Raw genomic sequence first — 60,948 nt, forward strand, 5'->3', positions numbered from 1 at the left:
GCGGTCGGGTAGACTGTTCGGAGTGTTATCCGACTGGATTTAGGACCACGCGGACACCTGAAGGCAAAGCTTCTGGAAGGCTGGCTGGACCAGAACGGGAGAGTTGAGCATTCAGTGTATGCGCTGCACTTTTTCACTAGATGTAAAAAGAACAGAAACGGGCTACTCTGTAGTTGACTGATGTAGCTGGCAAGGTAACTGCTGTTTAACTTAACAGAAGAAAAAAACTAAAATAGTGTTTGCCGTGCTGAGCTACTATTGTAACTGACATGTAACTTTAGCTAATGTTTCATCCCCTCTTGACTGAGGTGAATGAATAAGCTATGCTAGTGAGAAGCAACCACAGCCAGGGCAGCTCTAGCCTCTAGTTATCTGTCAGATGGTGATTATTGCTGTCTAACAGCCGTTGTTTGTATGGACGTTTTGTAGCTTTTTTTTTCACGTTTCAGAAGTAAATGAACTTGGCAAGCTTTCGGCAGTTGATGTACTGTTAGAGAAAGAGCTGGCCAAAAGTTGGCTTACATTTGCTATTATTTATGCCTCAATCAAACTAGACCTGAATCAAACGATGAAACCATCAGCCAAACGATTGAAGATTTCATATTCTGATGTTTTTTTGTATTACTCAGTATGCCAATGTAACGTTACTGATCTGTCAGTTTCCCTAGCTAATTCTCTACTTTTCACAGTGACACAGTAATAAACGGCTCTAACATTACAGGCTTCGCTGTCATGGTGCACAGTAAAAGTCTGTGCAGGAAGATTTCTTCATCCTGCCCGCACCCGCTAGCTTTCTGTCCAACTCCCACTCGCTTCTGCAAGAACTGGTCCCAATGTTATTTTAGGCGTATTTGACACAGCTCACTTGCCAGCCATGGTCCCAGCAATTTTGTGCCCTATAAGCAATATCAAATGTGCAAAAATAACTTAAATAGGTTAGATTTCCAGAGATTCTCACATGGCCCTTACATTGTATTACTGGGCTATATCAGCCAGTATGCTAGATGTAGTTTGAAGAGAGCAGAGTTGGAGAGACTTGCACTTTCTCTTTAGCTATTTTTATGACCTACCTTTTAGGAGTGGGAAGATTTTCAGACTGAGAAATATGGGTGAGCAATATTTAGGCCTATTTCTAGGCAATGTAGTAAACTATAGCCTAATAGGCCTATTTAGGAAGTACATTTCCGTGGAAAGATGACTGTCCCGTGATTCTCTGCCCATGTACAGTGCATTCGGAAAGTATTCAGACCCCTTGAGTTTTTTATTTTTTATTTTATGTTACATTCTAAAATGAATTGTTTTCCTCATCAATCTACACATAATACACTATGACAAAGCAAAAACAGGTTTTTAGAAATGTTTGAAAATGTACAACATTTTTTAAACAGAAATCTCTTATTCACATAAGTATGCAGACCCTTTGCTATGAGACTCGAAATTGAGCTCAGGTGCATCCTGTTTCCATTGATCATCCTTGAGCTGTTTCTACAACTTGGTTGGAGTCCACCTTTGGTAAATTCAATTGATTGGACATGATTTGGAAAGGCACACACTTGTCTATATAAGATTCCACAGTTGACAGTGCATGTCAGAGCAAAAACCAAGCCATGACTAAAGGAATTGTCCGTAGAGCTCCGAGACAGGATTGTGTCGAGGCACAGATCTCGGGAAGGGTACCAAAACATTTCTGCAGCATTGATGGTCCCCAAGAACACAATGGCCGCCATCATTCTTAAATGGAAGAAGTTTGGAACCACCATGACTCTTCCTATAGCTGGCCGCCCGGCCAAACTGTCAGGGAGGTAGCCAAGAACCTGATGGTCACTCTGACAGAGCTCTAGAGTTCTTCTGTGGAGATGGGAGAACCTTCCAGAAGGACAACCATCTCTGTAGCACTCCACCAATCAGGCCTTTATGATAGAGTGGTCAGAAGGAAGCCACTCATCAGTAAAAGGCACATGACAGTCCGCTTGGAGTTTTCCAAAAGGCACCTAAAGACTCAGACCATGAGAAACAAGATTTTCTAGTCTGATGAAACCAAGATTCAACACTTTGGCCTGAATGCCAAGCATCACGTCTGGAGGAAACCTGGAACCATCCCTACAGTGAAGCATGGTGGTGGCACCATCATGCTGTGGGGATGTTTTTCAGCAGCAGGGACTAGGAGACTAGTCAGGATCGAGGCAAAGATGAACAGAGCAAAGTGCAGAGAGATCCTTGATGGAAACCTGCTCCAGAGCGCTTACCTTCCAACAGGACAATGATCCTAAGCGCACAGCCAAGACAATGCAGGAGTAGCTTCGGGACAAGTCGCTGAATGTCCTTGAGTGGCCAAGCCAGAGCCCGGATTTGAACCCGATCGAACATCTCTGGAGAGACCTGAAAATAGCTGTGCAGTAACGCTCCCCAGAGCTTGAGGGGATCTGCAGAGAAGAATGGGAGAAACTCCCCAAATACAGGTGTGTTAAGCTTGTAGCATCATACCTAAGAAGACTCGAGGCTGTAATTGCTGCCAAAGGTCCTTCAACAAAGTACTGAGTAAAGGGTCTGAATACTTATGTAAATGTTATATTTCTGGGGGTTTTTCATATAAATTAGCAAACAATTCTAAACCTGGTTTTGCTTTGTCATTATGGGGTATTGTGTGTAGATTGTAGAATATTGACAATTTAATCAATATTAGAATAAGGCTGTAACCTAACAAAATGTGGAAAAAGTCAAGGGGTCTAAATACTTTACGAAGGCACTGTAGGTCAGATAATATGTCTATACTTAAAAGTATTTTAGGTGTGCTTGATATACATTGGAGTTTGCACTTTTGGGACTATTCCATTACACAGCTAAAATTATTGTTATTAATCAAAGAAATTGAAATAGTCAATTATGAAATAATTAAGTTAATCCTGTCTCTACCAATGGGAATAGATCCCTTCGTTTCCGGGCTTGAGCACCTGTTTTTTCAGGCTTGTAAAAGGCATGAGCTGACTAACTGAACGTAAACTGTAGGCTATGATAATAAAAAGAGTCACACACTATGCTCCCAGAAATGTATTGGGTGAACCACAAACATTTCAGCATCACATTGCCTGCTTCAGGCTTAGAGTTCTTCACCCTCCCTGAAGAAAATGTGATGCCGAAACATTAGTGGTATACCCAATACATTTCTGGGAACTTATAAATAGTGTGCAACTCTCTTTATTTTTTTTTGCCTACTGTTTATTCAGGCTGCAATAAGTTATGCATCCTCCAGGTGAGGCTGTTTCATATAATTTTACAATATTAGTCATTCTTTCAGTCGTTGGCTGTGCATACAATGTCCATAATGTGTTTGTTACAGTATAAACTGCATTCTGTTGACAGTTTAGATTACTGTGTACTCTATTTCAGAAATGGTTGTTTGTAGCCTATTCGAATGCATGCTGAATGAATGTACACAATGTGTGAAGAAACCCTATTTATTAAACAAACATTTTATGCTAAAGAAAGTCAAGGGAAACATTGTTGGAACAATGTGTGTTATGAGTGGGAGAAGCTAATACTGCTACTCAGGCTAGATTTTTCTGCCCCAAACTGATGTAATATGGCACCTGCACCCACTGAAGGGATAAGTCAACAGTCTCCAGCTGCAGCCCCTTTCCAAGATTCCTTTACTCCTTTCATCACTCCCTTTCTTTTCCTCCTTTCCTAGCTTCCTTTCCTCCTACCCTAACTTCCTTTCCTTCATCCTATACGTTCCTCTTTACTGGCCATGGTAAAGACCACATACATCCTACCACATACATCTGAACTCTTCCTTTTCTTTCCTTGATTCCTTTTCTCCTTTCCTAGATTCATTTCCTCCTTTCATAGATGCCTTTATTTTACTCCTTTCATCTCTCCCTTTCCTATCCTCCTTTCATAGCTTAAGGTAGGGAGGAAAGGAATCTAGTAAAGTCAAAGAGTTCATTATGTGGTATGTGGTAGGGATTAACCACAGCCAGTAGAAAGGAAAGGAGGAAAGGAAGCTAGGAAAGGAAAGGGGGCGCTGAAAGGAAAGGAAGCTATGTAAGGAAAGGAAGGATGGAAAGGAATCTAGGAAAGAAAAGGTAGTGTTCACATGTATGTGGTAGGGTTTAACCACTGTCAGTATATGGTTATAGTATTGGTTTTAGTGACAAGGCTAGATTTAGTCACAGGCTGCTGCGGGGTGCATCTCGGATACCCGGGAGGCAAATCGACCGCACTCCCAGTCACGTGGTTTGAGCATGACAAAGGTATGATGCGTTGTCAGCTGACTGCAGTAAATTCACCGACCTTCTCTGCAAACACAGACCAGCAGCTGGAACCCCATCTTCTTGTCCATCTAGACCTCTCTCTCCTAACCGAATAATGGCTAGCCAGTCCCAAGGTATCCAGCAGCTACTGCAAGCTGAAAAACGAGCTGCAGAAAAGGTAGCAGAAGCCCGTAAACGTAAGTTAAAATCTGATCAACGGTTTAGGTAAGCTAAACTAGCTAGATAGATAGCAGATTTGATTTTAGCTTGATTGGCTAACATTTTGCTGGAAGGTAGCGTTAGCTAGCTAATGGCATAACAAACATTTTATCAATAGATAGCTACTCGAATATACCCCAGATTAGATAGGAATAAATTCAGTGATTGGGTAACGGCAGAATGTGGAGATGGAAAGGCCTACAAAGCCTTGCTTCAATCCAAGCTAACTAGCTAGCAACATCTGATAGCTAAGTTAGCTACCAGCAGGTTAAAAAAACAACAACAAAAAATATAAACTGGCTAACTTAAGGTCTCTGGTTTGTTTTTTAGCAAATTATTGCCACCTGTAGTAACTGTTAGCTACTGTTATTTCTAGTAAATGTCTATACTCAAGGGTGTCGTGCACATGATGGATGCCAACCAAATGGGCCTGGTGCTGTGTTTTTTTTACAATTGGCATTGGCTGGCTGTTCCATATCATACACAACTGAGCTAGTAAGATGTGAAATGTTCCATAGTGGTGGCAATTAAGCGACAACAATGGGTGTGTACGGTAACTCACCTATACTGTCCCCTTAGTAAATTATCTTGGGGAAACCACACCTAGCCTACATCTAGTGAAGATTCGTAGATATCATCTGATCTCACACTTACCATAGGCCTAGCTCTCAAGAACCCGGCAAGAGGCCTGTCAGACCTAACGCTTTGATCACACCGACAGCGTCGTTGCATTTTGGTACACCAGATCATGGACTACAGGAAAAGGCGGGGTGAACAGATCCCCATTTTTTTTTTTTGTGTGTTTATTTAACCAGGTAGGCCAGTTGAGAACAAGTTATCATTTACAACTGCGACCTGGCCAAGATAAAGCAAAGCAGTGCGACACAAACAACACAGAATTACACATGGAACAAACAAACATACAATCAATAACACAATAGAAAAGTCTATATACTGTGTGCAAATGAGGTATGATTAGGGAGGTAAGGCAATAAATAGGCCATAGTGGTGAAATAATTACAATTTAGCAATTAAACACGGGAGTGATAGATGTGCAAGTTAACCATTAACATCGACAGGGCTGTAGTGGAGCGGGTCGAGAGTTTCAAGTTCCTTGGTGTCCACATCACCAAAGAACTATAATGGTCCAAACAAACCAAGACTGTCGTGAAGGGTGCACGACAAAACATTTAACCCCTCAGGAGACTGAAAAGATTTGGCATGGGTCCCCAGAAGGCCAGCATCCTGTAAGAGTCGCCTCTTCACTGTTGACGTTGAGACTGGTGTTTTGCAGGTACTATGTAATGAAGCTGCCAGTTGAGGACTTGTAAGGTGTCTGTTTCTCAAACTAGACACTCTTGTCCTCTTGGTCAGTTGTGCACCGGGGCCTCCCACTCTTTATATTCTGGTTAGAGCCCGTCTGCACTGTTCTGTGAAGGGAGTAGTACACAGCGTTGTACGAGATCTTCAGTTTCTTGGCAATTTCTCACATGGAATAGCCATAATTTCTCAGAACAAGAATAGCCTGATGAGTTTCAGAAGAAAGTTCTTTGTTTCTGGCCATGTTGAGCCTGTAATTGAACCCACAAATGCTGATGCTCCATTTACTCAACTAGTCTAAAGAAGGCCAGTTTTATTGCTTCTTTAATCAGAACAACAGTTTTCAGCTGTGCAAAAGGGTTTTCTAATGATCAATTAGCCTTTTAAAATGATAAACTAAGATTAGCTAACACAACGTGCCATTGGAACACAGGAGTGATGGTTGCTGATAATGGGCCTGTGTAGACATTGCATGAAAAAAAAAAAAATAACAGCTGTTTCCAGCTACAATAGTCATTTACAACATTAACAATGTCTACACTGTATTTCTGATCAATTTGATGTTATTTTAATGGACAAATTTGCTTTTCTTTCAAAAACAAAGACGTTTCTAAATGTCCCCAAACTTTTGAACGGTGGTGTACATTTTTATTTATCATAATTGTCTGTGATTACACTAAAGACTTTTTATTCTCTCTTACTGCGGAGAACACTTGGTTCGGTCTTGAACAATTTTCTGTTGAGTTGAATTTTAAGAGCTGGATTAAAAACTAGCTCAGTTTATGGTATAAGCTATTTTCACATTAAGTTGACTAAAATGGTGCAGATCTCGGATCCTTAAAGCTTACGTTCACTGCTCTTACGTTTTTGACTCATCCTGCAGTTTATACTTTTTTGTCTTTGTCTATAGTTTCTTTAAATGCTAGGGCTTTACAAACAATGTGAAGCGCAAGGCCTTTTATTTGCTAAACAACTATGAACAGATTTTTTTTCCCCCCATAAAAGTCTCACTCAATTTTGGCTGATGCCAACTTCTGGAAGTCACAGTGGGGCAACGATATTTGGCTCTCTCGTGGCTCTGAACGCTCCGCTGGGGTCATTACAATGAAAAATACCTTTGGTAATATTCTACACTTGGACTGTGACCCCTTTGGTCACTATTTGTCTTGTGATCAGTTACCATGACATTATGCTCATTACTGTCAACTTCTACGGGTACAACACTGAACATGAGAATGATGAGTTGCTTGAATCTTTAGAGAAACAAACTTCATTGGTTTATCTAAATTTCCCAATTTGTTATCATTGATAGGAGAGCACTTTAACATTACTATAGATAATTCAACTGATAGATGGCCCCCAGGTAGACCAACCAATCAGAATTTGGGTTTAATACTTTTTATGGAAAAGTTTGATCTTACTGATATATGGAGAGAGGTTTCCGGCCGACAGATCATTCACTTGGAGTAACAAAACAGGTTCCAGACAATCCAGAATAGATTTGTCTTCTGTCGAAATGGATTGATGGTGAGTGTGTTGCTACAAATATCTGTACTACTCCCCTCACAGACCATAGGGCCATTTTACATTGATATCAAAATATTTACCCCGGATACTAACCTTGGTAGAGCATCCTACTGCAAGCTAAATAGCTTCTTATTAAATAATGATATAGTTAAGTTTGAGGTTAAAGATCTGCTCTCACACTTTTGGGAAAGAGCTTGTGGCGAGATCTTATTGCAAGAACTGGGAGCTCTTTACATTTGAAATGGCCAAATACCTTAAAATGTGGTACTAATCTTGCGAAGACCAGAAGAGCTGAGAAGGAAAAGGTGATCACTTAACTTCCCTTTTCTCAGAGGTCCCCAGCCAGCCTGTCGGGAAGAGGACATGTGAGTTAAAAAATAAACTGGATTTTATATATATAAAAGCAGAAGGAGCCTTTATTAGATCTAGGGAAAAATGGCTTGAGGGAGAACAGAATCCATCCTATTTCTTTAGACTTGAGAAATGTCACTCTGCAAATAACACTATCCATAATTTAAGCATCTATCACAGATGACCAAAAATTAATCGCTAACTACTGTAGCAATTTTTACAGGAAATTGTATAGCTCTACGTACTGTCAGGAATCCAGATGTTTTTTGACTCCCTGAATAATGTTCACTCTATCAGTGATATAGAATCTAAACAGTGTGATGAACCCATCATAGTTGAAGAGATTATAGAGTCTATCAAACATCTAAAGAACAGTAAATCCCCAGATATTGATGGAATTACGGCAAAATTGTACAACTTATTTTCTGAACAAGTAGCTCCCTTCCTACTTGAAGTCTTTTTAGAGTATTAAAACAATGTTCTCCCTCCTACAATGAGTCAGGGGTTAATAACACTGATACCTAAGCCTAGAAAAGAACTGCTGCTCATCGATAGCTGGCGTCCAATTTGTCTTTAGTCATTATTAAAATATTACATTTACTACTTGCAAAAATAATTAAAGAAGTCCTGGATGCAATCATTGAAACACAAGCTGGCTTTATGAGGAACAGACATATTTCTAACAATATCAGACTAGTATTACACATACTTGACTACTAAGACCTAGTAACTGAGGATAGCTTCATATTTTTATAAAGCATTTGACAGTGGAGCGTTAGTTTCTCTTCCACCCCCTTGAGAAATTTGGCTTTGGGGATTTTTCTTCTGTAAGGCTATTAAGACTCTAAAGTCTATACGAATGGTAAACGCTCTATCAAACTGAAACATGGCACCTCACCTAGATTTAAGTTTAATAGAGGAATTAGGCAAGGTTGTTCTGTCTCGCCGCATCTATTTTTATGAATCACCCAACTTCTTACAAATGCTTAATAATAATCCTGTACAAGGTATTTCCATAGCTGGTAAAGAAATTATTATACGCCAGTTGGCTGACGATGCTACTCTATTTATTTTTCTGAAAGACTCTAGTCAGATATCCATATCGATCAATGTGATAGACCAGATGCTTTGGAAAAGGATGATATGTCTTAACATAAATAAATGTGAACTCATGGCTGTCAACGATTGTGACACCCTCATCTTATGGTATTCCAGTGAAAGAAGAACATATATTTAGGCATAACCCATTACTAAGGATCAGAAGTCTAGAGGCTTACTAAATTTTAAACCTCATATAAAAAAACAGAAGCTAAATCAATGGCTACAGAGGGACTTAGCTTCAGCCTTGGTTATTAGGGCTCTTCCTTTCAAGGATATCTCTAGAGAGTGGCATGTTAGTCTTTATATCTTGACGGTAAAATAAGCAAATAGCGAGACCAGATGCTTTTCAACTTTCTGTGGAGAAACCGTACCCACTACATTAGGAAAACTGTTGTAATGAACACTTATGAGTATGGTGGGCTGAATTTTTATGAACTTTACTAACATAAATAACACACGATCAATTGGATAAAACAATTCCTAAGAAGACCCACTTCTATCTGGGACTTTATTCCTCATGTCTTTACTTTTGGTGGCCTTAACTTCATGTTTTGCAATTTTAATATTGACAAAGTTCCAGTGAAACTCTGCTTTTCATCAGCAGGTGTTCTTGTTATGGTCCTTAATTTATAAGCATAATTTTCTCCACACAGACATTATAAACTCAGCAAAAAGAGAAACGTCCCTTTTTCAGGACCCTGTCTTTCAAAGATAATTCGTAAAAATCCAAATAACTTCACAGATCTTCATTGTAAAGGGTTTAAACACTGTTTCCCATGCTTGTTCAATGAACCATAAACAATTAATGAACATGCACCTGTGGAACGGTTGTTAAGACACCTAACAGCTTACAGATGGTAGGCAATTTAAGGTCAGTTATGAAAACTAGAGGCCTTTCTTAAAATAAAAAGATGCCCAGGGTCCCTGCTCATCTGCGTGAACGTGCCTTACACGGAACCCAAACCGGCTGCGAGCGTGCGCCATCGTGCATCATTTTATTTTGTCCCCCTACACCAAACGCGATCACGACACCCAGGTTAAAATAATAAAACAAACTCTGAACCAATGATAGTAATTTGGGAACATGTTGAAAAGCATTAAACATTTATGGCAATTTAGCTAGTTAGCGTGCACTTGCTAGCTAATTTGTCCTATTTAGCTAGCTTACTGTTGCTAGCTAATTTGTCCCGGGATATAAACATTAGGTTGTTATTTTACCTGAAATGCACAAGGTCCTCTACTCTGACAATTAATCCACACATAAAACGGTCAACCGAATCGATTCTAGTCATCTCTCCTCCTCCCAGGCTTTTTCATCTTTGAACTTTATATGGTGATTGGCATCTAAACTTTCATAGTATTACCACGACAACCGGCAACACAGTTCGTCTTTCAATCACCCACGTGGTTATAACCAATGAGGAGATGGCACGTGGGTGCCTGCTTCTATAAACCAATGAGGAGATGGGAGAGAAAGGACTTCTATTTTAGCCCTTGGCAATGCAGACACGCACAATAATTGAATAACATAGATTTCAAAAATTATTTTGCACCGCTCGCGCCAGCAAGCGGTGTAGTCAGGGTATTAGGCATGCTGCAAGGAGGCATGAGGACTGCAGATGTGGCCAGGGCAATAAATTGCAATGTCCGTACTGTGAGACGCGTAAGACAGCGCTACAGGGAGACAGGACGGACAACTGATCGTTCTCGCAGTGGCAGACCACGTGTAACAACACCTGCACACGATCGGTACATCTGAACATCACACCTGTGGGACAGGTACAGGATGGCAACAACAACTGCCTGAGTTACACCACGAACGCACAATCCCTCCATCAGTGCTCAGACTGTCCGCAATAGGCTGAGAGAGGCTGGACTGAGGGCTTGTAAGGCAGGTCCTCACCATACATCACTGGCAACAACGTTGCCTATGGGCACAAACCCACCGTCGCTGGACCAGACAGGACTAGCAAAAAGTGCTCTTCACTGACTAGTTGCGGTTTTGTCTCACCAGGGTTGATGGTCAGATTTGCGTTTATCGTCGACGGAATGAGTGTTACACCGAGGCCTGTACTCTGGAGCGGGATCGATTTGGAGGTGGAGGGTCCGTCATGGTCTGGGGCGGTGTGTCACAGCATCATCGGACTGAGCTTGTTGTCATTGCAGGCAATCTCAACGCTGTGCGTTACAGGGAAGACATCCTCCTCCCTCATGTGGTACCCTTCCTGCAGGCTCATCCTAACATGACCCTCCAGCATGACAATGCCACCAGCCATACTGCTCGTTCTGTGTGTGATTTCCTGCAAGACAGGAATGTCAGTGTTCTGCCATGGCCAGCGAAGAGCCCGGATCTCAATCCCATTGAGCACGTCTGGGACCTGTTGGATTGGAGGGTGAGGGCTAGGGCCAGGGCCATTCCCCCCCCCCCCCCCCCCCCCCCCCCCCAGAAATCTCCGGAACTTGCAGGTGCCTTGGTGGAAGAATGGGGTAACATCTCACAGCAAATCTGGTGCAGTGCATGAGGAGGAGATGCACTGCAGTACTTAATGCAGCTGGTGGCCACACCAGATACTGACTGTTACTTTTGATTTTGACATCCCCCCCCCCCCTTTTGTTCAGGGACACATTATTCCATTTATGTTAGTCACATGTCACATCTGTTGTTGAATCTTGTTATGTTGATACAAATATTTACACATGTTAAGTTTGCTGAAAATAAACGCAGTTGATAGTGAGAGGACGTTTCTTTTTTTGATGAGTTTATATGGAATACGCTGGACATAGTTTAAATACTTCGTTTTTAGAATATTGGTGTCTTTTACTTAATTATAAGAAATTCTTATCATTTTACAAGATCCTAAAGATCTTGCAATTTATTTGGATGCCATTCCCTCAGGTGTTGCTTTATTGTTCAGGAACGTGTGAAGACCTGACCCTCAGAACATACCTACAATTAACCCTGTTGACTCATCAGATTTTGTTTTTATTTTAGTCCAATCAACAGAGCTATACAAGCCTCGTTTCAGCAGGATGTTGTATTTCTACCTTATGTCATGCCTTATTGGAATGGTTTTATTGATAATATCTGTTGGGGGGGTGGGGAAATTGGATATTGCCACACATACCTACTTAATAACAAAATTTAAGGAAGATTATTTTTAAAGTTATTCATAAATATTATTCTGCCAACCACTATATGAAGTAGTAAAAAAAACATGAATTCAAGTTGTACCTTTGTGTAATGACCAACCAGAAACAGTGTTGCATCTTTCTTTTACATTGTATTCATGTAAGGAATCTGTGGCTGACATCAGTAGATTTATAATTGAACACATTTATGAAGATTTTACACTATTATGGAGAGATGTGCCGCTTGGATTTTTTACTTATGATAGAAATAAGTTGGAACAACTTCACTATTCTTTAGGCCAAATGTCATGTTCACAAATATACATTTACCAACAGAACACATGTTATTACCTTGCAAAAAGAAATTGAACTATTTTAAGAAAAATACTCTGAATTATAAATGTGTGTACGGTCCTTGTGTAATGTGATATTGTACCCCCTAGCCCAAATGTCCTTAGTATATTCTTTATATATTATGTTTTCCATGTACTTTTTGTATTGATTTGTTAATAAGAAAAAGATGCCAAAAGTTCCCGGATGTTGTACTACAATCGCCAAAATACGAAGTGTACAAGCAGTGGACACTATTTCTGTGCTTTTAGGGTCCTTAATGCAATTCTTCAGAAAATGGGCATGGCTTCGCATCATTTTCAGATTCTTCAGAAAATGGCAGAAAATATGCAGCCGATGTCCGAGTGCGGATACCAATTCATTGCTTTAACTAATTATGGCAAATGTTGAGCAATGTAATGACTTTTCAAATAAGTTACCTTACACATTGTTGGCTGACAATTTGTTAGCTACGCTATCCGTACGAACCACATAGCATATCATTACAGCAGTATGTGGCGGTAGGTTAGCTCGCTACCTAGCGTTAGTTGGCTACTAATACAAACTTGCCAGTATATGAACTATATGCGATCTAACTACCCAATGTTTGACTTAATTATTCGTGTCATTCTTAGTTTAGCAAAGTTGTATAGTTGAGTGTTCTCAATGGACATTTGGGTGCTTTCGTAAATTCGCTCTGGCTATCTGCTCTGATGTCAGAGCAGTCTTGTCTGACTGTACCAGAGCGCAGAATAACTGAATTTACAAACGCTCAACACCTGCTGAATATGGCCAGTGTCGGCAAAAAAAGCGTGATTAAATTGTTGCCAGCAGCACAGTTAGTCACCAACCCTCTGGATAACATAACAGCCTAACCAGCTCTGCTAGAGCAAGTAAAATAGTCAGAGGTGTTCTCTCATTTGTGTCTGGAAGTAGCTAGCCAACGTTAGCTTGGGTACTTGACTGCTGTTGTAAGGTCAGAACGCTCAAATCAACCCTACTCCTCAGCCAGAGCGTCCAGTGTGCGCTCCGAGATGAAACACCTTAAATTTGCAAACGGCCAATCTGACAATGCTCTGAATTTATAAACACCCAGAGCGCACTCTGGCACACGCAAAGTTGTAAAATGTCTAGCTAGTAATTTGTTATGCTAGCAAGATATTGCATAGCAACAGCATCAACTTCCGGTAGACAGGCGACGCGCTAGTACGCTCAACTGAAAGGATACAGTTTGTTTAGAGTATACTAAAATTAACTTGTAGTATGGGTATTCGACCACAGCGTAGGTCTCATTTCCCTAACAATAGGTTTTCCCACTTCCTCTTTTGCCAGGAAGCACACAACCAACTGCATAGTTATGGTAGACTTCATGGGACTGGGAATTCAGTGTCTGCTCCAATGCATTTGACTTACTAAGACTAAGTGCAGATTTGTTTGTGTTTTGATCAGGTAAGAACCGTCGGCTGAAGCAGGCCAAGGAGGAAGCCCAGGCAGAGATTGAGCAGTACCGTATGCAGAGGGAGAAGGAGTTTAAGACCAAGGAGGCTGCGGTGAGTCACTGGGGGGATGGTTTGAATTGGCAAAGGAGAAACGAGGCATATGCTTTCCTAGTCAAGGAACTGTAGTTGGTAGCGATCAGAGTGAGGGAAGTAGCAGATAAGCAAATTGTTTTTGCTACTTTATTAACCAGAGCTACGGAGAAAGGGAGAGGAGGCACAGAGCGAGCAGCTGTAGCTACTAGGGAGCAGGGGAAGAGGTTTGAATGTGTAAGACGCAGGAGGTTCAGATCACCGAAGGAAGAGGGAAAGCAACCAATTAACTTTTGCTAATAGACAAACTTCTTGCAAGTTATTTGTCATCCCGTGCGATTACATTATACCTGTCTTGACAGGTATTTTCGTTCTCATTTTCCATTGATTAGAAATCTCCTGACTTGCTTGCTACACAAGCATAGCAGCCATGCAATTCTCTGTGGGAAGAGCAAGGATCCGAGCACATGCCCTTTTGCAACTTTTTCCAAATCATTACTATTGAGTAGCATCATGCAGCCCATATGTTTTGATTTCTAAAACATTGTTCTATCACAACTAAAATTACCAATTAACTCTGATTTAAGTGTAGCCTATAAGACCTGTTTCAAATTCTCATTTTTTTTTGTAATCGTGTATATTAAATGGATATGTTCCAAATGAACGCACCAGCAACTTGTATACATAGAAGCCTTAATTTATGGTCAATGAACATTAGACTGCCAGTCATTTGCCTGAGTTACCTGTTGACTTTCATGACTGCCACAGCCCTACTTTATACTCACTGTATGTTTGTGAAGTGGTTTGTCTTGTAAGGTGGCCTTAATCACTCTCATTCCTCCATTAGGCTCTTGGATCTCATGGTAACTCTGCTGTGGAGGTGGACAAAGAGACGGTGGGAAAGATGGGCAGCATCCAGACTAGCTACCAGCGGAACCGCGAAGGGGTGCTGGGCAATCTGCTGAAGATGGTGTGTGACATCAAGCCAGAGATCCATGCCAATTACCGTTTTGCTGGCTAGACCCCCCCCCCCCCCATCCATCCCTTAAACTAAGGAAGCACTGACACCCTCCCATTGCACTGCCATCAGTTTACATGCTTCATTGATACATCTACTACACCCAAGGAGCAAACTCCTTTCTCTGCCTGCTCACTTGAATGCTCTATTCATAAGTCTATGTTCGCTAGAAATTGAATCATCAGATGGGTATAAGATTCACATAGGTAGGCTATACATTTATCTAGTCTAATATAAAGCATTTTGACTCTCAATTGGTTAATCGAAGCAGGCAGAGTTTGTTTTGGTCTGATGCAGTGCAATGTCTGTGGTTCTGTCTTATTGGCTTCTAGTATCTGTGATGGTTAGTGTATATGTGTGTCTTGCAGTGTGACATTTATTTATATGGACTTATTTGTGGAGACCAATAAAGTACTTATTCCAATTAATAGAATTTTAGCCCAAAAATAAGCAATTCATTTTTGAAAATCAATCTGTTTTGTTTTAAATGTTTTCCTGCTATGAATATGAGATCCTGTGTGTGTGTATAGTGGACATTCTTCTGTTTAGACATTGTGACATTATGAAACTTTTAATAAAGTGTTCTGGTGACTTTAATCTCAATTGCTGAAATGACCATGTGTTTTTTTTCTTAATTTATACTCAACAAAAATATAAACTCAATTTCAACCAAATTCTCTAAAATGACGGAGAAATGAACATTCAAGGCAATAACATTCTCAGGCAATAGCTCTGGTGGACATTCCTAGAGTCAGCATGCCAATTGTATCCTTGCCAACATGTGAAAACTGCAGATTTTAGTGGTCTTTTGTACCCAGCACAAGGTGCACCTGTGTAATGATTATGCCGTTACAGCTTCATATGCCACCTGTCAAGTGGATGGATTATCTTGGCAAAGGAGACGCTCACTAATGGATATAAACAGATTTGATTTGTGCACACAATTTGAGAGAAATAAGCTTTTTGTGCATATGGAACATTTCTGGGATCTTTTATTTAATGGAAAAGAAAATGCTGCTGATGCTCCCAGGTGATATAACGTTTCCACCCTTAGGTCTTCTTTAGGCATCCATCTTTTATTTCAGCTCATGAAACATGGGACCAACACTTTCCATGTTGTTTATATTTTTGATCAGTATATTTCCTCAGGCTACCTTACTGGCTATTTGTTTCCTAGGTTACAGCTAATGTAGAATTAGCTAAAGGCTGTGAGATTTCTCCCTCCAAGTACCTTGATGTGGAACCAGCCAGAGGGGTAGCCTATGAAGCAGGTTTGAGGAGTTAACGAGGTCATTTTCGCCAACTCGGGATAACCGGTAATACGAAAGTGGCTCACCTTTTAGCCAGGTAAATTTCATAACTAACCTGCTCCGGGGCAGGCTAACTCCACTTGGTCAGTGTTATCCAGAATCCTTGGGACATATTTACCTTAATCCTTAACCATTTGAAATGTCAACTTCAATCAGGTATAGACCAACTCCACTTACCTTGAATTAAATGACTGAGCCACAAATTTGACTATTCCCTGCCTCTTGCAAAGATTTCCATCATCACCTTCATTTGAGGACTACAGATTTAAACATTTTATTAATCAAATGTTTTTTTGGTTAAATAGTCATGTTAATCACATTTAGTAATGACAGAATGCATTTTAAACTTCGCGCAATGTAACACTTGTATGACTTAATTTAAAAAATCTATAGGATTGGGAAAATGTGCTTGTGCAAAGGCGGCATTAACGATAAAATAAAGACAGCACTTTTAAAAGCCTATTTCACACCATAGCCTCATTTCATTTGAAATAACTTTAATTTTTATTTGGGCACAAATTATAATGTGGTGCTTAATTGCCCATGGATTGATGTTTCACTATTGTCTCAATGAAAATAGCTTGGCATTCAACTAGCCACGTGTGATATGCACGTGCAGTTACAAGCCTGGTAGGGTTAGCAGCAGGTGGATTAGCAATATCCACCGTCGTAGTACGAAGGAAGCCTGAGCTGGAATCTGAAGCTGGTTAGCTTTAGAAACCCCTGAGTAGATCTAGCTTGCTTCGTACGATACCCCTCTAATTGCTGTGTTCACTGAAATAGAATGGTTAATGCAGTGATCAGGCTGCTTCCTCCAGGCTATTGTTCAGCAGCCCAATACTGGAACACTGGAACGGACCAAAGAAAGCAGAACTGCAGCCATGTCTGTGACTTCTTATAGATAAGACAATTTGTTATGTACATCTAGGCAAACTCAATATCTGTCCCTGCTGAGGTTTACATGTCACTGTTGTTCTCAACTATTCAAGTACCCAAATTGTTCCTCCAGAGGTCACTACAACTTGCCTGACGACTCAAACTAAATTATTCTACTGCTCTGTTTGTTACATATGTCAGTGAGACTGCCATCATTTAAGTCATTTGTGGTGATGTCAAAAAGAGGGGTGTTGTACAAAACAAAGTCATCGGCGATTGGATCATCTCTAACCAATCAGAGTATCAAAGCCAATGACACATTTTCAAAACTCTGCTTTACCCACATGTGTTCTGGCCAAAACCATCGGTTTCAGGGACCAATCAGAACGGTTAGAATGTGTTTGCATTCTTGGGGAGGTACTCCGATCCAGACTCAACTGCTGAGAAGAAACTAACGTCTGTGGTTGTGGCGTAGCGTTTGGCCGACGCAAGTTTGGCCCGATATGTAGTTCTAACAAAGACAGTACAGGATGAAGATAGGCAGAAATCAAATAAAAATGTAATCAAAGAAACTGCTTCAATAGAAATCTCCAATAATGCTTGTAGGTGATGTCATGGCAACGTTGGCTAGCTAAGCCACAGAAACGTCATTGGGGTCGATGCATATGCGTTTTGTTTTGCCGGACGTTTAGCCTGCATTTTCCATACTTGACGCACATGTGCTTCGCTTTTCAACTAGCTAAACCCTAGCTAATTGGAGTCTGTGTGTACTTCCGTTTGTACCACTGCACTGTATTTTAAAGGCTTAATTTTAGGGGCTTAATCTGTGTCTGGGAAACCGGCCCTTAATGAGCAAGTACCCCAGACACCAGTCGTGGGGTCAATACCAAGTGCATTTGACTGCTTGGCATATTGTTTCACAGTAAATTATGTGAACTGATGTATAGTACATGTACTGTCTGCTTGGTCTGTTTCGCAGGCATTCCCGGAAGTCTCACAATGTTATGCCTCTGGTTTAAGAACGCTTCTTTCATCAAACAACAGTAGGCAAGCGGTACTAATATTAGTACTTGAAATTATTCTCATCATATATATTTGTTAAAATTAGGTAATTTAAAATGTGGAGTGGAGCAGCCTGGTCTCTAGACTAGACGTAACATAGTAAAAGTAGATCCGGAATTCTAAAATAGTATAATATGTTACGTTTCATAAAACAGATGGTTACGTGAGGAAAAAACGAAAGTAGATTGGTTGGTCTGAGTGGGTGTACAATGCAAACGAATAGCAACCCAAAGATTGTAAATTAGTATCTCTTTCTGGACAATTTAAGCTTTGTAGCTAGTTAGCAGCTTTTCAACCACTTACCTACTTTGCAACTACGTATTATGTTAGCTAACCCTTCCCCTAACGTTAGCCAACCAGCTAGAATTTGTAACATATAATATGTTTTGCAAATTCGTAAATATTGTACGTTTAGCAAATTCGGAATATATCATACGAAATGGTTGATGGACTTCTACAAATTAATACATGCCATATGAAACGTAACATAGGCTAAACGGAGTGTCTCGGATTTACATACAGAATAATACGAAATACTCTGAGACCAGGTTGCCATCCAACCCAGCCAGTGAAGAGACCACCAGGAAAATACATATATTTTCTGAGAATATCTGTGAATAAAAAATTACATTCGGTGGTATTTTGAGGGCTACATTAAATGTAAAATACATACAGGGGATGTTTTAAGGCGTTATGTAGGCTTACAGGCTGCCATGTGACGGCGGAAGTGCCTACCCTGAACGGGTCGCCTGATAAGCTACTACATGAAAACATCCGTGCTACGTCTACATTTTCCTGCATTGTCAAATGTCAGCTTGCTGTGCTGTCGGCGTTTTGCCAGTAGAATAAACGGGAGTCTGGAAGTTCATTTGAAAGCTCATAGTTAATGATTAGGTTGTGAGTTATCTTGGCCCAAGAAAATCACGCTGGAACCACAGCATTTCTAAACGTACCGTACTCTCGACGTTGCTGGCACCGTGTTATCTATATTGTGAGGTAAGCGCGTGCGAGCTTTCCCAGACTAAGTTAAACTGTATCGTTCTTTTGGACTTGTTTGACCTCTGTAGCTACTAGATAAGCTAGTTGGCTAGCAAGTACAGCGACTATCTAGTTCATTAGTTAGCAAAGTCGTGTTTTGGTGTTTTGCAACTTGAGCCATCTCACAATTTCAAACAAATGTGCATATGTTCGAGATCCCATTTTTATATATATATATATACACACACTTTTTTAAAAGACAACCCCATACAGCTAGTTAGCTGCCAACAAAACAGATTTCTAGCCTTTGACTATAATTCTACTATTCAGATGGTCAGTTATTGTTGAGAAATACTTGGCTTTTGTATTTGCTACACAGTTACAGTACACAAAATTCTACTTTGTTGCCAAAGACTCATTGATCTTAGTCTCTCTCCACTACCTCAAGGTTTTACTTTGCTCTTTTGCATCATACTCTCATATTGCGAAACAAGTAAGCTATCAATATCTATCACATTGTCATGCTCATTAACTTGTCATAAAGCACAAACATGCAATATTCCCTATTCCAATGTCATACCTATTCCACAACTAGAAATTAAGCTACAAATATGCAAAATAATATTTTTTCCAAGCTATTTCAATTGCAGCCTTTTCAGAGCATTATCTTGAGCATTGATGATGATGATGCTGAAACAGAACCAATTGTACTGCGGCCCTATTATAGACTCTTTTCACAGCCAATTACAGCTTTGAAAACATTACCTGTCACAGTTATCCCCTTTATAACAGAGAAAAAAGTGAGCCTCTAGAGCCAGAAAGTTCCATGGCCTGGTGGTCATTATTTATGTCAATCCAAAAGTACATCAAAAAATGGTCGAGGCTGGTCAACCACAAGAAATGTATGGAACTTGTATCTCTTAAATGGTCGGTGCTCACTGATCTTATTGTGGGAAGTCTGCTATTGAGTGGCACTCAACAGCCACGGCAAACTCTGCCACATGACTTGAACCCCAATGCACAAAAATCTATGCGACTTAGATGCTGTTTTAAAGATCTGCTTTTCGCATCTTTTGGATTTCACTCTCAATTCGACTGCTCTGGGGATAACAGGGTCACTCATAATTAACTGACTTTGTTATATTTTCATTTACTCTCAGATATGTGAATGGGAGGAATGTTTATGAGTGGGTCTGAGTGAAACAGTGCCCAATTGTCTTTATGTATCAGGAGGACAGTGACAGTATCCAATGGGCCAGGCTGTCCTCCAGCTATGCTGCTGTAGTTGGCCCTCCTTCCCTTTGGCATCACTCCTACATGACTGAACCTTGTTTGCCTGGTAAGGGTTCTCATTCTCAACAACCGGTTTACTTTACAGACAGACTTATACTTAGGCTAGTTGATGATGAAGGCAGCAGGGACCAAGTGTATTTGAATACAACTTGTCTGACCTCTGCCAAGCTTAACTGACCACCTTAAAAGTTGAAGTGGATTGTTAGTAATTGTTCTGATCTTGGTTGTTGATTGAAATGGCGTCATAGTTACAGTAGAGAAAATCAATCCCCTCCTGGATCAAGATCCCTGCAGCCTAAATTAGTTTTTTTACACTTGAAAAGTAATAGCGCCCCTTGTGTCCACTGCCAGTAATACAGTATACCCCGGGATGCTACAGGAACGGTATGCAAATCTGGTGACTGCCCAACCCTAGTCACAAACAACATTCCATGAATGGAAAGCAGTGGTTTGATAACACAGACATGACAGGTAAAATAAAACAAGGCTTAAACAACACCTGTAAATCAAAGATGGATTGATGAGTACATGATCAGAATCTAATGGAGAAATTCAGGTATGAATTGACAACCTTTTGGTTATTGTACCTCAACCTGTATTGTTCTGTACCATTTTGTTTTAAAAGTCGGAAAGTAGGCTAACTTTGCCATTGTACACTCTTAGCTAGCCTGTGTACCCTTTACTGTACTGTATTTGCATCAGGTAGTGGGTCTTGTGCATTCATTAGGAATGTGTTTTAAAGTCTGGCAATTATGTAGCAAAATTAGGTCAGTGGTGTACTGTTAAATGTGAAAGGATTAGGCTTAGGTCTACATGATCATGTGATGCCAGTTAGGGTCATTGATGGTGATATCATACAGTATTTATTTAGATAAGACTGATTAATTGCACACTTTCAAATTGCAGGTCAAGGGTTATCTTTACTGTCCACTGAAGTGATTAATGAATTAGGCAGGCCTTTCCAAATGGCATGTTGCCACATTGACAGACGCAGGGAGAGAATGGTTTTGAACAGTGTCTTCTCTACTCAGCGTGTCTTTGTTCCATCAAGGTGCTGAACTTGAGGATGCAGCTTTTACTAAAGGCAAGAGCTGAAGAAAGTTAATCTCGCTCTCTGAACAAAGCTACAGTACACAAACACACACACACACACACACGCACGTGTGCACACAAACTGTTGAGTAAATAGTAGGCTTCACTGAGTAATCATCACCTCTGACCTCTAATCACAATGTTTGAGTTGCACAATCATGGAATGTTTTGTTGGTCAGCAGTTGTTGATGCTATTTTCCTTTCCGTAATTTTGTACATTGTGCTTTTTACTGAACATTTCGTCATTACTTCAGTCACTTTAATCTTTGGTGAGGATTATTATGAGCCCGTTTTATCAGCGCCTTTGGCTTTCATATAATAGGCCTACGTCGGCCTTGACTTGACATGCACTTTTACGTCATGTTCCACAAGGCTGGAGGTCGGACTGTTCTATCACAGTCACACTATAACTCATTTTAGACCAAAGGTGCAAGTACATTACATGTACAGTGCCTTCAGAAACAATTTGGCGGCAGGTAGCCTAGTGGTTAGAGCGTTGGACTAGTAACCGAAAGGTTGCAAGATTAAGTCCCTGAGCTGACAAGGTAAAAATCTGTCGTTCTGCCCCTGAACATGGCAGTTAACCCACTGTTCCTAGGACGTCTTTGAAAATAAGAATTTATTCTAAACTGACTTGCCTGGTAAAATAAAAAAACAACTTTTTCCACATTTTGTTGTTACATTGCTTAAAGTTGAGGTGTTGTGTTACTGATCTACACAGAATACCTCATATTGTCAGTGGAATTTTGTTTGTAGAACATTTTCAAAATTGATTAAAAAAATGGAAAGCTAAAATGTCTTGAGTCATTAAGTATTCAACCCCGTTGTTATTGCAAGCCTAAATAAGTTCAGGAGTACAAAAGTTGGTTAACAAATCACATAAGTTGCATGGACTCATTCTGTGTTCAATAATAGTGGTTAATTTGATTTTTGAACGATACCCCATCTCTCCCACATACAATTATCTGTAAGGCCCCTCAATCGAGTTGTGAATTTCTAGCACAGATTCAACCACAAAGACCAGGGACGTTTTTCAATGCCTCATATTTTTCTTCCACTTTGACATTACAGAGTATTTTATGTAGATCGTTGACCAAAAATTGCAATTAAATCAATTTTAATCCCGCTTTGTAACACAACAAAATCTGGAAAAAGTCAAGGGGTGTGTATACTTTCTAAAGGCATTGTATTCTTCGCTGCAGTGTATCCATTATCCTTTATCTTTGTCCCCGATTGGTCGCCATAAAGTCTAATGATTAACAATTCCCTGTACATGGACCCAAGCACAGGAAATGGCATTATTAGTTGTGTTCTATGCATCAGCATTCAGTTCATGATCAATTATTTTGATCAGGAAAGTGTTCTTGTGTTACTGTATAGGCTAGCTTATGTGGCTTTTACCAAACACTGATGAACACAAGCCTACATTGTTTGGTCCTGACTGTTTGTCTGGTCAAAGGACAGTTTTATCAAATATAAAAGATTGTCTGAGCAGCAAACAAATAAGTGAGTGGACATCCCATTATTTCGTCAGCTAATGTATGTTTTGTCCAGCACTTGTAGGGTATGTTTTGGATGTGTTTAAAGTATTTGCTCTTGAAATGGCTCTTTTCCTCATGGGGGGGGGGGGAACCCATGTGATTGGCTGGATCAGAGGAAATGAGAGGCAGATGAACAGTCACATGAGGGCAGTCATGAGAGAGAGCAGCTTATTGCACAACACAGTCACTTTCCCAGACTCAAGCAGGAGAGCACACACAGGATCAGACTACACACCTGTACGCATTGATAGGTTGCATGAACACACACATATTGACAAGTATCTTGTCATTGATTTGGCGGTAACAGAGACATTTTGGTAAGTTTTAATGTGGTGAGACATTTGGGTAAGTTTTAAAATTGGGTGAGATTTTATCTGGAATGAAACTACTTCATATAAATTATCGAATCAAGAATGTTTAGGCTACCATTTAATAATATACATGTTCCTTGTATGAAATGTATTTCAGCTGTTTTTACTTCTGCATGCTCCAAACAGTCTGACTGTTCTGGGGAAAAAGCATGGACTCTGTTAATTGTATGTTTCCTGTTTTTATGTATAGCTCAACCAAGTAAGCGAATATATGCAGGGTTTAGGCTTTTATCCACAGTACTTTGAGAGCAGTCGTTTCTAATGTGAGTCACATCTATATGGTGATCACCGTTGTTTTTTTATTGAAGGGACTAGATCAGCTTTAATTTTGCAGATAGATGCTGGGTTCTATCAATGTCATTTTTGTCATAATTTCCAATCCCCCCCCAAAATATTTTTTTACATTTTATATATTTTTATTTATTTTACCCTAACCCTCCCCTCCCCCAATTGGAGTAAACCAAGGACAACTATACTTAGGCATCTACTTCCAGCTTATACATACTAAATACATTTTACGGACACGGTACATTTTATATTGGTTCACTTTTTTAATTTTCTTTCATCCTTCAGCCACCCTCAACCCCTAAAAACGATCCAGTCTTGACTTATTTCTGCTGTGCTGTTTCACAAAAGTTCTGAACCTTTCTATTCTCAAGTTTCCACAGATTCTAAATGAAAGATGAACACCTTTACTAAAAGTACTATTATATTATTGATCGACTGACCATGGCTTTTCAAGTCACCCAGCAGTGCTATTTGCAAAGATAGATTTAAGTAAATGTTGTGATTTTTTCCCACCAGCCATTCCTGAACCTGCAACCAAAAACAAGCTACATATGGGCAGTACCAAAATAAATTATCTAATGATTCTCTTTGCAGCAAAATCTGCAGAGCTGGGATGGTTGTATCCTCCATATAAACTCAGCAAAAAAAGAAACGTCCTCTCACTGTCAACTGCGTTTATTTTCAGCAAACTTAACATGTGTAAATGTTTGTATGAACATAAGATTTAACAACTGAGACATAAACTGAACAAGTTCCACAGACATGTGACTACAATAAATGGAATAATGTGTCCCTGAACAAAGGGGGGGTCAAAATCAAAAGTAACAGTCACTTTCAGGTGTGGCCACCAGCTGCATTAAGTACTGCAGGGCATCTCCTCCTCATGGACTGCACCAGATTTGCCTGTTTTTGCTGTGAGATGTTACCCTACTCTTCCACCAAGGCACCTGCAAGTTTCCAGACGTGCTCAATGGGATTGAGATCCTGGCTCTTCGCTGGCCATGGCAGAACACTGACATTCCTGTCTTGCAGGAAATCATGCACAGAACGAGCAGTATGGCTGGTGGCATTGTCATGCTGGAGGGTCATGTCAGGATGAGCCTGCAGGAAGGGTACCACATGAGGGAGGAGGATGTCTTCCCTGTAACACATAGCGTTGAGATTGCCTGCAATGCCAACAAGCTCAGTCCGATGATGCTGTGACACACCGCCCCAGACCATGACGGACCCTCCAACTCCAAATCGATCGCGCTCCAGACTACAGGCCTCGGTGTAACGCTCATTCCTTCGATGATAAACTCAAATCCGACAGTGACCCCTGGTGACACAAAGCCGTGACTCGTCAGTGAAGAGCACTTTTTGCCAGTCTTGTCTGGTCCAGCGACGGTGGGTTTGTGCCCATAGGCAACGTTGTTGCCAGGGGAGGACCTGCCTTACAACAGGCCTACAAGCCCTCAATCCAGCCTCTCTCAGCCTATTGCGGACAGTCTGAGCACTGATGGAGGGATTGTGCGTTCCTGGTGTAACTCGGGCAGTTATTGTTGCCATCCTATACCTGTCCCGCAGGTGTGATGTTCAGATGTACCGATCCTGTGCAGGTGTTGTTACATGTGGTCTGCCACATCTGCAGTCCTCATGCCTCCTTGCAGCATGCCTAAGGCACGTTCACGCAAATGAGCAGGGACCCTGGGCATCTTTTTTTGTGTGTTTTTCAGAGTCAGTTGAAAGGCCTCTTTAGGGTCCTAAGTTTTCGTAACTGTGACCTTAATTGCCTAGGAGTAGAAGGCCCCGGTGCACAACTGAGCACGAGGACAAGTACATTAGTGTCTAGTTTGAGAAGCAGAGTTGCAAAGAAAAAGCCATATCTCAGACTGGCCAATAAAAATAAAAGATTAAGACGGGCAAAAGAACACACACTGGACAGAGGAACTCTGCCTAGCATCCCAGAGTTGCCTCTTCACTGTTGACGTTGAGACTGGTGTTTTGCGGGTACTATTTAATGAAGCTGCCAGTTGAGGACTTGAGGCATCTGTTTCTCAAACTAGACACTCTAATGTACTTGTCCTCGTGCTCAGTTGTGCACCGGGGCCTCCCACTCTTTCTATTCTGGTTAAAGCCAGTTTGCCCTGTTCTGTGAAGGGAGTAGTACACCACGTTGTATGAGATCTTCAGTTTCTTGGCAGTTTCTCGCATGGAATAGCCTTCATTTCTTAGAACAAGAATAGACTGACGAGTTTCAGAAGAAAGATCTTTGTTTCTGGCCATTTTGAGCCTGTAATCAAACCCACAAATGCTGATGCTCCAGATACTCAACTAGTCTAAAGAAGGCCAGTTTTATTGCTTCTTTAATTAGCACAACAGTTTTCAGCTGTGCTAACATAATTGCAAAATGATGATAATTGCAAAATGATGATAAACTTGATTAGATAAACACAACGTGCCATTGGAACACAGGAGTGATGGTTGCTGATAATGGGCCTCTGTACGCCTATGTAGATATTCCATTAAAAATCAGCCTTTCCCAGTTACAATTAGTCATTTACAACATTAATGTCTACACTGTATTTCTGATCAATTTAATGTTATTTTAATGGACAAAAAATGATATTTTCTTTCAAAAACATGCATTTCTAAGTGACACCAACTTTTGAACGGTAGTGTATGTAAATAAGGTATTTCTGATTTTTTTATACATTTGCAAACATTTCTGCAAACATTTTTACACTTTGTCATTATGGGGTATTGTGTGTAGATTGCTGAGAATTCTTTTTTTTAAATCAATTTTAGAATAAGGCTGTAACGTAACAAAATGTGGAAAAGTCAAGGGGTCTGAATACTTTCCGAAGGCACTGTACATTTGTGTAATGGCTAACTTCTCGCTGTGGTAGTAACTGAGTCAAGCAGAGCAGAACAATGAGGCAACAGATGTTTTGACTGGAAACCAGCAGTTTAAAAGATGTGGTTTTTTGTCTTCATTTAGATTCTCGATGTCTGTTTTTCCTTGTCCGCTGATGTCATTGGTTTCCCCCTCTGGGTGTTCCAGACCTTTTTCATATATCTTGTGTTTCTCTAATTAATTGACATTGTCCATTTAAGTGGGCATTTATTGTGTTATAAAGGCAGTTTTTACGGATGTGGCCTTGGGTTGTTTAGACATTAGATTAGTAAGGGTCCTGATGGTGCTCTCGACTCAAGTGGCTAATTCTTCCTCTTCGAATGATTGCGCTCTTTCTTAAGTAGGGAGTGAAGGTGATTTTCAAGGTGACATGTCTAGTAGATTTAGATTTAACCTGAAGCCGTGTATGAAATAGCCTTGGCATACACTGGTCCGAACGGTCTTCACAGTTCTTGGGACCATGTTGTTCTATCTGTAGCCTAGTATGTGTCTTTTCTTTCCTCAATTTAGGTACTCTTCAGATCCAACAAACGCAACTATAATTAGCCTAACTATTGTAATTTCATTATCAATAACTCGATTACAAAATGGCAACGCTGTAATCGTTATCTTGACCTATAAACGTTTATGGTCTGGGTACTCTGCTTCCCTTTGCACGTACTTGATGTCCAAGAAAACCGTTTTAATCAGCGTTTACAATTGACCCCGGCCACCAGTGGGTTCAGTACAGTACGTGGAGGTTCATGGTTAAAACACCTCTCAGCTGAATCACACCATCACCGTCTCTCCATAGCAATAACACTGGGTACTTTGGAGACTTTGACTGACTCGTTTAATTACGGTCCTCCTAACTTTTTAATCGGTGCTAACCAAGGAGCATTAGAGAGGATCTGGGGCTTGTCCTCAGGCTAGTGGCAAGGTGCCAAGCCAAGGACCAGGATACTCCAATTCTGAGTGATTACCCACTTCATCCCTCTTTAAGCTCACCGAGTCAAACACGGAACGGTGTCCTTACAAACCTGGAAAGTTTAGTTTGAGAGGAACTAAATTCGACGTGCAGGCCTACACCTGGAAAAAATTACACACTATGCATTTTTCCTGGACGATAATAAGCAGGAGTCCTACACTGTGCTGCTAAGGGTGGGGCAGTGTTCCCTCTAAGCTGTGTGGGTGCTGCACAGAAGAAATACAGCCTACAGAGAGAAGCACGAGATTTAACTTGACTTGAAATAAGGGCTGTGTTTCATGTAGGCTTACCCTGGCATGATGTTTTGATAACCATGTAAATCTCTCTAGGACAAGGGGGACTTTTTTAATAATATATTCATCTATATTTACTTCCGAAAATGCTAATTAGAATCAAAGTAGACATCATGCAATGCAAGACTACATATCCCTACAAGCTCCTGCACGTCATCTCTAGCTGACACCTTTGCTAACAGGTATTGTGTCAATTTAAAACTTGCACAAGAGTTCACAGAATTGTACTGTTAAAGAAATGTAGCCAATTTATTAATTACAAAATGTAGCTAACTTTACATAGTTAATCCAGAGGTTCTTACCTTTGCCTCGAATCAGGCTGTCGCAGCCAGATCATGGCATTTGGGGTTCTTTATTATAGCCACATTAGCAGCTTATTAGCATTTCAATTTTAGGGGGTAAATACAGGGAACTAGGTTGATATAAATCACCTTGTCCTAGAGAGATTTACATAGTTATCAAAACGTCATGCCAGGGTAAGCCTACATGAAACGCGGCCCTTATTTTAAGTGTTTCTAAAATCCCCTATAGGAAAAATTAATGGTGGAAAAACGATTAGACCCATTTCCTTGTTTGACCGCAAGGTTTTATGGGTATTATGACTCTACTCTACTCTACTCTACTCTGGTACTCTATAGGCAGCAGGTAGCATAATTTGTCAGATTCTCTGTAATAATGGAATGGGCATAATAATGCATTTTATTTTGTAAAGTGGTTTCTTGTGTCAAACAACACATTTTCAGTCACCTCCTTGTCTATTGGACAAGTGGATAAACAGGTCAATGTCAAGCCTTGCATGTTTTTTTTTACATAAATCTCAAGGAATTTAGGCCTACATTGAACACACCACATTGGCTGCTACTGAAGGGTGAATGATAGAACTGCTATTTCCATGTTAAAATGTTACGGGATGCATTTTCTCCATTGTTTTCAATGGTAGGCCACTCTGGTAGCACTACATTATGATCAAATAGCCACAGTAGTCTACTTGGTCACTGTTAAAACTGTAACTTAAAGCGGGTACTCTGTGTTAACAGTAAATGTGTGTTGGAAGTTGCACAGAATTTTCACAATGTTCAAGTTTGGGCTCAGCAGACCTTAAATATGCTCAGTGCCTAATTTATTTTTAGTGAACATTTTGGGGTGGGGTTTGTTTATTTTTGGCTTGATGTCAGTTTCCGTCTTGGCTTCACAATAATTTTCTGAACACCTCTGGCACTGCCAAATACCTACCACAAAAGCCACCTGTCGTGGACAAATGTGTCTGTGTGGAGGTGTGAAGTGTGTGTGACTGATTTGTATTTTGTCTCTGTATTTCCTGGTTCTAGCAGTCCTACAGTACAGATGAACATGGACATGCACCATGATCACCACGACCACGGCACCATGGCTCCTCCCACGGGGACAGACTCCCATGGGGATGGAGCAGTATACCATGCAGGAGGAATGATGATGGTGAGTGGGCCTGGCACTCCAAAAAATATATCACACACTAATTTCTCTCTGTTACAGTGTGGGATTTACTTAGGCTTGGCACCCTGTCACTGCACTTTCTACCACCAAAGTTGCAAATCTGATTTAAGATGAATGTTTTTAAACTCTCTTAATTCAAACGGCCTGCTTGACATTTCTCTACTGTGTGTGAGCTGAATCACTGTAAACCGCTTGGCTCTGTAGGTGTGTGACACAATTTGTTTTCTATTCCTCTTCTGAAGCAAATGACCTTCTACTTTGGCTACACAAACGTGGAGCTGCTGTTTGCCGGTCTTGTCATCAACACACCTGGAGGTAAGAGTGTGTGTGTTTTCCAGGATGCATTTGTAAACTTGAAATGTAGTGCAAAAAGTATTTTATGACCATTAACGGTTCATTATTATCCCCCAAAAGATGGTGAATATCTAACCAACATTAACATCTCAATCATGTCTCTTCTCAGAGATGGCAGGGGCCTTCATTGGTTGTTTCCTGCTAGCTGTGCTCTACGAGGGGCTGAAGATCGGCAGGGAGTTCCTGTTGAGGAGGAACCAGGTCAACGTGCGCTATAACTCCATGCCTGTCCCGGGAGCAGACGGTACCATGCTCATGGAGACCCACAAGACTGTAGGGTGAGTGAGAACAAATATGCAACAGGCCTCCTCACTAAACGGACACACAGTACTGCAGTGAAGTGTTCCGATTTATACCCCAAATGTGAGACTTCTATACATGGCAGCAAAAAATGGCTACTGGCTCCACATAAACTTGTAGTAGGACATTTTGAAGCCTTATAATAATTTGGTGGGTGCTTATTTGTCCCATTTCACACATGCAAAAATATGCATATCCCAACTCTCCCTGAGACACACGTGTACATGTGTGAAATGGGACAAATAAGCACCCACCAAATTATTATAAGGCTTCAAAATGTCCTACTACAAGTTAATGTGGAGCCAGTAGCCCTGGTGTATTAATACACGTGTGAATTGTAAATGTGTTTTTTGCATATCCCAACTCTCCCTGAGACACACTTGTAGACTGGCCCAATGCTCTACCCACTAGGCTACCTGCTGCCCTGCCTTACTGTTTGTGGGGAATGTTGTAGCCATAACAGGAATTAAAAAAATGTCTAAGTAGCCATTAACACCCTACTTGCAGAGTGCTGTGAATGAATTGATTGAAAACATGACTCTCTTAATATTCCTTTTTCCTTCTCTGTCTCCTGCAGCCAGCGGATGCTGAGTCTGTCCCACTTGCTGCAGACGGTGTTACACATCATCCAGGTGATGGTCAGCTACTTCCTTATGTTGGTCTTCATGACCTACAACGCTTACCTGTGCATCGCCGTGGCAGCGGGGGCCGGGGTGGGATACTTCTTATTCAGCTGGAAAAAGGCTGTGGTTGTTGACATCACCGAACACTGTCACTGACACCCCCAACTGGTCTATTCATCCTACCACACATGTAAAACGTACATACATACAGGCATTCTCCTTTCAATCCCCATCATCATGCATCCAGTTTTTGTTGCATGTATCACATTTGGACAGTTCACTTTGTCACACTAAAGCTTGATGGTAAATCTGAATTATGACCATGAGCTTTTACATTTGTGACCGTCTGTCCTATTGGTAGCTCTAGAAGACTACCCGTGTCACCGTAACACGATGTTGGTATTCCAAATTCTTACGCCTCCTGTTTCAATCTCCACGTCTCTGTCAAAAGAGCTGAATGTTCACTCTTCCCCCAGTCGTGCCATTCTCAATCAGTATTTTTATTATTGCGCAACAATCGGTGCACGTTCATCCTTACAGCGTCGGACCTAGGATTTTCTGCTCACACAGGGCATTTGCGACATTTACAACCACTTTCTCTTTGAAGAACAGTGTGCTGGTACAAGTAGTGAGTAGTTATATGAATAGGGCCTAGAGTATCTCCTGACCAGGGAACAATGCTGGGCCCTAGTTGAAGCATTCTGAAGCAAAGTCCTCTGCATTTCATCTGACAGTCTGATGGGGGCCTTACATAATCAGTGTCTCACAACAGGAGTCAAAGGTCATACTTGAGATTGGCTGTATAACTGAGCCTTAGTAAACCCTTTGCCTTAAAGGAGGAAAACATGTGACGGCCTAGGCCAACTGTAGACAGGACCCCCATAGTCTACTTATAAGTGCCAGCACCATTTTAAAGAAGTTTGTCCTTGTACTTGTCACGTGATTATATGACGACCCTTAAAACCCTCATGATACACACTGCTATGCAATGTTCAATTTTGGATAGATTATTAATTAAAAAACTCAGTATTTACAAATAACGCTTCACTTAAGAGTAGGCTTGATCTGACCCATAAATGTACAATAAAAATTCTCTTGCACATTAAGAAGCCAATGTAAATAGAAATATATGTACATGTCAAACAAACCTACTGCTAGTATCACCTCCAACGAAGATCATTTTACATCTAAATTCAAGTGTCTGCCTTTCTAAATCTTCACTACCATATATTGTTGCTGGCCAAATCTTTCATTTGCTTGTTTCAAGAAACAAATTCATGTTGAACAGATTACTGGGTCTAATCTGAGCACATAAGGAGGTCCCTAAAAACCTCAACCTAAAAAGGGTTAACTTTATCACTTCATGAAGTGGGATTCCCCGCTATAATTTGGGAGTAAATTTTGGTGTGTTCATTCAATAGGCTTAAAGTAACGCATGTCAACACAACATGGATACTAGTGTCCTTATTGGAGCAAGTGCTCAGGTCCCAAGGACAAGCAGATAACTCTGGGAAAGTAGGAGGCTGGATCCAGTGCTTTCTCAGACTGGCCTAGTAACACATGATTTCTGCACTACTCTGTGACCCATCGGTGCTTAGGCCACACACTACAGACAGTACATACTTTGACAGAAGGTTGAAGTAGACCTAAAAGAGAAAATATTTCACTTTTAGGTATTTCTTTTTAGTTTCTTAATGGTGTACTTTTTTCCCATTTGAGATAAATGACTGTAGTAAATGTTTATCAGTTGCCTGAGTGACATTGTGTTGTGCCTGGTTTGGGGATCAAATTCCCAGTTGCTATAACTGGATTTAATAGCCACGTGTTCTCATTACATTACTATAAAGCCAGGGACATTAGTATATACTTGAACATATAACCGTTTCTGCTTTACCATGTGGGATCATGTATAAAGAGGATATATTATAGTCTACTGTACAAATGGAGTGTTGAAGTAAATTGGCCAAAAACAAGTGGGAATCTGACCACCACTCCAGCGCAGCATCAGTGTGGACATGTCTGTATAGTTTTACATATTTATAGTGCTGTAATCTTTTTAGAGAAAACAAGTAATAAATGGTATCATTCAAGAACTGTATTTGTTCAATTCTGTTGCAGTCTCCTGTCCTTGACATAATGCGGCCGTGAAGGCAAATAAAAGTACAAGCATACCATTGTATGTAATGACTGATTTAGTTAAAGTCCATTCAGTTAATCCATCTCTCCACGGATGCTACCAAGTCTGGATGTTTGTAATAAAGGAGGGAAACCACTGTACATGACCCCTCCCATCAAACATTACATTGTACAAAAGGCCACCCTTTGCATCCAGGTCCTAACTTTTCAGGTAAATGCAGCAACATTACTTTAGACTTATGAATGCAATATGATCCTCAAAGTACACGTTTCTTTGTAGAGATACTTCTCAGGTAAACAAATACCCCTGACCATGTCAAGAGCACAGTCACGGTGCCAACCACACACCAATGCTGGAGAGGCCAACCATTTTAGCGGTCTCTAATGTGTCCGTTAGGAACCTAAAATTGCAGGTTTCCAAAGAGCGATGGCAAGGTGTTGGGTTTAGGGTGGGGCTTGTAGCCTATTCTCTCATTGATCATCTGTTCCCGTGTCTTCCCATCCCCTGTTCCACTACCGGCCCCCACCATGTCACTCGACATCGCCACGCCAACAACATCCACCTCATCTCGCTGTTTCTTCCGACTCTAAAAGAGGAAATAAGTGTGGGTGGTAGTTAGACACATGGAAGTTCTGCTAATCATCAAACTTTTCTTGCAAAGATAATAGGGACTGCATTGTTCATACACTAATTAGATAGTATTTTATACCTGCAAATACAAATATTCATGATGGTGTGGCTGCTCACCTCAAGCTCTTTCTTGACACTCTCAAACTCCTCCGTGTCATCCAACTTCAGCTCCAGACGGGTGGGCTTTCTGCGCAGCATCTTCTACCCACTAACGTTAGCTGGGAAGCAGATGTGCCGTATCAATGAATAGTTATTCACACAAGTGCCATAGGAAACTGTTGTACTATTATAGCTGGCTAAAGATAAAGGTGATAAGTCAAGTACTGAGTGCAATAGGTAACGTTAAATCACGTATAGTACTGTGTATGAAATTACACAATTAGTCATTGTTAACTACATTGTTGAAAAAGGACACGTAAGTATGAATGTCACTCTTAGTCTAGACCTGTTGTTTACGATGCCTGTGACAAATAACATTTTATTTGATTTAGGCTGCCAAATAAATTAATTGCACTCATATCTCTGCAACGTCCTACTCCTAGCTAGCTAAATAGCAAGCTGGCTAACTAGAGCTAAGACTACAGTGACAGACCAAACTTGGCAAAGGAGACCAAAATAGCGAGCTTCCCACGTCAATACTTCGTCTCTGAGACCCAATGAAACAGGCAAATCGTTCATATTTACTTACATTTTGTTGTCTATTTGGATAGTAGCTAGCCACGCACTGTAGAATCCGCCATAAATTGACGAAGAGCTTCTGGGTAAAGTAGTTTTTCAGCAGTGCCTTGCTTCGGCGTGTTTGACACTTGATTACAGTCAATTGGCTTGTTCGACATAGAGATCGCCATCTTGTAGTCCTACAACCCAGAAATGAGTTACCTCTGGTTCGTTCAGCCATTCATATGGCGAAAATGAATAGGAAAGAATAGGGTTTTGGGATAAATGCCGAAAATAATGTCTGAGGTTAACATGACCTTTATGAATTCTTTCCACATACATTTTTGTCATGTGAATGGCTGAACGAGCCAGATGTAACTAATTTTCGGGTTTTAGATTACAAACTGGCGAGCTCTATTGCAGCCGACTTTAAAGGTCAGTCAAGACTGACTGATTTACAAATCACCTTATAACCAGTGGTGTAAAGTACATAAGTAGTACTTTACTATTCATATTTTTGACAACTTTGATTTTTACTTCACTACATTCCTAAAGAAAATAATGTACTTTTTACTCCATACAATTTCCCTGACACCCCAAAGTACTAGTTACATGTTGAATGCTTAGCAGGACAGGAAGATGGTCCAATTCAGCCCTTCTCAAGAGAACATCCCTGGCACCTCTACTGCCTCTGATCTGATGGACTCACTAAACACAAATGCTTTGTGTTGGAGTATGCCTCTGGCTATCCGTAAATTTAAAAAACAAGAACATTGTGCCGTCTGGTTTGCTTAATATAAGGAATTTGAAATTATTTATACTTTTACTTTCAATCTTTAAGTATATTTTAGCAATTACATTCATTTTTGATACTTAAGTATATTTAAAACCAAAAACGTTTAGACTTTTACTCAAGTAGTATTTAAGTGGATGACTTTTACTTGAGTCATTTTCTATTAAGGTATCTTTACTTTTCCTCAAGTATGACAATTTGGTACTTTTTCCACCACTGCTTATAAACTACTCAATGGGCGCGCGAAAGTAGACGACTGGACAGAAGTCGATGAATGAACCAACTGCAAGTCGGACAACTTCAACTGTTTCTAGGAAACGTGACAATGGCAGACATGGCATTCGCCTTTGTTATTGCCGATGAAGTGGATGCAATCAAAATTCCACTTCTCCTACACAAAGCTTAACATAATCAACATGGTCCAAGGAATGAATATCCTGATGATAAAGAAATTAGATACCAGCCCAAGCTCTTTCTAACATTTACAAGACCAGGTAGTGAGTGCATAGGCTACTAGAATAAGAGGTGTTTTTGCAGCAAATAGGATATGCTCTGTTGTTTGCCATTCATGCCCTTTTACCTTCCTCATTATTATTTGTGATTGTGCAACATCAAGATTCAACACCAAGATTCTTACTGTATGGTAATTGTTGCATGTCAGCATCAATACAGCATGCAGTGTATTTATTTAATACTCAACCTTTGTTGTTTTTGTCAGTAAGCGTGTAAAGAACAGAATTTGATTCAATCACATGAAAGACAAAACACTCACTGTAGAGAAAAGTATTAGACTATAAATGTACACCAGTTCACACACTGGGTAAACAATACGAATACGATCAGTTCATATAAGTTACTGAGTAAACAATATGCCAAGCAGTCAAATGCACTTGGTATTGACTCTACAACCGGTGTCTGGGGTACTTGCGCATTAAGGGCTGGTTTCCCAGACACAGATTAAGCCTCTAAAATTGCCAGTGTAGAAATGCTCAACAATAACCCATGTGTAGCCTACAATATGTATTCAATTTTATTCACACTTAATAGACAATCAACCAATTAGAATTTGTTTGGTGACAACAATATTACAGATAAGACAATTGTAGGCTATAACATTGGACACAATATTACAGTAACATCTAGATAAATACATTAGCTAAATTGTCACAAGTAGGATATTTCATTTATTTATGTTAGAAATGTGGGTCACATGTAGGCCTATGCAATTAGCGAATCCAAGATGGCGTAGCAGTCGGACATGCGTGTTTGTCTTGTCCCATGTAAATAGTCGGTCTCATTGTTTTTTTTCTTCTTATATATATTTTTTCTATTTTAATCTCACTTTCCACCTAAGATCTAAATATACTTTCCTGCAACCTGCCCCATCCAATGTGGTACGGATCTGTTATTTTTATACGTTATAAGTGGAACCTCCATCAGAAGCTAGCTAACTAGCTTCTAGCTAATAGTCACTGCTAGCGGACTTCATCTTTAGCTCGGTCACCAGCCAGCTTTAGCTCGGTCAATACCTACAAGTCTGCACAACGCGATATCAGACTGCTTTTCTCCACCACGTCATCGGATTCCTGCCGCAAGCTCTGAGCCATTACACCGGATCATCACAGCTAGCTAGCTGCAAACGAGTGGCTACCGCTGGCTTACGCCTCTGTCCCGAAGCAAGCACCAGTTAGCCTTGAGCTAGCCTCGAGCTATGCCCATCTCCTGGCTAGCCGAAGAGGTATACCCGCTAATTCATGGGCTACAATACCTCTTTTGCCAATTGGCCTGGACCCCTTTATTGCCAACACGGAGCCCCGCCGATCCATCACGACTGGTCTGCCGACGTAATCATCCGATGTGGTTTCAACAGGCTTTTCCGTTCCTTTGTCACCGAAGACCCTTCTGCTAGCCCCGGCCCGCTAGCTTTCTGAGCGTCGTGCCTCCCGCTCGCCTAGCATAGTAGCGACTACCGAACGGCTCCCGGACTCATCTATTGCTGCTCATTGAACCCTATGATCACTCGGCTACACATGCCTCTCTCTAATGTCAATATGTCTTGTCTTCTGCTGTTTCGGTTAGTTATTGTTTTATTTCACCGTAGAGACCCTAGTCCAGCTCAACATGCCTTAGATTGCTCTTTTGTCACACACCCCACACATGGGGAGACCTCACCTGGCTTAGCTGGTGTCTCCAGAGATGCAAGCTCTCTCATCGTCACTCAATGCCTAGGTTTACCCCCACTGTACTCACATCCTACCATACCCTTGTCTGTACATTATGCCCTGAATCTATTCTACCACCCCCAGAAATCTGCCCCTTTTATTCTCTGTTCCCAACGCACTAAACGACCAGTTCTTATAGCCTTTAGCCATACCCTTATCCTACTCCTTCTCTGTTCCTCTGGTGATGTAGAGGTTAACCCTGGCACTGTAGCCCCCAGCATCACACCTATTCCCCAGGCCCTCTCATTTGTTGACTTCTGTAACCGTAAAAGCCTTGGTTTCATTAGTGTTAACATCGGAAGCCTCCTCCCTAAATGTGTTTTATTCACTGCTTTAGCACACTTCGCCAACCCTGACGTTCTAGCCGTGTCTGAATCCTGGCTTAGGAAGGCCACCAAAAATTCTGACATTTTCATCCCCAACTACAACATTTTCCGTCAAGATAGAACTGCCAAAGGGGACGGAGTTACAATCTACTGCAGAGATAGCCTGCAGAGTTCTGTCATACTATCCAGGTCTATGCCCAAACAGTTCGAGCTTCTACTTTTAAAAATCCACCTTTACAGAAATAAGTATCTCACTGTTGCCGCTGTTATAGACTCCCCTCAACCCCCAGCTGTGCCCTGGACACCATATGTGAATTAATCGCCCCCCATCTATCTTCAGAGTTTGTACTGTTAGGTGACCTAAACTGGGATATGTTTAGCACATCAGCCGTCCTACAATCTAAGCTAGATGCCCTCAATCTCACACAAATTATCAAGGAACCTACCAGGTACAACCCTAAATCAGTAAACATGGGTACCCTCATAGATATCATCCTGACCAATTTGCCCTCTAAATACACCGCTGCTGTCTTCAACCAGGACCTCAGCGATCACTGCCTCATTGCCTGCGTCCGTAAGGGGCCCGCGGTCAAACGACCACACCTCATCACTGTCAAATGCTCCTTAAAACACTTCAGCGAGCACGCCTTTCTAATCGACCTGGCCCGGGTATCATAGAAGGATATTGACCTCATCCCGTCAGTAGAGGATGCCTGGTTGTTCTTTAAAAGTGCTTTCCTCACCATCATGCCCAATTGAAAAAATGTAGAACTAAGAACAGATATAGCCCTTGGTTCACTCCAGACTTGACTGCCCTTGACCAGCACAAAAACATCCTGTGGCGTACTGCATTAGCATCGAATAGCCCCCACGATATGCAACTTTTCAGGGAAGTCAGGCACAAATATACACAGTCAGTTCAAACAGAAATTTGCATCCTGTAGCACTAATTCCAAAAAGTTTTGGGACACCGTAAAGTCCATGGAGAATAAGAGCACCTCCTCCCAGCTGCCCACTGCACTGAGGCTAGGAAATACTGTCACCACTGATGAATCTACGATAATCGAGAATTTCAAAAAGCATTTTTCTACGGCTGGCCATGCTTTCCACCTGGCTACCCTTACCCAGGCCAACAGCTCTGCACCCCCCGCAGCAACTTGCCAAAGTCCCCCCCACTTCTCCTTCACCCAAATCCAGATAGCTGATGTTCTGAAAGAGCTGTAAAATCGGGATTCCTACAAATCAGCTAGGCTAGACAATCTGGACCCTCTCTTTCTAAAATTACCCGCCGAAATTGTTGCAACCCCTATTACTAGCCTGTTCAACCTCTCTTTCGTATCGTCTGAGATCCCCAAAGATTGGAAAGCTTCCGCGGTCATCCCCCTCTTAAAAGGGGAGGACATTCTAGAACCAAACTGTTACAGACCTATATCCATCCTGCCCTGCCTTTCTAAAGTCTTCGAAAATCAAGTTAACAAACAGATAACCGACCATTTCGAATCCCACCGTACCTTCTCCACTATGCAATCTGGTTTCCGAGCTGGTCATGGGTGCACCTCAGCTACACTCAAGGTCCTAAACGATATCATAACCGCCATAGATAAAAGACAGTACTGTGCAGCCGTTTTCATGAACCTGGCCAAGGCTTTCAACTCTGTCAATCACCGCATTCTTTTCGGCAGACTCAATAGCCTTGGTTTCTCTAATGACTGCCTTGCCTGGTTCACCAACTACTTCTCAGATAGAGTTCAGTGTGTCAAATCGGAAGGCCTGTTGTCCGGACCTCTGGCAGTCTCTATGGGGGTGCCACAGGGTTCAATTCTCAGGCCTACTCTTTTCTCTGAATATGTCAATGATGTCGCTCTTGCTGCTGGTGATTCTCTGATCCACCTCTACGCAGACGACACCATTCTGTATACATCTGGCCCTTCCTTGGACACTGTGTTAACAAACCTCCAAACGAGCTTCAATGCCATACAACACTCCAACTGCTCTTAAATGCTAGTAAAACTAAATGCATGCTCTTCAACCGATTGCTGCCCGCACCTGCCCGTCCGCCTAGCATCACTACTCTGGACGGTTCTGACTTAGAATATGTGGACAACTACAAATACCTAGGTGTCTGGTTAGACTATAAACTCTCCTTCCAGGCTCACATTAAGCATCTCCAATCCAAAATTAAATCTAGAATTGGCTTCCTATTTCGCAAAAAAAGCATCCTTCACTCATGCTGCCAAACATGCCCTCGTAAAACTGACTATCCTACCGATCTTTGACTTCGGCGATGTCATTTACAAAATAGCCTCCAACACTCTACTCAGCAAATTGGATGTAGTCTATCACAGTTCCATCCGTTTTGTCACCAAAGCCCCATATACTACCCACCACCGCGACCTGTTTGCTCTCGTTGGCTGGCCCTCACTACATATTCGTCGCCAAACCCTCTGACTCCTGGTCATCTATAAGTCTTTGCTAGGTAAATCCCTGCCTTATCTCAGCTCACTGGTCTCCATAGCAACACCCACCCGTAGCACGCATTCCAGCAGGTATATTTCACTGGTCATCCCCAAAACCAACATCTCCTTTGGCCGCCTTTCCTTCCAGTTCTCTGCTGCCAATGACTGGAACGAATTGCAAAAATCACTGAAGCTGGAGACTTATATCTCCCTCATTAACTTTAAGCATCAGCTGTCAGAGCAGCTTACCGATCACTGTACCTGTACACAGCCCATCTGTAAATAGCATACCCAACTACCTCATCCCCATATTATTTTTTGTTGTTGCTCTTTTGCTCCCCAGTATCTCTACTTGCACATCATCATCTGCACATCCATCACTCCAGTGAAATGCTAAATTGTAATTATTTCGCCACTATGGCCTATTTATTGCCTTACCTCCCTAACCTTACTACATTTGCACACACTGTACATATATTTTTCTATTGTGTTTTTGGCTGTACGTTTGTTTTTCCCATGTGTAACTCTGTGTTGTTGTTTTTGTCGCACTGCTTTGCTTTATCTTGGCCAGGTCGCAGTTGTAAATGAGACCTTGTTCTCAACTGGCCTACCTGGTAAAATAAATGTGAAATAAATCAAATTTAAAAAGTTTGATTGTAAGGATAAAGATGTATTTAAGCTCTAAATAGTCATCCAATCAAAACAGTAAACATGCACTGATAATAACCAATGATAGTTTGCGACATCAACCATTTATGAGCATGTAGTGCCCTTTGCTTCCAAAAAACAGAAGCCTGTCTCCCACAATGCTTTAGTTCCGACTTCATGTTGCAGTTGGTGAGGGGCAAATGCAGAAATTTCCAGTTGACTGCAGTCGAAAGTTTATTACCTTTGATCACATGGTTGTTGTAAAGGTCATGCAGTCGACATGTCATCGCAAATCTGACCTATACCCATAATGCAACACACTTTGAAAGTCTTGACAAACGTGATCTGCTCGAACGCGCCCAATATTGTTTCTAGATCAGTCAGTCAGAATTTACAGAATTTACGTCACGGTTTGGATGCTCTCGAACACGAACGTTGATTTGACCCAGAGGAGGAAATTTGATTTGACTCCTTTACACTAGATGTCGCTGTGAAATTTCTAACCAACTTTTTCGATAAACAACTTCCTGTTCCCAGACCGAGATACAACGCGGTTACCACTTTTGTAATTAGATTTTGCTAGTTACTTTTCTTTTGTAGTTGCTTTGTTATTTCAAACCCAAGACTGAAATACAGCTAAAGTAATCCCCGTAATGTTGAGCATTTTGTTTGGTTGGGGGATGCTTTTGCTGTTGGCAAACTCTTGAGTACTGTTTGCTAACGTTAGCTAGCCAGGTTAGCTAGCTAGGCTATGTCAACGTGCTCTTGTGTAGGAAGGCAGCGCGACCTCCCAATATTTTGTCAATGCATCTTATCCATTTGATTTACTGATTAGGGACTTGGCTATTGTTGGTCAGCAAATTGCTAGGTATAATAGTTTTACACTTTGCCTCATTAACTATAGCGATTGAGATGGTTGGCTATCAAGTTCTCATTCATTAATCTGCGTATGTCTTGTCTATTCCAGGTCAGTATCTTTGTGGTAAACAGTGGGACTATACATAAGGACCAGAGATGTCTGACGATGAAGAAGCTCCGCTGGTGAAGAAGACCAGGATCTTCTATGGTAGTTTGGAGGAGAAGGAGAGGGAGAGGCTGGGACGAGAGGCCTCTGGGTCAGGCAAAGATTCTGTCAAAGCAGGAATCGAGGCTGGCAACATCAACATCTCCAGTGGTTAGTATACCAAACACAAATCTGTATTTAAAAAGAGTTATGAAGAAAGAGTTTGTTGAGGTATCATCTAACTTCTCCTCTCCCCTCAAGGTGAGTCCCTTGAGCTTGAGGAACGTGTGACTGAGCGCCAGTCGGAGGTATTGGCTGACTTTGAGCGCAGAAAGAGAGCGAGACAAATCACAGTATCCACAGACGATGCAGAGGTCAAAGCCTGCTTACGGGCCCTCAGGGAACCAATCACACTGTTTGGGGAGGGGCCTGCTGAGAGACGAGAGAGGTGAGGGACACAAGCATGGCTCTGTCAACCCCTTCTAATATTTGAATGTGTAAATCAACAATTAGACAACAATCCACACGTCTGTGACCCTTTGATGCTTTTACAACATGTTAACTCACCAATTAAAACAGCTGTTTTGAGGAATTGCCTTAATGCTTTAACACACTGTATTGATAGTTATATTTCACTTGCATTATGTCCACCTTTTTAATCTTTGCTCACAATCTCTCTTCCCCTCTCCAGCTCAATTTGTACTTGTTCTCTTTTCCAGGCTAAGGAATATCCTCTCTGTAGTGGGTCCAGATGCATTGAAGAAATCGAAGAAGGACGATGAGAAATCCAAACGCTCCCAAGAGGAGGTGTGATATGTGGCTTGACTCTCCTATATCTTTCTCTCATTACTACAGTCCGTATTCATTCAATATGGAGACACGCGTTTGATGTCTTCTCCTGTTCCCCTCTTTCAGTGTCAGCAGACATGGTACCATGAAGGGCCGACCACTCTTAAGGAGGCAAGGCTTTGGTTGGCCAGATACTCTCTGCCCAGGTACAGCTTGATTCTAATGTTGGACCATAGTTACCATGATGACAATGATGTTTCAAAGGTTGTTTTGCAGCACAACCATATTAATAAAAAACGTGCGTGATGTCTCAACAGGGCCGTGAAAAGGTTAGAAGATGCCAGAGCTCACAGGGAGATCCCAGAATCTACACGGACAGTCAGGACGCAAGAACTTCACAAGACGCTCAGGGTACGTCCTCCATCAGTCTCCAAAAGCATTAACGAACTTGTCTTGTTTGTGAAAAACAGTTGTAGAATGACATGATTTTCTCTGTCTATCCAGAACCTGAATAACTTCTGCAGTCAGATCGGTGACGACAGGCCTATATCCTTTTGCCAGTTCAGCCCCAACTCCAAAATGCTGGTGACTGCATCTTGGTGAGTCCCTTCTCTCACTCCTCTCTCAGTGCACCGCACAGGCAGCAGTGAGCATGATTACATGCACACAATAATACAATTATTGTGGATAGTCAGATTAATATAATAGTTTGTTTAAAATGTTTACGTACTTCTCCAAAATCACTTCACTCGCGCACAAGAGGGAGGCTTGCGCTACCGGTGCAGGCACATGCACAGATCAGATACTCCGTTGGAACGGTGATTTTATTAAAGCTGTTTACATGTCCTAATAATTCTAAAGATTATTCAGAAAACCGTTTAATATCAAATTATTAGTGTGCATGTAAACGTACTGTTTGACTTTGGGTGTTTTTTTGTATTTAAAATGTTGCCGTCAATAAAGGTATTTGTGACACTTCCTCATCTCTTCCTGACTTGTTCTTTTCTCTAGGAGTGGCCTGTGTAAACTGTGGAATGTTCCTGACTGTACCCTTGTCCGTACCCTTCGAGGTAAGAAGAATCTCTTATTTTCCCCTTTCTTGTCCCTTTGCAATTACTCTTTGCTTGGGCTACTGTAGTCTGTAATAATTGTAGGTATTTCCAACCCTAATACATCCTTATCATTCTCTTCCCCTTCCCACAGGCCACAACACCCACGTGGGGGCCATCTGTTTTCATCCTCAGGCCACTCTGACTCTGGAGGACTCTGATGTTAACATGGCCTCCTGTGCTGCCGACGGCTCCGTCAAACTCTGGAGTCTGGACAGGTCTGCTCCGATTGCTATCGTTACTGTGTTTCTGTCTTTATTGCCGTCTGTCAAATATAGAGGCTACCAAATATTAGTCAGGCAAAAAAGGGTGAGGGGTCGACCAAGAGCAGTGTAGCTTTTTCCCAAATGTTCCTCGGGTATCATCATAAACAGTAGCTGAGGTTGTGGAGTGAGCTGCTGAAATGAATGGTGGCCATTTAAAAAAATAAATGCATGTTGATGTGTTGTAACCGTGGTAACCCCTCTCTTTACAGCGATGTGCCTGTCGCTGACATCGAGGGCCACTCCATGAGGGTGGCGAGAGTAGCCTGGCACCCCTCTGGAAGGTTCCTGGGCACCACCTGGTGGGTGAATTTAATCCCAAGCATTATTTAACCCGGCAACGCCAGTTGAGAACTTGTTCTATCGTTTTTAGAACGGCCCATCCAGGCAATACAATAAAAACAAACATGATCACTTGCCTCCACCATAGACCATAGATACATTGTACTCTGGCCAGACTGGCATTGTTCAAATTGAATCTAAAGTGAGGCTTAATCCTCTCTCCCCTCTCCCTGGCAGCTATGATAATTCATGGAGGCTGTGGGACCTGGAGGCCCAGGAGGAGATCCTGCACCAAGAGGGACACAGTAATGGAGTCCATGACATGCAATTCCACCCTGATGGATCTCTGGCAGCTACTGGGTAAGATCTCACTGGATATGCTATGAAAGTCAATGTCGGTTGTCAATATTTGTTCACAATATGTCATTATTGGAGAGACCGTTGAAGATATCTCTGAAATGTAAAAAAAAAACAAATCATTCATTTCTGTGTTCTCTTTTGCTTGTCTCTGCACATTCTGTTGCAATGTATGTTGCCAGTAAATCTAGCACTTTTGGAGAGTATTATCCCGTTATTTCTACAACAAATCTTGGCTTCAGATAACCGGGATCTCAGTGTCCTCTCGGAAACGAAAATACTATCTAGAAAAGGCTTTAATCAACCCCGTAATTTAAGTGCTGTCAGGTCAAAGAGCAGATCAAATTAGCCTATTAAAGGGAATGGTTGCTATAGTAAAACAATGGTTGTATTCAGTAGTCTGTTTTAATGAAGGCCAGTAGATGTCCACCCAGTTATCTCAATTAGAGGTTTGGCAGAACAAGAGCCTCTGCGGCTGGCTTGGTCTGAAACATACAGGGATGTTCCCTTCATGTCCCCTAATGATAACATGCCTCCTTACACCCACACACACACTACTCTTTCAGTGCATATTTTTGCTGAACAATTTGGAGGACTGAGAAGGTTTAGCAGCTTGTTCTGTGCTGTTATAACTGGTTATAACCTCCTAAATGAAAATAAGTCAGATGCGACAAACCGGCTACTTATAACACATTAGAGCTGGCGTTGTGTTTGTGTACAGATCCATCTTATTGTTTGTTGTAAAGCATCTTGACTGGTGCAATTCAGCACAGAATCATTTACAGTAGAAAGAATTACAGATCCCTATTTACCCCTCATCACCAGTACTGTTGGTTGAATCCTAGTTTGCCTCAGTACACAATATTCATCTCTTTCTCAGGGGTCTGGATTCATTTGGCCGTATTTGGGACCTTCGGACCGGGCGCTGTGTGATGTTCCTGGAGGGCCACCTCAAAGAGATCTACAGCATCGACTTCTCGCCCAACGGGTAAATGACATGGAAGATACTGTGTTATTCATAGCTTATGGATAGGGCCAGATATTCCTCAACATATGATCTAGAACTACAGCCCAGAGTTATTCAATGGTCAGGAAAAACTCCTGGCCATACTTATTGGTGATGATAAGCCGGAGTGTGTTTATAGGTCCACTAATGAAACCATCTTCTCCGTTTAGCTACCACGCAGCAACAGGAAGTGGGGATAACACCTGTAAGGTGTGGGACCTGCGTCGCAGGAAGTGCATCTACACCATCCCCTCCCATCAGAACCTGGTGTCCTCTGTCAAATTCCAGCGTGAGTTTCTCCAGGTCCCAGAGACCTCATTTTTTATATTTAATCAAGCAATTGAGTAATCACAGGGTTCCAAGTTGTTAGTCACTGTGACAGATTTCTGCCATGTGGATGACCTGTCAGGTTTAAAACTACAACTGGTTAGAAAGTATGAGGAAATGAGAATGGACCTATATATTTTCAAATAGCTGCCATTTTTCTGGTCTGCAAATCCAATTTTGACCAATAAATCGGACATAAAAACATCTGTGCTGCCCTATGTTGATTTGTGAAATCCAAATGTGGTCCTCAAGCCAAAAACTTTTCAGATGGACTTTAGTTTGTCATGGGATTTTTTTGTTGTTGCGTTAACCCCTGTAATCAGCTCAATCTATCTCACACACTTTTGGAGGACTGAGAAAGTTTAGCAGCTTGTTCTGTGCTGTTATAACTGGTTATAACCTCCTAAATGGAAAATAAGGCAGATGCAACAACCGGCTCTGAGACACTTAAGAACTGATGTTGTGTTTGTGAACATCATTTGACTAATAATACCACTGTTTTTAACCTTTTTAATAAGTCTGGACTGAAAGTCTAACTGGATTTATAAAAAATAAAAAAGTTTATTGCAATATTTCTGTGCTCACATTTCCCTCCATCAATCTCCCTCTTAGCCAATAACGGTCACTTCCTCCTGACTGGGGCCTATGACAACACAGCCAAGGTGTGGACCCACCCGGGCTGGTCCCCCCTGAAGACCCTGGCGGGCCACGAGGGAAAGGTGATGGGCGTGGACATGTCCCCTGACGGACAGCTCATCGCCACCTGCTCCTACGACCGCACCTTCAAGCTCTGGATGTCAGAGTGAGGAGAACCCGTAGAAATAGAATGACATTCTATGGTAAATTCTATTTCTATGGCAATACCTGACTGTCATTCCATTCAAGTAGAAGAATGTTGAACCAAGATCTGCAAAATGTTAACTTCTCGATTGATGGATTAATCTGAACATCGTAAATATTCGGAATTTGTCTTATTGACATTTAGTAGATTGTTTGATTTATTATTGAACAACATTTGAGGCTATTAATGTCTACAACTTTGAAGTTGTGGGTATACTTTCGTTTGTTAATAACATTGTTTTAGGTGATTTTTAATCACGAGTCATTTGGTGTCAAGTTGATCCAATTGCTTTTTTTTTTTTTTTTTAATAAAAACAAACTCCATAATATCGTTCATTATTTTACACTTGCACATGACAAAATGGTTACATATATTCATTAAACACACTTACAAATGGTACTATAACTCAACAAGGTGTGCATATAATGATTCAACAGTTGACTGTCCCACAAGGTACCAATAGCCCATATGTCCAGTTGCCTATTTGAAAGGCGGCAGCAGAGGATTCTTTGGGTTGTAGGAAAGCTCAAAACTGAGGTCCTTATCAAGCATCCCTTTTTGAGCGCTGAAACATTTTTCTATGAGTCTTCAAATCAAAGTATCTTTGTAAAACGATAGACTCAATGTTACCCCAACACAACTTTGTCTCCTGACCACTGTTCTTCTCAGTAGTGTAATCACACACACAACTAAGGCCTGGTGTCTGTCCAGGTCAGGCAGACAGGCATTTTCCACTTTGTAGCCTTGGAAGCCCAGGCGTCCCTATAATCAGCTGCAGGAGGTACTGTAATGGGAACTCTTGGCCAGATGCTTTAACCAACTCCTGTCATTCATACATGCCTGAGCAGCCTAGCAGCACCACCAGCAGCAGAAGAAGCGCCTGCAGCAGGGGCTCCTATGGAAGCGAGGCTCAGCCAATCCTCCATGGTTCCAGGTGGCCTGAGGCTGCTCTATGATGGACTGCTTCCCAAAAGAGGGCTTGTGCTCCAGCTGGGTGCCTAGCTCTCTTCCTCCCTGCCGTGAGCAAGACCTCTGGTTTTCCATCTCGGCCTTGACTGCCAAGAAGGCTACTAGGTCTAGGTCCAGGGCTGTAGCGCCCCCGCGTGGGAGGGGGGTGTTCTGCCGACACTGTGGACAGGGGATCCACATCTGCTGGGAGTAGAAGAGAGGGCATGGTTGTTACTTGGGATACGTTAGTGTCAAACTGAACATAACTCTTAGGTTTTCTAAGTGGTCTGACTGTTGTGCTCAATACAGAGTCCCTCCTTGGAAAAGTACTGTTGAAGTCGGAAGTTTACATACATCTTAGCCAAATACATTTAAACTCAGTTTTTCACAATTCCTGACTTTTAATCAGAGTAAAAATTGCCTGTCTTAGGTCAGTTAGGATCACCACTTTATGATAAGAATGTGAAACGTCAGAATAATAGTATAGAGTGATTTCATCTTTTATTTCTTTCATCACATTCCAAGGGGGTCAGAAGTTTACATACACTCAATTAGTATTTGGTTGCATTGCCTTTAAATTGTTTAACTTGGGTCAAATTTTTCAGGTAGCCTTCCACAAGCTTCCCACAATAAGTTGGGTGAATTTTGGCCCATTCCTCCTGACAGAGCTGGTGTAACAGAGTCAGGTTTGTAGGCCTCCTTGCTCGCACACGCTTTTTCTATAGGATTGAGGTCCGGGCTTTGTGATGGCCACTCCAATACCTTGACTTTGTTGTCCTTAAGCCATTTTGCCACAACTTTGGAAGTATGCTTGGGGTCATTGTCCATTTGGAAGACCCATTTGCGACCAAGCTTTAACTTCCTGACTGTCTTGAGATGTTGCTTCAATATATCCACATAATTTTCTCTCCTTATGATGCCATCTATTTTGTGAAGTGCACCAGTCCCTCCTGCAGCAAAGCACCCCCACAACATGATGCTGCCACCCCTGTGCTTCACGGTTGTGATGGGGTTCTTCGGCTTTCAAGCCTCCCTCTTTTTTCTCCAAACATAATGATGGTCATTATGGCCAAACAGTTCTATTTTTGTTTCATCAGACCAGAGGACATTTCTCCAAAAAGTACGACCTTTGTCCCCATGTGCAGTTGCAAACCGTAGTCTGGCTTTTTTATGGCGGTTTTGGAGCAGTGGTTTCTTCCTTGCTGAGCAGCGTTTCAGGTTATGTCGATATAGGACTTGTTTTACTGTGGATATAGATACTTTTGTACCTGTTTCCTCCAGCATCTTCACAAGCTCCTTTGCTGTTGTTCTGGGATTGATTTGCACTTTTCGCACCAAAATACGTTCATCTCTAGGAGACAGAACACATCTCCTTCCTGAGATGTATGACAGCTGTGTGGTACCATGGTGTTTATACTCGCGTACTATTGTTTGTACAGATGAACGTGGTACCTTCAGGTGGTACCTTTTTTTCTGAGGTCTTGGCTGATTTCTTTAGATTTTCCCATGATGTCAAGCAAAGAGGCACTGAGTTTGAAGGTAGGCCTTGAAATGCATCCACAGGTACACCTCCAATTGACTCAAATTATGTCAATTAGCCTATCAGAAGCTTCTAAAGCCATGACATAATTTTCTGGAATTTTCCAAGCTGTTTAAAGGCACAATCAACTTAGTGTATGTAAACTTCTGACCCACTGGAATTGTGAAAAGTGAAATAATCTGTCAACAGATCGTGTTGGAAAAATTACTTGTGTCATGCACAAAGTAGATGTCCTAACTGACTTGCCAAAACTATAGTTTGTTAACGAGTACTTTGTGGAGTGGTTGAAAAATAAGTTTTAATTAATGACTCCAACATTAGTGTATGTAAACTTCCGACTTCAACTGTATCTTAATGCAACCCATTGCTCTGCAGCTTTGGTCATCTTCATATTAGTTTGAGATGATGCGTATTGGCTGATCTTCAACAAATTAGTGTTCCTTTTCACCAAGAGAACAAGTGAGGTATAGTTTGCCAAATTACTGCTCGTTTTTGGGAAAAGGCCCAGTCTGTTTGAAATAGTCTGGAACTGGTCCAAAAACATTGAATATCTATCAAACATCCTTTACAGTTTAACTAGCGTATCCTAGTCCATTGAGATAGACTCACACAGAGGCAGGATCTATGGTGGGACCGGTGTCGTGACAGTCAGTCAAACCCACCTGTTCATTGAGGATGGTGTCGAGGCGTCTCAGGCAGGCCTGGCAGAAGGTGTGGCTGCAGTAGAGCTTACGTGGCAGCCTCTCAGTCAGGTTGAAGGCACAGTAGCAGATGATACAGTCCAGTTTACGGCTGTCTCTGGATGGCTGAACTCCTCCGGCCTCCACACCACCCTCTACTGGGGGATCTTCTGGGGCCTCTAGGTCAGGGGCCTCTGCTGGGTCCTCTGGGGCAGGAAAGTCTGGTGCATCAGGAACTGGGGCTTCCTCCTCGTCCATCCTGTACAGGAGAACAGATTAAGAATGGGTGCTTATTGCTATGGCCCAGAGTTTTTCCTGGTTAGATTGGATTCTCAAGAAAAACTCAGGGCCCTTTAGTGACATTACTACTACTACTACTTTATAGTTAGCATTTCAAATAATCAAATACACATGCAACCAAATTATTGAAGTTAAAGATTACAGTTGATTAATACAAAAACAGAGGAATTGAATTGATAATACATTTAGACTCAAGAAAAGGATTGAGACCCAGATGTTTGATGTTAGCTGTGATCTTCTGTTACAACATTCTCTGTCCGTTCAGTCAGTTGTGGGATGATACAACACAACAGGTTGGTTGTAAGCAGAGACACAGATATCTATTTACTGGCTGAAACTATGTCACTGAAAAGGGGAGATGGTTATCCTGATGTGCTAGGCTAGGTGCTTCTCCCTTTCTGCCGTGTCTGTATCGAATACTTCATTGAAACGTTAATACTATTTTAAGTATTTTTAAACTCATAGCTAACAGTCTGTTGGAAATGTATTCAATACGTTTGGACATCAACTCGGTGAGAAAAATGTGTTAGAAAATCGAATGTGTCAGTCTCACTCAGATCTTCTTCACTACCTGTTGATAGAAAACTGGCCTCAACCAAAAGCATGGGTAACAGAACTGAAAACCCCCATAACAAAACATTACATACCTTCTAGATTGTCCTCCAAACCCCCTGAAGGTCCTTGGTAGTTCTCTGGAGTCCTGCCATGGCTTCTGTTTTCAAAGCAACCTCCTTCCCAGGACTAGTCCAGTGTAGTATTCCTTTACTCTTTCTCATTATGACAAACTAATGCTACACTACTGATGTACATTATAGGATCAGATAGTAGAGAGAGAACCTTATTACCTTGTCCCTGTGGATCCCTAGCACTGCCCACTGGAGTGTACGTCCTCCCTTTATCTCCCCCGATGCTCTGCTCTACTCTTCCACAGAAACAGCTCTCCTCTCTAATGAAGGGCAAACAATGTGAGCCTGCAGCAGGTCATCAGGCCCTTTAATATTTCAGGACGCCCTTCCGTGTGAACTCCCACTCATAGGCCTGTCAATGGAGTGTGTTACATATTAAAGAGGCCACAGAGAACAATGGGGTTCTCCAGGGAGAGGGAGCTTATTATCCTCATCTATGGGATCCAATGGGATGGGCCCTCTGCTTCTCTGCCCTAGCATGTATACAATCAAGCGCACATTGGCACGTGCGTACTAACAACGCACGCACGCACGCACGCACGCACGCACGCACGCACGCACACACGCACCACACACACACACACACACACACACACACACACACACACACACACACACACACACACACACACACACACACACACACACACACACACACACACACACACACACACACACACACACACACAGAGACAGACAGAGCTGGTTGTGTCACAAGTCCATTCCCCCCTTTTCCACCTCCTACTTCTTGCTGTGAGTATCCCAACAGTCTGACTAGCTGAAAGGCGAGCCAGGCTCACGTTCCTGTATGGAGGGAGCAGGCAGCAGATCAGCTTACACTGGCAACAATAGACAAGCAGAAACCCTACACTCTCGATCCACCAGCACTCACAGGAGCCAGTTGCCAGCACAGTGGGTTGGCCAGCTGAGTCCATAAAAACCAGTCACCCAGGGTCATAAAGCAAAATACTGTAGGTATCCTAAAGTAACCTTTACAATGTGACATTGCCTTGTCCAGGCTGAAAATTACCCTAGCCCCCATTAGCCTCTTCTCCCAGCAAACCACATTCAGTTCTGAAGAGACTGGATAAGTGAAAGCAATTATATGGCGATGGACTTCATAGAACTTACACCTATCCAGTTCCTAGTGATCTGAAAACACCAGTGTCAGGAACAAGGTTACCCTTCCTTAGGTTACTCTCTTGTCTATGCTGTAAACTCCCTTCTTGCCTATGTTGTAAACTCTAGGTTTGTTCATAAACAATGTACAATATAGACATGTATACTAGTACAAAGCATTGTTTAATTGCTGGCTTGAGGAATGTTTTAAATAGACTGTCATGAAAAAAAAACGTTGCTTGATATGTTGGTGTTCAGACACTAGATGGTAGCAAAGATTAGATAGACAGCCAGAGATATACATTTCAAGCCAACTCCACAGCATGTTCAGGGTTGTGGCGGCCAAGTTGAGTGGAAGATGACCGCCACAAATGGACTGTCTACACAAAGACTGACCACTGCAACATATGATTGAGGGAAGTTACTGTTGTTTGTTGTCGAGTGCGTTCCTTGCTTGTGACCGTAAAACAGGTCTATGAAGGATGAGTAAAGGATGAAATCTGCTGATTCTTATCTTAACCATCAGAAGATTTTCCTGTCCCTCTGAACTTCTGTAAAGTTTCGGTTTTCACCAAGTTATCCCAGAGAGTATATTGTAGGTAGTTTATTAGCTTACTGTAGGTTATTGTAGTAGATTCAATTGGGATATTTTTTTATAGCGGAACAGTCCTTCATATAACAGAAATATGATTAATTTCCACCATATACTGTCTCCTATGTGATGGAAATACATTGTACTTGATTTTCAATAGATATTTTTCAATGAAGCCTCTGTTCATTCCTACAAAGTAATACCCTAATAGCACTGTTAATGTTTGATAGAAGGTCACCTCCAAAATATTTGGCACCCTTGATAAAGATGAGCAAAAAAGACTATAAATAAATAATACAAATACTGAGCTATATTTTATGCAGAATTGTATTTTATACTAATACAATTGCTCAGAGAAAAAGATTTTGTTTAACAAGTCATTTTTTAAAAATCTAAAAGATAGGTGTAAAAAGTATTGGCACCCCTGTTTTCAATACTCCGGAACCCTCCACTATCGAGGATAAGGGCAATGAACCTTTTTCTAAACTGTTTTTTTGAGATTCGAGAGGGATCTTAGTCAAGTCGTTCGTACAGAATCTTCCCAGATCCTTAATATCCTTCAGTCTGCGTTCATGGACTGCCCTCTTCAATTCAAACCACTGGTTTTCATCGTGTTACTGTTGTTTGTGAGACAGCGTTGCAAAATGTTGATTTTGTGGTCAATTAACAATTTCTTTGTGGATTTTGATGTGTGTTTGGGGTTATTGTCTTGCTGAAAGATCTACTTGGGCCGAGTTTCAGCCTCTTTTAGTATCAGGAAATATTCCAAATGTGTGCAAAGCAGCTTTCGCGCTACCATTCCATGATGGTGGGGATAGTAGTGATCTTGATAATTATTGACCCATTTCCAGGCTCCCTTGTCTTGCGAAAATACAAAAAATACTTGAAAATCACGCGTCAAACTCATTCCACGGAGGGTCGAGTGGGCGGGTTTTCACTTAATTTACTAATTAAGGTCACTAATTAGTAAGGAACTACCCTCACCTGGTTGTCTAGGTCTTCATTGAAAGGAAAAACTAAAACCAGCAGACACTAGGCCCTCCATGGAATGTGTTTGACACGTGCCTTAGACGATTGAAATAATTGTGCTGCCATGTTTGTAGACTTGTCAAAAGCTTCTGATACTGTACACCATGTTATTCTGCTGAATAAGCTGTCATCGATAGGGTTGGGTACTGTTGCTTGCCAATGGTTTCATAATTATGTCAATGACAGAAATCAGGCCATCAAGGTAGCTGGGGTCAAATCTGAGGTCATTGAGTTAGATAAAGGGCTGCCCCAAGGTTCGATACTTGGCCAACTACTGTTTGCAATCTATATAAATAACATTGGGAATGCTGTAAAAATATATCTATATTCATTTGCATGCAGATGATGCAGTGTTGTATTCCATTGTGCCATCGTTTGGCCCATTGCTCCATCGTTAATCTCATCCCAGGTCAGTGGTTGGTTGGGCACAACTTCTCCCTCGGTCCACGTCAAACCTTACCCGTCACGATCTCCTGTACTGCACAGCTGAGCGAATGAACGGCAAACACTCCTCACAAACTTTATTACGAAAGAACCGACCACGGGTACTTCCAGTGCAGAATGTGTGCTAGTGTTATGAGGAGCAGTGTTTCAGTAGCTGGTGAATTGTATATTGAAACTCGTGTAGATACCAACATTTAAACAGGCTTTACATGAGCACACAAAGGACAAAATGGGAGCTAGTGCTGATTCCCTAATGTAAAACACGTTCATGTATGAAACAGACTGGTTCTTGTGTTGTGTGACAAATAGTCCCTATACTGAGAGATATATACCAACATTGGGTCAGCAAAGAGGAAATGTTCAACTATCTCATTTGTTAATTTACCCATACAGACCACCCAATTTCTTTATTTGCTTATTTGGATCCCCGTTAACTTTTGCAGAAGCAGCAGCTACTCTTCCTGGGTTCCACAAAAAAACTAAAAACATGACAAGTAAAAAAACACTGGTAGACAAGGACAGTCACACAAATTTAAGCAAAGACGGGTCCAAATTGTCGGCCCCTAATGACTTGTTGGCCTCAATAGCTAATAAGGCAGCAAGAGCTTCATTTTCTGTGAATTGCCAAAAATAAAAACCCTGACTACCATTTCCCCAGTCACGTGAGGTGACTGGAGGCCGTATGTGGGAAGAACAGTCAACTGACTGGCCAAGACCAGTATGACCACCATTTCTTTCAAATGGAAACCAGTTGAAATAAAATGCAGATTAAAAGCATCACAAATCTTAACTGATCAGGGTGACCTATGTTGTATTGCATGCAAATGTGAATCGTGACGTCATCTTGAGTCTTACTCCTGCCACAGAATTTGACTGTACAATCAAGGCACTGCCGATTGGCTTCGGCATCACAGAGATTCAACATGGGTTGCTCCACCAATTTCGTGCATTTTGAGAAGTGTAACTTGGTAAAAAAAAGAAAAAGTTTGATGTCACCTAATTTAAACCATCTGTCATAAAGAGCATGTGGCTAACTTCATAAAAAACTAGTTTTCCCATTTCAAGAGGTAAAATTTAAAAAATGACTTGAATAAGTGCCAATTAAGTGCCAAATAAAGTAACAGGTTGACCATAACAGGGTTGCGATTTCATCTTAAATTAGCCATGAATCCTCTTGTGACAGAGGAAATGGAAGCGTCTTGTGTGCAACAAGGAGGGGCAATTGAATGCAAGCTTAAATTTTTTGTATTTTATTGTATAAGGTCCAGTGCAGTCAAAACTTTATTTCCACAATATGAGGTTGGAATAATATTGTGAAATTGTAAAATGCTGATAATGCCCTTTTAAGTTTAAGCTTTCCATGGTGACATCACAATGTGGTAAAATAGTTAATAGACCAATAAGAAATAGAGTTCCAAACCCATAGAGACCCTATACAATTATGTCTAAACCTCTCTGCCAATAACAGCAAATTTGGATTTTTTTCTTTCCTTACCTAGACCACTCCCTGACAGTCCTAGCAAAATTCTTGCAGGAGAAATTGTCCTTTCCTAAGAAGCTATTTTTGTTTATTTAAAAAAAAAACATTTTAATAGAAAACGCACACAGAAAAGTATTTAATGGTTACCCAGAAATGATTTGATATTGACCTCGTGAAGATACCATTGGACCTTCAAAGCATTTCTAGCCTGTCTATCTATGAGTAAGAGGGTTGACTTGTTATGCTTGACCAGGTCAGTTTTCTACCACAAAACAACAGAAAAAGGCCAAAAAAAGAGTAGAATCAGCTCACCTGCTTTTACACTAGCTGACTATTAGATTTTCAATGTTCGTTTTGAAAAGAATATTTAAAAATGAATAGTTTCACCATATTAAAATGAGAGTTCAGTTTGCGTAACTGGGTTGACTTTAAAATGAGGGACAGACATAAATGAATCACTAATCACAAATAATACTCTTCAGAAATGACTTTGTCAAAGCAACAAAATAACTAGAGCTTTACAATGATGTTGAAAATGTAAAACATTTGGGGGTAAAGTGGACTAAACATTTTCTAGAAGTCACAGATGGTGCACGGAGAGACATGTCTAAATGCTGAATTTTGGCACTTTAGCAAGTCTTTATTCATATTGAAAATCAGATTTATTGAATTCTCCACGTGGTCTATATTAAAGGGCACTACGTTTAATATAACAGATTTCAAAAATTCAATATTGGTGCACAATTTCTACTAAAAATATCAAACGGACGCAAAAGGCACTCATTTCGTGGAACGACTCAGTTACATTGATGGACATATCCTCTGTACTTTTACATTAAATGTTGGTAAATGTATTCTTTCTGGGTTGTTGTATGTGTACAAGCAGAACCGACTTCCCTTACAGGGACAATAACGTTGTATATTATTGTCTTGTTGTATGATTACCGTGAAATGTAGAGATCTATAATGTATGAGGTTGTTCAAGTCATGAGAAGTACATTGCATTTGGTGGATGTTTTCTGGTGTGTTATTATTTTCTAGCTATGACCTAACTCTGTTTATACTGTCAACCATCTGTGGGAAGTAGAACAAATACACTTGCCTAACCCTTTTTCTTTAGCTCTCTCTCTCTCTCTCTCTCTCTCTCTCTCTCTCTCTCTCTCTGTGTTGCCATGGATACAAATGGTTTTCACTAGCACTGAAAGAACCTATTAATCTTGGTGCCATTGATAGCTACAGTGCCTGATCTAACAGCATGTACACATAAACATAGAGGACACTGTGAGAGAAATGACATCTTATTTACACACTGTCAGGGCAGCTCTAGGTCGCCCGCAACCGACCAATGATTGGTGTCTTTGAGTCGACTAACTCTCAGATCATCCTCCACTGACTCGGCCCTGTTTACGCCTCCAAGGTGCCCCCTCACACAGGAATACACACTCAGAGCCTACGTAACAGAGGCTTTTCTTAAAAACTCCACTTCGCGTGTTTCACTCACCTCTTTCTTTTAAAAAGAAAAACTAAGTTTGAGATGTGGTTTCCACTCGCCTCTCTGCCTCTCAGAACATGGGTGGGTCCATCTGCTCCGTTCCCGAAGTGTGGTCTCCCTGAGATCCCAAGTTTGAAGGGTCCCTCGTCTACGATTTACCCAGGTCGTCAGGAGCGGTCACCAAGTGAAGATTCACATCAAATCAAATCAAACTTTATTTGCCACATGCACCGAATACAACAAGTGTAGACTTTACCGTGAAATGCTTACTTACAAGCCCTTAACCAACAGTGCAGTTCAAGAAGAAGAAAATATTTACCAAGTAGGCTAAAATAAAAAGTTATAATAAAAAGTAACACAATAAGAATAACGAGGCTATATACAGGGGGCACCGGTACCGATATCCCCATCCACGTCGCCAAATGTGGTGGTTAATTTCTTTATTATCAAATGAGGAGAGACAAACTTATCACACAAATCAGTTATACTTAAACAAAATCTTTATTCACTTGTTAATAAGGAAGCAGGTCAATACAACACACACATATAAAGTGAATCGATTGAGCGCTTTATGTTAATGATGCCTGGTCGACGAATTGAGAGGACCGAGACAAAAGTACAAAGGTCTTTTATAGCCAAGATACACCCCCTTCAGGCTACATGACAAACAACAGATATATGGAATGGGTCACAAGGTTAAGATTAGTATGAAAGATACTGTCTGCTGTGAATTATACGTATCTCATTGTGTAGAGACCAGGGTCTGGCCCTGGGGTCATCTCTCCCTGGTTCTTTATAGAACAGAAACATTAACTCATGCTCTGGAATGCGGTATCACCCAAAGACATGGTAAATCTTCCAGAGGCCCATCCTCAGTAGAACACACACAGATGAGCGTTCTAACAACCCCCTTATTCTGTTGCATAAAACAACCATTTGATGCAATAACAGCATTATAACATCATCTTGTAATTTCTCTCACAACACTGGCGTAGCTAGCTCGATGCAGCTGCAACATCTTCTCTCGGCCTCATGGCAAAATGTGTAGCTGGATTAGCAGGAAATGAGCTCTAAAAACAGCAACATTTTCTCTCAGATGAATGGCAAAATGTGTAAAATAGGTTTTGCCTTGCGAAACTGTGCTGCGCCACTGATAGAGGACAGAACATTCAATGTTGACCAGACTGAGGGCAGGGGCCTACGGGCAAAGAGCAGGTAGGGCCAGTTATTCCAGAAAAGTATCTTGGTAGAAAGACTTGTAAGGCATGCATGTCATAGAAAACAGACACACCAGTGGCCTATCCGGTTCCACTATCCGGGACCGGGATGTAGATACAGCCACATACAGTACCCTCTACTCCAGAACACTTACGTATTACTCAGGAATCACAACCTCTGATGGAATGTGTGAGCCGGATCAGGTGCATTAATTGTTCTATGACACAAGCTTCCGAGCAATGCACTCAAACCTGTTATTGGTACTCTGGCAGCTCACTGAAATGAGTTGAGGACCATTAAGGACAGGAATGCATTCTTGTACTCCCACAGACACAGTAGTAGAATGGTCTGTGGCTAACAAGTGACATAGTTACTGTAAGGGTGAACGAAAATGGGGTAGTAACTTCATAAATTCAACAAGTCGTGTATTTCAGTATCCTCATAAGTGCAGTATGACATAATGATCATAATTAAAATCACCAATAATGTGAATGAATGGCAGTAGTAGTGCTAGATTCATCTGTAGCTCATTTTTTTCTGAGAAGCTTAAAAGGCTGGAATTCAATGTTTACCCACTGCCTTTATTTACAAGTGTCTACCTGCACAATGTCTACCTATTATTTTGAAAACTTTAAGCCTCAACTTCCTGCTCTGAGGAGCACAGCAAGTTCAACCTAAACTGGTTCTGTCGCTGCCGTCACCATCCTGTGAGTGTTACACCTCAACCTCGTCATGGGTGGAAAGAAGACAGGGGTAACCTTTAATCTGTCAGTGTTTGACTGCATCACACACCATCATGAAAAAGGCCAATATTTGGGTCAAACAATATTTCTATTGGGTCACCTGACCAGGAAAAGCTCTAAAAACTCCTATTAACAACAATACTAATGCAGTTATTGTGTATACTGAACAAAAATAGAAACACAACATGCAACAATTTCAAAGATGTTCCTGAGTTACAGTTCATATGAGGAAATCAGTCAAATGAATTAGGCCCTAATCTATGGATTTCACATGACTGGGAAAACAGATATTTATCTGTTGGTCACAGATACCTTAAAAAAAAGGTAGGGGCAAGGATCAGAAAACCAGTCAGTATCTGGTGTGACCATGATTTGCCTCATGCTGCAGAACACATCTCCTTCACGTAGAGTTGATCAGACTGTTGACTGTGGCCTGTGGAATGTTGTCCCACTCCTCTTCAATGGCTGTGCGAAGCTGCTGGATATTGGCGAAACCTGGAACATGCGTTCTTACACGCCGATTCAGAGCATCCCAAATATTTTCAAATGGGTGACAGGCCATGGAAGAACTTGGACATTTTCAGCTTCCTGGAATTGTGTACAGGTCCTTGCGAAATGGGGCCGTGCATTATCATGCTGAAACATGAGGTGATGGCGGCGGATGATTGGCACGACAATGGGCCTCAGGATATCGTCACGGTATCTTTGTGCATTCAAATTGCCATCAATAAAATGTTAATTGTGTTCGTTGTCCGTAGCTTATGCCTGCCCATACCATAACCCAACCACCAACATGGGGCACCCTGTTCACAACGTTGACATCAGCAAACCGCTCACCCACACAATGCCATACACCCTGCCATCTGCCCGGTACAGTTGAAGCTGGGATTCATCCGTAAAGAGCACACTTTTCCAGCGTGCCAATGGCCATCGAAAATGAGCATTTGCCCACTGAAGTCGGTTATGACGCCTAACTGCAGTCACGTCAAGACCCTGGTGAGGATGACGAGCATGCAGAGGAGCTTCCCTGAGACGGTTTCTGACAGTTTGTGCAGACATTCTACAGTTGTGCAAACCAATAGTTTCATTAGCTGTCCGGTTGGCTGGTCTCAGACCATCCCGCAGGTGAATAAGCCGAATGTGGAGGTCCTGAGCTGGCGTGGTTACACGTGGTCTGCGGTTGCGAGGCCGGGTGGATGTACTGCCAAATTCTCTAAAACGACTTATGGTAGAGAAATTAACACGGCAACAGCTCTGGTGGATATTCCTGCAGTAAGCATGCCAATTGCATGCTGTATCAAAATGTGAGATATCTGTGGCATCTATGTTGTGTGACAAAACTACACATTTTAGAGTGACCTTTTACTGTTCCCAGCACAAGGTGCACCTGTGTAACGATCATGCTGTTTAAATAAGCTTCTTGATATGCCACACCTGTCAGGTGGATGGATTATCTTGGCAAGGAGAAATGCTCACTAACAGGGATGTAAACAAATTTGTGCACATTTTAGAGCATTGAGAAGCTTTTTGTGCGTATGGAACATTTCTGTTATCTTTTATTTCAGCTCATGAAACATAGGACCAACACTTTACATGTTGTGTTTATATTTTGTTCAGTGTAGTGAATACCACAGTCCCAATTATCATTCGTATATGCTTTATTTAAAACATTTTATTCCACTTTATCATTATACAAAATCAATCATACATAGTGTCGACCTTTGCTAAACATTCCTTTAACTCTGGGTCCTAGTAACCTACGGAGCTTTGCTGAGTAGTTGTAGTCCACTGCTGACTGGAGAAATAAAAATACTAGTTCACGCATTGAAGTTCTAACTCCTACACATGTCATGTAATCTTGTTGGGGGATTAGGGGCTTGAACTAAGAGGGGCTTTTATACATGGGACCAGTTCATGAGGTGACCCTAATATGCTGTACAAGTTCGCCCCCAAAAATTCTATCAAATTTCTAAAAACGAACAATGCAGAGTAGAGTTTCAGTAATAGTTTCACAAGGCTAAACTATGGGAGGTACAGTGGTTGTGTAACTCATACAAACAAGACAGCATGAGCATGGCCATATCGCATTTCAATTCTCATCCAGTCAGGCCTCGCTTTCAACTCTTTATGGTCAGGAGGGACAGTGAGGTACTGTTTACCACATACACAGAGCAGAATTACTGGGGTTGGAGCTGGGGCTGCGGGGGCCTGTGGCCTGGTTTCCTGGGACCCAGTTGCACAAAGGCAGCATTGTAAACAGATGGATCATCAGGACGGAGTGGTGTGTTATGGGTTGGGAAGACTGGACTCAGTAAGGCCCATAGAAATGAACCCAGC

General features: G+C 41.5%; 5 protein-coding genes and 2 non-coding genes across 10 annotated transcripts; 5 read left to right on the plus strand and 2 right to left on the minus strand.

Annotated features, from left to right (window-relative positions):
- The first annotated feature begins 4,268 nt into the window (after positions 1-4,268).
- On the plus strand, positions 4,269-15,380 carry LOC120021511 (V-type proton ATPase subunit G 1-like). Its single transcript, XM_038965299.1, has 3 exons — positions 4,269-4,450; positions 13,680-13,780; positions 14,607-15,380. The coding sequence occupies exons 1-3, from the start codon at positions 4,369-4,371 to the stop codon at positions 14,778-14,780; spliced, it is 357 nt and encodes a 118-aa protein (XP_038821227.1). The 5' UTR covers positions 4,269-4,368; the 3' UTR covers positions 14,781-15,380.
- Positions 15,381-22,974: 7,594 nt separating this feature from the next.
- LOC120020962 (high affinity copper uptake protein 1-like) lies at positions 22,975-32,592 on the plus strand. Of its 2 annotated transcripts, none has more exons than XM_038964629.1 (5): positions 22,975-23,246; positions 29,073-29,199; positions 29,460-29,532; positions 29,681-29,849; positions 30,449-32,592. In XM_038964629.1, the coding sequence occupies exons 1-5, from the start codon at positions 22,990-22,992 to the stop codon at positions 30,648-30,650; spliced, it is 828 nt and encodes a 275-aa protein (XP_038820557.1). In that variant the 5' UTR covers positions 22,975-22,989; the 3' UTR covers positions 30,651-32,592. The 2 variants fall into 2 exon arrangements, with proteins under 2 accessions (XP_038820557.1, XP_038820558.1); XM_038964630.1 differs by having other exon boundaries at positions 23,068-23,246; positions 29,076-29,199; positions 30,449-30,650.
- Positions 31,512-34,083, minus strand: LOC120020964 (anaphase-promoting complex subunit CDC26). Its single transcript, XM_038964631.1, has 3 exons — positions 33,950-34,083; positions 33,379-33,479; positions 31,512-33,217 (listed from the first exon to the last, which is right to left on the minus strand). The coding sequence occupies exons 2-3, from the start codon at positions 33,457-33,459 to the stop codon at positions 33,032-33,034; spliced, it is 267 nt and encodes an 88-aa protein (XP_038820559.1). The 5' UTR covers positions 33,460-33,479; positions 33,950-34,083; the 3' UTR covers positions 31,512-33,031.
- A 6,778-nt stretch (positions 34,084-40,861) lies between these two features.
- prpf4 (PRP4 pre-mRNA processing factor 4 homolog (yeast)) lies at positions 40,862-46,678 on the plus strand. Of its 3 annotated transcripts, none has more exons than XM_038964919.1 (14): positions 40,862-41,231; positions 41,331-41,537; positions 41,628-41,814; positions 42,086-42,173; positions 42,282-42,361; positions 42,473-42,566; positions 42,660-42,754; positions 43,167-43,225; positions 43,359-43,482; positions 43,740-43,829; positions 44,047-44,169; positions 45,047-45,154; positions 45,343-45,461; positions 46,112-46,678. In XM_038964919.1, the coding sequence occupies exons 2-14, from the start codon at positions 41,378-41,380 to the stop codon at positions 46,303-46,305; spliced, it is 1,521 nt and encodes a 506-aa protein (XP_038820847.1). In that variant the 5' UTR covers positions 40,862-41,231; positions 41,331-41,377; the 3' UTR covers positions 46,306-46,678. The 3 variants fall into 3 exon arrangements, with proteins under 3 accessions (XP_038820847.1, XP_038820849.1, XP_038820848.1); XM_038964921.1 differs by having other exon boundaries at positions 40,862-41,004; XM_038964920.1 differs by having other exon boundaries at positions 40,862-40,928; positions 46,112-46,661.
- LOC120021946 lies at positions 44,755-44,890 on the plus strand. Its single transcript, XR_005472579.1, has one exon. It is a non-coding gene; the product is annotated as a small nucleolar RNA SNORA47 (small nucleolar RNA).
- LOC120021947 lies at positions 45,845-45,978 on the plus strand. Its single transcript, XR_005472580.1, has one exon. It is a non-coding gene; the product is annotated as a small nucleolar RNA SNORA47 (small nucleolar RNA).
- A 200-nt stretch (positions 46,679-46,878) lies between the features above and the next one.
- On the minus strand, positions 46,879-50,571 carry LOC120020937 (RING finger protein 224-like). The gene is made up of 3 exons (XM_038964580.1): positions 50,456-50,571; positions 49,491-49,767; positions 46,879-47,489 (listed from the first exon to the last, which is right to left on the minus strand). The coding sequence occupies exons 2-3, from the start codon at positions 49,764-49,766 to the stop codon at positions 47,190-47,192; spliced, it is 576 nt and encodes a 191-aa protein (XP_038820508.1). The 5' UTR covers position 49,767; positions 50,456-50,571; the 3' UTR covers positions 46,879-47,189.
- Positions 50,572-60,948: the final 10,377 nt, after the last annotated feature.

The sequence above is a fragment of the Salvelinus namaycush genome, chromosome 26 (assembly GCF_016432855.1).
Source record: "Salvelinus namaycush isolate Seneca chromosome 26, SaNama_1.0, whole genome shotgun sequence".
NCBI classification, from domain to species: domain Eukaryota; kingdom Metazoa; phylum Chordata; class Actinopteri; order Salmoniformes; family Salmonidae; genus Salvelinus; species Salvelinus namaycush.

What these genes read in the sequence shown, in the direction of transcription:
- LOC120020962 (XM_038964629.1), top strand. Translation starts at nt 22,990, where the DNA reads ATGGCTCTTTTCCTCATGGGGGGGGGGGGAACCCATGTGATTGGCTGG. An exon ending in TGTCATCAACACACCTGGAG is followed by an intron (nt 29,533 to 29,680) that starts GTAAGAGTGTGT and finishes GTCTCTTCTCAG; the next exon opens with AGATGGCAGGGGCCTTCATT. An exon ending in GAGACCCACAAGACTGTAGG is followed by an intron (nt 29,850 to 30,448) that starts GTGAGTGAGAAC and finishes TGTCTCCTGCAG; the next exon opens with CCAGCGGATGCTGAGTCTGT.
- prpf4 (XM_038964919.1), top strand. Translation starts at nt 41,378, where the DNA reads ATGTCTGACGATGAAGAAGCTCCGCTGGTGAAGAAGACCAGGATCTTC. An exon ending in AACTTCACAAGACGCTCAGG is followed by an intron (nt 42,567 to 42,659) that starts GTACGTCCTCCA and finishes CTGTCTATCCAG; the next exon opens with AACCTGAATAACTTCTGCAG. An exon ending in ATGCTGGTGACTGCATCTTG is followed by an intron (nt 42,755 to 43,166) that starts GTGAGTCCCTTC and finishes TCTTTTCTCTAG; the next exon opens with GAGTGGCCTGTGTAAACTGT.
- LOC120020964 (XM_038964631.1), bottom strand. Translation starts at nt 33,459, where the DNA reads ATGCTGCGCAGAAAGCCCACCCGTCTGGAGCTGAAGTTGGATGACACG. An exon ending in GTGTCAAGAAAGAGCTTGAG is followed by an intron (nt 33,218 to 33,378) that starts GTGAGCAGCCAC and finishes TTCCTCTTTTAG; the next exon opens with AGTCGGAAGAAACAGCGAGA.
- LOC120021511 (XM_038965299.1), top strand. Translation starts at nt 4,369, where the DNA reads ATGGCTAGCCAGTCCCAAGGTATCCAGCAGCTACTGCAAGCTGAAAAA. An exon ending in GGTAGCAGAAGCCCGTAAAC is followed by an intron (nt 4,451 to 13,679) that starts GTAAGTTAAAAT and finishes TGTTTTGATCAG; the next exon opens with GTAAGAACCGTCGGCTGAAG. An exon ending in TTAAGACCAAGGAGGCTGCG is followed by an intron (nt 13,781 to 14,606) that starts GTGAGTCACTGG and finishes TTCCTCCATTAG; the next exon opens with GCTCTTGGATCTCATGGTAA.
- LOC120020937 (XM_038964580.1), bottom strand. Translation starts at nt 49,766, where the DNA reads ATGGACGAGGAGGAAGCCCCAGTTCCTGATGCACCAGACTTTCCTGCC. An exon ending in ACACCATCCTCAATGAACAG is followed by an intron (nt 47,490 to 49,490) that starts GTGGGTTTGACT and finishes TACTCCCAGCAG; the next exon opens with ATGTGGATCCCCTGTCCACA.